The 67,449-nt window shown below is 43.2% G+C and overlaps 1 protein-coding gene across 2 annotated transcripts; it reads left to right on the top strand.

Moving 5' to 3' along the window:
- Positions 1–9,697: 9,697 nt before the first annotated feature.
- Positions 9,698–32,236, top strand: LOC133931346 (MADS-box transcription factor 23-like). 2 transcript variants are annotated; one of them, XM_062378207.1, is made up of 8 exons: positions 9,698–9,985; positions 14,501–14,579; positions 30,591–30,652; positions 31,260–31,359; positions 31,427–31,468; positions 31,543–31,626; positions 31,712–31,863; positions 31,942–32,236. In XM_062378207.1, the coding sequence occupies exons 1-8, from the start codon at positions 9,804–9,806 to the stop codon at positions 31,946–31,948; spliced, it is 708 nt and encodes a 235-aa protein (XP_062234191.1). In that variant the 5' UTR covers positions 9,698–9,803; the 3' UTR covers positions 31,949–32,236. The 2 variants fall into 2 exon arrangements, with proteins under 2 accessions (XP_062234191.1, XP_062234190.1); XM_062378206.1 differs by having other exon boundaries at positions 31,939–32,236.
- The last annotated feature ends 35,213 nt before the right edge of the window (positions 32,237–67,449 follow it).

Below are 67,449 nucleotides of genomic sequence, written 5' to 3'. Positions count from 1 at the left end.
CTCCCTCCCTTACTCCTACCTCCAAGGTGCTGCTGTTAGACTTCGGTGTTCATCAATTCACTAGCTCTAACATCAAGCATCCATTATTGCGGAAGCGTGAGGTGTACCAACGTTCATTGAGGCCATCTTTGTGATTGGTGAGGAAATGTAGTTGGTGCAGGTGCAGATGAGTTAGTGTAGACCGTCGATGGAGCCTGTGTGTAGTCGAGGTAGTGGTAGGCGGCTCGGTGAAGATGATAGGGATGCAGAGGAGCTTGGTGTAGTTGTAGAACATCAGGGAGAAGGCCGGCGGTGGTGTCGGTCTTCGCTTCGTTGGCAGCGCCCTAATGATTGTGTTAGCGTTTTGAGGTGTTGGGGAGAGACTAACGTCGCATGAACTGAAAAACACTTAGGTGCCGGCTCTCCCATATTTATTTTTGCACTACACAGAATGGGACTAAAACAAAAGTTTGTTTCTGCCTCCGATCATGGCGCATAGGTGGGCCTGGCCTCTTAGGACTTGGTTTGTTAGTTAGCCGAGATCAACCAACATTCTCCCCCTTTATCGTAAGGCTAACATCATAAGCCCACTCTCAATGAAACAGCACACCAAGGCAAAACATTACAGCGCCTAATTAAATACTACTAAAATCTAAATACCTATAGCATACCACTCCATCTCAAAATTGGAAATTCGTTAAGCTTAATGGGAGTTGGTTTGCTTTATGGTCCTCTTAATCCAGAATCATCGGCTTTCCAATAACCCCATGCCGGCAATATGATCACAAAAAATATGGGGTGATAAGCCTTTAGTTAGCGGATTCGCAAGCATTGACTTAGTACTTATATGCTTGTTACTTATTGTTTGATCCTGGATTCTATCTTTCACAACATGATACTTAATGTCGATATGTTTGACAGTACCACTCGACTTGTTGTTACTCGTATAGAAAACTGCGGGTTGGTTATCGCAGTATAACATAAGTGGCTTTGAAATGCTGTCAACCACTCTTAATCCCGGGATAAAGTTCTTTAGCTATACAGCCTACCAAGTAGCCTCATAACATGCTACAAACTCAGCTTGCATCATGGATGATACCGTAAGTGTCTGTTTGGAGCTTTTCCACAAGATAACTCCTCCAGCGAGGGTGAAAATATAACCTGACGTGAATTTCTTAGTATCCACACACCCTGCAAATTCTGCATCCGAATAGCCAATAACTTCGAGGTTATTAGATTTTCTAAATATGAGCACGTAGTTCTTAGTGCCTTGCATATAATGAAGGACTTTCTTAATGACTTTCCAGTGATCCGGTCACGAAAGCTAAGTAAGGGCGTGTATATAGTTGAGCATACATAATGCTTCCAACAGCTGAAAAATAAGGAGCCAACTTCATCTGATCAGTTTCATATTGGTTCTTTGGATATTGAAATGTCCCAAACTTATCACCCTTAACAATAGGAGCAAGAGTGGCAGCACACTTATACATATTATATTTCTTCAATACTCTGTCAATGTATGCCTTTTGAGATAAAACTAATACTCCTTTAGACTGATCTCGGTGAATTTTAATGCCAAGAACGTAAGAAGCTTCACCGAGATCCTTCCTATTGAAATTAGAGGAAAGAAATCTCTTGATCTCAAGCAGCATATCCTTATCGCAACTGGCCAATAAGATATCATCCATATAAATAACTAAGATGGTGAATTTTTCCCTTTAAACTTTACATAAATGCAGTTATTAACTTCATTTTCTTTAAAGCCAAAATTTTTAATGACTTTATTAAACTTGAGATATCACTGCCTAGATGCTTTCTTTAGATCATAAATTGATTTCTTAAGGCGACATCCCAAATGTTCATTGGCTTCCATGACAAAACCTTTCGGTTAAGCCATGTAAATATTTTCTTCCAAGTCAACATTAAGGAATGTCGTTTTTATGTCCACCTGATGCAACTCTAAATCATAATATGCTACAAGTGCCATAATTATTCTGAAAGAATCTTTACTTGATATAGGAGAGAAAGTTTCATTTTAGTCAATCCGTTCTCTTTGCAAGAAGCCTTTAGCTACGAGCTTTGCTTTGAACTTTTCGATGTTCCCCTTAAAGTCATACTTGGTTTTGAAGACCCATTTACAACCTACTGTTTTGGCTCCATCAAGGATTTGTACTAGGTCCCGTACATCATTATCGCTCATAGACTTTAATTCGTCCTTCATGGTATTAAGCCACTCAAGCGAATGCTCACTCATCATTGTCTCTTTATATGAGTTGGGATATTCTGTATTCCCTATGTCATTAACATCCTCATTCATGTAGACAACATAGTCATTCAAGATGGCAGGTCTCCTGTCACGCTGTGATCTCCTAATTAGTTCATTAGGCATTATAGGACCAGGATTGGGTACTGCAGGGGACTGCTAAGGCTCATCGTTAGGTGCATCATTAGGAATTTTAGAGACCTCAACAGGGGGTGCACTGACATTAATTTCTATGGAAGGTGCAACCACTTGGGGCATAGGGATGTAGGGCTCTTGGATCAGCGGTGTAGGAACATAAATCCGCTTTTTCTCGAGATCAACTTCCCTAAGATCTAGATCCCCATATTCAAGAAATACATCATGTCTTGTTTCAACAAACTTAGTGATCCTATTTGAACAATAAAAGTGATACCCCTTCGATCTCTCGACATACCCGATAAAGTGACAACTAACTGCCTTAGGATCTAATTTCCCAATATGTGGATTAAAATTTTTAGCTTTAGTTGCATAGCCTGACACATGCAAATACTTCAAAGAGGGTTTTCTTCTAGTCTATAATTCGTAAGGCGTTTTTAGAACTAATTTACTGGGAACCCGATTGAGAATGTGCACGATTGTCCTAAGTGCCTTCATCCATAGTCCAACTAGTAAACAAGAATAACTGCGCATACTTCACACCATGTCCATAAGTGTGTGGTTGCGTCGCTCAGCTACCCTATTATGCTGAAGTTCACCAGGTGTAGAATATTGGGCTACTATGCTATTTTTTTGAAGGAATCTGGCAAAGGGACATGGGATTTGCCCGTAAGGGGCATGTCTCCCATACTACTCTTCCCCTCAATCCGATCCCACTACTTTAATCTTTAGGTTGTGCTGATTTTCTACCGGAGCCATAAATATCTTGAATTTATTGAGAGACTCAGATCGATCTTTAATGGGTTAGATATAGCCGCAATGGGAGAAATCATCAGTGAAGGTAATGAATGAATCAAAACCATCCACCGATGTTACAGGAAAAGGGATGCATATGTCCATGTGGATTAATTCTAATAATCATGTTCTCCGAGTGGCTCTCTTCTTTATTTGCTTAACATATTTTCCTTTAATGCATTCTATGCAGTGGTCAGAGTCAGAGAAGTTTAAGGGTTGAAGAATGTCTTCCTTAATGAGACGCTTCATCCCCCTTCGAAATGTGGCCTAATGATAATGCCATAATATCAAAGAAGTCTCATTAATTGTACCTCTATTTCTCTTGTGACTTACATCAAAGACATTCATGGACATAGATGATTCATTAAGAGGAAGCATCTAAAGTTTGTCTTGTTAGATGGCAAGACCAATAACATCCGAATTGAACTTAAGGATGTACTTATTGTCTCTAAAATTATAATAAAAACCATCATCTTCTAACATCGAAACTGAAATGAGATTCTACCTCATGGTAGGAACATAAACTATATTATTCAGTCTAAGAGTGAAGCCACTATCAAGAACTAATGGAAGGGATCCAGCAGCTTCTACGATCCTACATCTTCTATGATCCTACAGCTTCTACTTCGCCTTCCTTTCAATTTGCCACTCTAAGACTTCGCTCCTCCATTCATAATTTTCTCGCGGTAACGTGCATAGTGACACCTAAGTCAATCAACCAGGAATTAAGGGAAAAATCAGCATAAAGAGATTCAACAAAGAATGTTATTAAATCATTACCCTTCTTTGTGAGCCACTTCAAGAAACCAATGCAGTCTTTCTGGTAGTGGTCCTTCTTGTGGCAGAAGAGGCATCCATCATCCTTAGATTCTTGAGAGGCAAGAGCAGAAGGAACATGTGCCTTGGGCGCCCTCTACATTGCCTTGTCGTGCTTAGCAATCAAATACAGCTTTTTCTTAGAGTTAAAATCTCCTTAGAATTTCCTTTTGCTCCTAGGGCTCCTAACTTGATTAACAAATTCTTTCTTTTCAGCCCTCAACCTATCTTCCTCTTGGACACACATCGCGATCAAGTCGCTCATGGTCCATTTCTCCTTATGAGTATTGTAGTTAATCTTAAAGGGAGAAAATTCAGGAGGGAGAGATGTCATAATAAAATGGATAAGAAAACCATCCGAGATTTCCATTTCCACGCTCTTGAGTTTGGCAACCATGTCTGTCATCATCATAATGTGTTCTCTTATGCCATCAGACCCATAATTGTAATTAGTGTTGAGGAGCTTCTGAATCAATGTGCTGGCATAAATCTTGAAGGTGCCTTCGAATTGCTCCTCCACGGATTCCAAGTACGTCTTAGCTTTTTCTGAGGTTGGGATTGCTCCCCGTATAGCTTTTGAGATCGAGTTCCTCATAACCATTAGTGACATGTGGTTGGACAGCTCCCACTTCTCAGAAAGTGCATCATAAGTTTTCTTTGATTCATCATAATTTTTCACGCCAATGGCAAGAGCAGTGGGACCGTCAGTCGTAAGTGCATATTGAAGGTCCAAAACTCCAAGAACAACAGTCACCTTAGCTTTCCAAGTGGGAAAATTATTCTCCGTGAGTTGCTCTATGCCATCAATTGTGGTGGCAATTAAGGAAGCGTTGAGAGCTCAAGAGAAAAGTTGGGCCGCATTAGAAATTTATCATGAATAAATTTTCACGAATATAACCCTATGTTGGTCTAATTAAAATCATGCAAAAATTAAAATTAAAACTAAGCCTCATCACCTTTGGCAAGAAAATGGAAAAGAATTTGAACTAACACATAAAATGAAGCATAATTACAATGAACTTTGGTCAGAAAGTAATTATAAGCCTACCTAAAATGATCGTAAAATTTTCCAAAAAATCCTCCCGGTAGTTCCAATTCATCGAGAGAATTAATCATAATTTTTTGCATTAATCATCACTAATTTTGGACCATAATCTAGTGCATAAATAGTTAAGCATTAAAAATTTACTAGATAAACATTAGAAAATGTGAAAGCCCAAAACATAAAGAAAACGGTCCAGCCGGCCTATTTGATCGCCCAACCCAGCAATTTGCGCGTGCTTACATGTGGCCCACAACACGAACAGTGGACCAAAGCTAGCCCAGTCTACCAGCTCGAACGTTGCACGAGCCCCAACCCTCCGTGCCAAGCACCGGTTCCTAAAACCCTAATTTCATTTCTCCCCTTCCTTCGCGATTTCTCCACCCGCACCTAAGAAAACAATAGCTCGTGACTACTCTAGCAATGGCAAGCTACTGGCCCAAAAGTGAGAGCGAGAGAAGAGTAGAGCAGAGCTAGTGGAGAGAACAAGAAGAGGGTGCCGCTACGGGCCTACCCGCCAGAGCGCACGTGCGACTGAGGTCACGCGCACCTCCATCGGTTGGAGCTGTGGTGTTGCCCGTATTGATGGCGCGCACAGCGAGAAGAAGTGCTAGGCGCCAGAGCTCTGGTGTGCACACACAAGAGAGAGATGCAAGATTCTGAGGAAGATCCGCATGGAAGGAGACTGTCGAGTCGGAGGATCCGTGTGCGATCGAGGGATAGGAGGGGGATCCTGCTGGAGAAGAAGAATATGAAGCTCCGACGGGCATGACAGAGATGAAGAGTGCCCAAAAATTGTGAGTTCCCCATTCTATCTTGATTTAGAGTTTTGATTGGGGGGGGGGGGGGTTTGCAGCTTAGGCTTTTGGGGTTGGGGAAAAGGGGTTCGGATTTCGGGAATTGAGGAATTTTTCTTAGGTTTTTCATTAGGGTTCTTTTGGATTCCCCAAATTCCACTCCTTCTAAGTGCTACTCGAGGCTTATACATTCCCTAAGGCTCCCAAACCGATCCAAATAGCACACAAGAACACACATATATGCATAAAATACATCTAATCTGAACCTTAAAACCCCTAATTCATGATTGGGGTTAAGTAAGATTAAAATTGGGGTTAAGTAAGATTAAAATTGGTCAAATAGAGACATAAACATCCCAAAAACATGATCATGCACATTAATCCGAGCCTAATGTGAATTTAAGACATATAATTGATAGTTAATTGATGTAAACTAAAACCAATTAGGCATATTTGATCATAAAATTACATCACCCGAACACAATCTAACATAATTAAGGTCAAATGGGCTTGATTAGAGGCATGTTTGGCTCTGATACTGATTGTTGGACTTAGGTGTTCATCAATTCACTAGCTCTAACATTAAGCGCTCGTTATTGCAGAAGCGTGAGGTGTACCTACGTTCGGTGAGGCCATCTTGGTGATCAGTGAGGAGATGTAATCGGTGTAGGCATATATGAGTTGGCATAGAACATCGGTGGAGCCTGCGTGTAGTCGAGGTATTGGTGGCCGGCTCGGTGAAGATGATGGCGATGCAGAGCTCGGGGTAGTTGTAGAACGCTAGGGAGAAGGCCTGGCCCCTTAGGACTCGGTTTGTTAGTTAGCCGAGATCAAACAACAGCTGCTCCTCCTCTGACCACTCCTCCGGTGTGCCGCCGCGGTGTCCTGCGTGCTGCACCTCCCCTTCATTGCCGCCGAGGCCGAGCACGACCGCTTCCCACGTGCAAGGGGAGTGACGGTCCCGGGAGTAGACAACGAGGGGAGTGGACAGCAAGGGGACGGTAGCCCTGGGAGTGGCTGTTGCGGGAGTGGACAGCGAGGGGAGCGACGACCCTGGGAGTGGCGGAGAGAGGAGTTACGGCCTTGGGAGTGAACGACCCTTCTGCTGTGTGCTATCGTGGCAGTCTTCGTGTCACTGCACATTTTCTTGTGCAGAGCCGAACTGTGGCACAACAGCGGCAGCAGAGCACGCCAGTGGTGATGGTAGCCGAGCCAGCTTGATTTTGAGCCGGCTCTCGTTTCTTTTTTTGGCTCCCTAGAACACCTATCATGGCCGATTCTAGAACCGACAGTGATAGGTACTGATCATCAGTACCGAGTAAAGACTGCCGGTTCCAAAATTGGCAGTGATAGGGTTTTAGAATCGGCAGTGATCACCTTTTTGTGGTAGTGTTTATGAAACTTCTAGTTGAGGATTCTTGGTATATTCAGATATATTCTCGGTCGAATTCATTAATGATCAATAGCCAATTGAATTAACAAACCATGTTGTTGCAGGAGAACTATATATCACACAGGGCACGTACGTTTGGAGAAATATTAGGTGTTAGCCCCTCAATCCCACAGTGGACTCGTGTAACCATAAAGTACAAGTTTGCAAATGTTAAATAAAACAAGATTAACAATACATGATGGGGTAAGAGAGTTGTGTAACTCTTCAACATTTTCAAGAACGCCGTTATTTTTTTTAAAAAATGTAAAGCAAGAAAGAACGTTTTTAGAAACAGATGGCAGGAGTTTTACATATTGGTATAGAGAGAATAATGTTCACAACCATTAACACCTCTGGTCACACTTCGGTTAGAGAATACCGTTATTGCGATAAAAAGAATTGCTACAAAAGAGTCTTTGAGAAGATAAATTGCAAAAAACATCATGTTGGTCGTAAATGCTATTTAACGGATGCAAACCGGATTAGGACCTAGCAGGCTGAAGGAACATGGCGAGAAACTTTTAAAGATCCTCAGTATATTCTTGTCTTAAACAAATGATGTAATTAAAAGTAGTGGTGCCTTCCGAATATGCCAGTGATGCAAACTAGTTGCAGTTGAAAAAATGACGCTCACCATATCACGCATGCTTTAAATAATATTGCCCATGTCTTCATCCACCTCGACCAACACAACCCCATTCATGGTCCTGGACACTATGGGCTACTTCTGAACACCACCATGCCCCGTCTATCAACGCCATTTAACGTTCTATCCTTCAATACCACGTTGCCTAATTATCTTGGATTATACTAGCGTATAAGTTTTCTTGGTCAAGGTAGAACTCCGGGGGCATGATCGTCCCACAGGGATTGTGATGGAATTTTCTTAACGAATTTTGGGCCATAGGGTGTAACATGCTACCTTGGTTGTACAACCCCTCTCTTTCTCAAAAGGGGGATCGACTTTCTTAGACTCGCTCCATAATGTTTTACTTTTTAGAGTCGGTTGTTTTGTTTTCTCTTTTTCTATGTGTATCTTAGTTATGAAGAGATTAGGAAAATATTTTTTTCGATAATAAAAATTTTATTATCGGCACATCAAGATGATAAGAGTTAATAAAATTTTTATTATCGAAAAAAAAAACAACCCTTCTCTTGCTTATTTATTTTGCGCCTCTCCTTGCATTGACCCTTGAGTTACTTCTGCTGATTCATGATTGCAGACATACAGCTGGTGAGAGTAGGTTAAGCGGCTGCTGTTGTTGTGACGGCAATGCAACATGTGGTTTACGAGAGGGTACGTGAGGCGCTGCTAGTTGACTCCAAGATGGTTCAGCATCCGGTAACTAGGCGGATTGGCGTGTCTACGCTGCGTCCATTTTTTTTTATAAAACATGATAAATGAACACTAAAAAAATTATGTTTATTAATTTTGGTATCTCAATATTTATTTATAAATTTATTAATATTTAACATATTCATTTAATTATAGAGAAAACAATATTATTTTTATGCATGCACATAATTGCAATATGTAGACGAAATATGAACCTAACAAAATTTTTCATATTTTTTTAAGTTTTAGATATTTTTCTGTGCATTTTAGATTATTTCAATCGATTTATCAATATAACTATTATACTGTTCACTATTTTTCTAGAATTTCTAAAAAGAATATATTATACATGTAAATATACGAATATGTATATACATACATACACATATATGTACACATATACATACATAGGACCTACATGAACAGTAGCTACAGTGCCTTGGACCCTTAGAATCATTTTAATTCTTCAAGCTTTAATATATAGTATTGATGTGGATCGACTAAGATGTGCCCTCATCGAATTGCTCTGCCATAAGATCACGTCCAAGGGATTTTCGTCGCCAGGGAAAATCCCGTCGTGAAAGAATTTTCGTTTCCTTCAGCGCTTCAACGGTTTCCCTTCACGGTTCCTGTCACGAAAGGATTTTCAGGATCATTCCCTTCAGGACGGGATTCTCTCTCCTTTCCTTTCGTGATTTCCCTCGAAAGGAAGCTATTAGAGATGAGAGAAAATAAAAGGAATAGGAACGAGGAAAAGAATCGAGAAGGAAACAAAATGAAAAGAATATAATTAGAGATAGTCTAAGCATCTCCAGTAGCGCCCCCTTTATTCAATGGCAGAGGTATAAAAGCTTCAGGAGGCTAAATTTATTAAAAACTTGTGAAGGAGTAAAACAGATAAACGTGATGCTCCATACGAAGAACAACATACAGACTGCCGGTGCCCGTATTTCGTGATGCTCCGTACGAAGAATAACATACAGACTGCCGGTGCCCGTACCCGTATTTCAATGGGGCCCAGCCACAGAGCCACTAGTACAAAAGTTTCCAAACCTTGGTGATCTACCTGCAAAAGCAAGTGCCTTGTATTACAATCCTCTCTCTCTCTCTGAAGATCTATCTTGCTAAACAACTCGCAAATCCACCGAAAGAACTTCTGGCTAGGCAGGGTGTGTGTGCTGCAGCTGAACTTGTGCGCCGCCGTCGCCATGGTTCGGGGAAAGACCGTGCTGAAGAAGATTGAGAACACCACAAGCCGGCAGGTGACTTTCTCCAAGAGGAGGAGCGGTCTTTTCAACAAGGCCAAGGAGCTTTCTGTCCTGTGCGATGCCCAGGCCGGAGTCCTCGTCTTCTCTAGCACCGGCCGCCTCTACGAATTCTCCAGCACCAGGTGACGTTCAGCACTTTTTTTTTCCTTCTGCTCCTTTGCTAGCTGATTTTAAAGCGGAATTAGCAAAATGAATGAGTGTGTTGATTAAAGTTTATCCGATTTAAACTGCCACTTCAAGTGTTCGTTGCCTCTCTCTCTCCCGCTCTCTCTCTAATAAGCAAGAACGGATCGATCTCTGACCTCAAGAAGCTGTCAGCGGCACTTGTTACGCTTGATTTTCAATGTGCAAACTGGTTGATTGGTCTACTTTGCATCATTTCCACTTTATCAGTGTCTAGTATCTACTTTTCTACATATCAATTTTTTTCTATTCTACTTAGGAAGCCTAAGTTCGTATTTATCCTTTGCCTTTAATAGTAACAGCAATGGAGAATACACCATAGCTACAACGAGGAACTAGCAATTGCTAGATATATCACCCTTTGTGAGATATAGACATGTGTAACCACGTGACTACTGAGTTGTTGAATCTCATATTACCTCGATTTTGTGGTATGAATTTATAATTAGTAATCAAAGTGATTCTAATTGTTTGAGAAAATTAGCGTGATAGCTTATCATTGAGCTAGCCTTTGCTACAATGCTTCATATGATGCCTTTGCACCCCAATGTTCCAGCATGTCTTCTTTCCGTACTATACAACCACATTTATGTATAAGGAGCCTCCTCGTCCAAGAGCCCTCTCTTGTACTATCTAATAAAATACCTAAAAGCTACCACGTTTATCAGAAAAAAGAAAAATAGCTAGAAATTCACATGTTATAAAAAGATAAGGAAATACATCTAACAATCAATTCATTGTTAGAGTACTACTTTAATCATTTAGATTATCGAATATAGAAATTAAATAGATATTTAGTCAAACAAATTAAAGAAAAATATTCCATGTAAAATATGCATCTAAGAAGTTAATTTATAGATGGATAAATATCTATAATTAAAATTTCAGATTAATGGAACTCTAGGTTTCTAGCAAATTGTTTCTTCCTTTACAACTACTACAAGCTATAAATGTTCAGAAAAAAACGTAGAAATAGAGTACATATTAACAACGAATCAACTTGTCATTTAGTCGGACCAACTGATGACACATTGGGTTATAAGAAACACTCCATGTAAAATAAATGTCAAAAATGAAACATGATCTGTATGGAATATAATCAGGCCAGGAGTGCATTAGTCTTGCAAAAAAAAAAAAAAAAATGTCACTGCCTCAATCGAAATGGTATAATATAGAGTCTGAAAGTACTTCCACATTCACTTCAAACAAATCATGTAAGACACAGATCAGTAATAATGTCAAATGACAGCAATTATCCTTTCAAACCATTCCTGACATAATATGTTGGGAAAATTATAATCTCTAGAATATTCTATTTTTTCTCTCAGATTTACATGTTAAGATGATATAGCTCTTACAGTTCTAGCATGCTCCTTATAAAAAAGTTTATCTCTATGATAAAAATATAAAGAACTACACTATTGAATGTGTCCGATACATTTTAACGCTATCTCTCCATGTCTCTTCGTAAAGAAAAAGTTAAGTAATTATTTTAAAACTCACATCCTCTTATGAAAATTTGATTCCCTTGGCTCCGGTTGCCTTCTTACCTCCCACTCCAAACTTTACCTCTCTCCTCAGGGCACTTCTCTTTGAACAAAATTCGAACTGCCAGAGTGTCTTGCTTTCTTCCTTCAGGAAAACTCACTACCACAAAACTGCAAATGGGCAACGATCTATCTGTTTCGGTTGACTAAAAGCCGACAATGATACTATTATTAGCATCTATTCTCAGTACAACCATTACTAATAACATGGGAGTCAATAACCGACAATGATATATAACCCCTTATCAGTGTCGGTTCCAAACTCAACATAGATACAGCTGTGTCTGTTCTAGTTTAGAACCAACACTATCTGTTCTGAACAATAACTGATGAAAATATTCCAAATTAGAATTGACACATATATATTATCACTGCTGATACAAGGTTTGTAGTGAGATCTTCATAAGTTTATAATTTAATCAAACGTAATCAGATGGAGATGATCTTTATATAAAAATTATAGTTCTCAATGTATTGTTCAATCTATTGTATATGAAATGCAACCATCAGTGGTGTTCTTTGACTTCCATGTCGGCCAATTTGGTTCAAAGTTAGATCAACATATTAGGTAAATGGTCACCTCTATAAATGTGTACATAAGAACTTCGGGTTAAAAATCTTGATCAATCAGAAACACTCAATAGTAAAATATTTAGCATATACATATTATTTGATCAAAAGTACTATTATTCCACATTTGTATGCTTCTGGTTTCAAACTTATATAAAATATGAGTATTTGTAAAAAAGTTGGTCAAAATTCATTTTTTTTTTTTTTTGCAATCTAACCAGTAAAACAAAGGTCGAAAAGTGTTTTGAACCAGCACTGGAGTTCACTTCCAAATTACTATTTAAATTCGCTTGTATTTCATCAATTCATTAGAACCATTAAACAAAAAAACAAACAAATGTGCCACTTTCTTTGACCTCCCTCCAGGATTACATTATTAACAAAGGTATGCTTGCCATATAAATTGAAAATTGCTGAAGGGAACAGAAAATGTCAAATGGTTCAGCCAAAACCAATCAATGGATCTACTAGCCTTTTACTAGTTGGATATAAGGATTCCCTCCGAATCATAGAATGTTTATTCTGGGGTATATTAAAGTATCACATAAAAAAACAGAACTGTTTTTAAATAGCTCAATAGGAATTAATATCATTTCAAGAAGTGGGTTGACTAGGAATAACTCAAGCCTTAACACTTTTTATCATGCAGACTATGAATTATTATTACACTTTGCATTTGTACTGTTTTACACATCCAACTACAAATAGAGAGTGGTGTTTCATGTATATGTACTTGATAGACATGGAGGAATTACTTACTCTACTTTGGACGAAACTCTTGTCACTATGGAAAAAGGCTGCTCACAAAACAGTTTACATTTTTAACAAGCATTTTCATAAATGTACTATATATGGCATAAGTTAAAAAATATGTTTACCAGTAAAGTTTAGTAGATTTGTGTGTGTGTTTTGGGGTAGGCACCACGTGAAAAAAAGTCATTAGTGACAAGTGATAATCGGCATTAGTGACAGGTTCCGTACTCGTCACTCTTATTGCATCACTAATGATACGTCATTAGTGACGGGTTATAACCGTGACCCATCAGTAATGTTCAGTCATTAGGGATGGGTCATCAATGTGACTCGTCACTATTGACTGAACATTAGTGACGGGTTGTAATCTTGACCTGTTACTAATAACCGATTAACATTTTTCGTATTTTTTGGACACGAAAAAGGTCAAAAAAAATACTTTTTTTCACCTGAGCCATCCCAACGCAGGCCCACCCTATATGCCTCACAAGTAACGCTTTTTTTCACACTGTGTTCCATGTGAATCGAACCTGGGACCTCCTCCTCGTGTGTGTGATAGAAAACAGATATTTTATCCTTTTAACCTTCTTTACCGAAAGTTATTATGACACGTCATAACCATGAGCTGTCACTAATGACTAATTTTACCAAATTTCATCGAGGGTTATAATTTGATAGGTGACTGAGAGTGCATTGGGTAAAACGAGCACAACTTTTCGGACTCCGATTTCGATATTTTTTTGATTCTACGGACATAAAAAAAAAGTTACATCCATTTCTACCCACCTTTGTCGTGTTTGGAGAATTTGTCAATGCCAAAAAAGGCTTGGAAGATTGAGTTCTCGCTCCCGAAAGTTTCTTCACTATTTTTGAAACGCGTGTTTGTGTCCATAGCCGCCACACCTTACATCAAACTTGAGCAGAAATATACAATGATTTCTATTCTAGTGCTACTGAGGTGAAAAAAAAATAAGAGAAAAATAAAATAATATAAAAAATATTTGTGAATACCATCATTAATGACTAGAGTTAGTCATTAGTGACGGATTACAAGTTAACCCTTCACTAATGACTGGCATAGGACGACCTGTCACTAATGACTGGATCATTAGTGACCGGTCAAGTTGTGACCTATTACTAATTATTGGCCTAGGACGACCCGTCAGTGACGGGTCACAACTTAACCCGTCACTAATGATTGGCCTAGAATGATCCATCACTGATGACCTAGTCATTAGTGACAAGTCACAACTTGACTTGTCACTATTATCATCAATGACGGGTCATATTACGACCCGTCACTAACGATCAGTCATTAGTGATGGGTCTATATTTAGTCCCGATCAAAAGGGAAGTTAGTGACACGTCCTTATTGGACTCGTCACTAATAGAACATTAGTGACGCGTGTTGAGCAGTCGTCACTAATGTGGTATCTACTTTGTTAGTTTCTTACGTAGTGAGGGTGTGGGTGTGCATGGAAGTACATTATTAAAGAAAATTCGCTTGTTGTCTTTCTCCCATGTAAACTACTAGAACATATGTTTTCACTTGACATAATAATATGTTATACCTTTGTTTACCAGCATTATGGGATCGATAATCGAAAGATACAACAAGGCAAAGGAGGGCCATCAATTCATGAGTGCGAGCACCGAGTCTAAGGTTTGATGCAATACAGATGGAGGTTTTTTGTTTCACCAATTACTTAAACGTACATTAAATTTCATCTCCAAAATTACATGACATTGGGTGTATTTGATTATGTGCATAGATTCACCAAACTTAAAAAGACAATAATGTCATGACAATTGGTTAGTTTATTAATTATTTATGGTCATGACAAACATATAAGTATGGGAGAAAATCATATTTAATAATGCATGGATTTATCAAAGGCAGTTATATATAATGTGTTTTAATTTTGGGAAGAGTGCTGGTTGGCTGGTATTTTCATCAACCAAAAGTTAACAAAACAATACATCAGGGGATCGACAAGCATAACAGAGAATAGACTCACCTAACAAATAGTTTGGTTGATTCGAGCTCAAGGCACGAAAGTCATTGGAGTAGCCACCGGTTGAAAGTGATAACAAGATTAACAATCTGATATTGTGTGTCAGTACCGGTGATGACATAAGAGGTGGTTTCATTATGTATTATAAAAATTATTCGGATCAATTTAATAAGATAAATCTAAATCAATTTATATCTAAATGTGCTATATGTTTATCTAGTGTGGCTACTCTACTACAACAAATTTTGGCACCATAGGTACTAATCCTAGAAACTACACATGGCAAATCTCTGAAAAGAAAATGTAAAAATTTAAATAGTTCAATAAATAAGTGCATAATATAGTTGAGTTAGATAGCGCAAACTCCGCACGATGATTTTTCATGTGGTTTCGGTGAGTTGCTGTTCACCCCTATTCCACATTGGAGTCCCTCACAAAGGTCAAGCCCCTGGTTGGATAACTCTGTGGCTCTTGACATCATAGTTTCCCACATGCCAGCTTACCATCATCTTCACTATGGTAATGCTGCACCGCTCCAGCATAGGACACTCCTACTCTTGTGGCTACTCCACAAACTAGGACTAATACAAACCAGACTATCATTGCCTGTTCCAAACTAGCATCACCGCCAGTTTTGGAATTAGTAGTGAACTAGTGACAGTGATAATCATGGATATTCACTGCCCGCTCTAGAACCAGTAGTGATAGTAAGTATCACTGCTGGTTCAAACCTTGAATGGAAGTTATCACCTAACTACCACTGTCGGTTCATGCCTTGTACCGACGGTGATAATCCATCCATATGTGCAAAAATACTCTATAGGAACTCTTCAGCAAGAGGATCTGTCTCAAGTTGAGACAGAGACCCTATGTTGAAATGTTTGTGGTAGAGTATTTTAAATCTAAATGGATGGGGAAAACACAATTTGAAACAGCAGTGACAAATAGGCATGGATGTTGTAAAATTCCTCTACTAGGAGTTGTTCAGCTTGGGCATCTAGTCTCAAATCCCCATATGTTGAAGAGCTCCTGATAGTGCAGTTTTGCAGCATACGTTTTCCATCTTGCACTATCCGAAGCTGTCGAACTCGAGTGATAATAGTCAATATAAACGAATGGTGAAAATACAATTATTTTGAGGCAAATGTTTTTTTAGCCACTGGTTTAGATCATCTTATTGCCACAATCTTGAATACTCAACTTATTACCACTCATTTTTGGGCCTGAGGGGAGATGGGGAGCGTGACAGTGTGGCCGCGGTCGAGGCGGCTGTGGTAGGTGACGGGGATGGTGGTGAGGTTGGTGAAGGGCCCAAGGGGAGATGGGAGATAGGACAACACTGCCGCAGTATGTGACAGGGACGGTGGTGAGCTCGGCGACAAGCCCGAGGGGAGATGGGGTGGTGCGGCCATGGTAGCCAATAGGGACAGCGACGAAGTCAGCGATGGACCATGGGTAGATGCAGAATACAAGCCCGAAGGGTAGTGATGGTCCAAGTGGTGACAATGACCATCGCACCATTTTGACCGCTACCGCTCGTCGGGATGGATATTCTAGACGGGAGTGAGATGGAGAGTGAAGTGAGATGGGGAGTGGAGTTGTGAGGAACCATCCAAATTGTATTCAAATTAATCAAATTGGGCAATCATCCATTAATATGAGAGCTAGCACATGCCCACCTCTCGATGTGCCACGTGCTAACCCACATCTCAAAGCAACAACCACATCCATGAATGATTATGGTGAGTCCAATCTCGGTAGTCTCAGTATGTGTTTTGTGACCAGGATCGGAACACACACCTTTACCACAAGCTTCATCGCATCAAGATATAACAAAGAGTGAGTAATTCAAATATATTACAAGTCTTTAGAATTATTACAAATTCAACAATTTAAAGTACTACTTGTGGAATAAATTAAGAGGAGAATCAACTAGACATGCTCAGGCTCTCAACACAGACATGAACAAGCACTAGAGTAAGCTAAATACATCAAGTTTATATCTTAGTGTGTTAGTGCCCATACGTAGCTGAATAACATTTCTTAAAAAAAAGAGGTGGCGCTATTTGCCTACGGCACCACCGAGTCATCATGAGTAGCCCACCACTACTGTTTCCTGTCACCAACATCGGCAGGCATGAAGTAGCCATACACTAATTCGTCCTCATCTGCAAAAACTCAATGATAATAACATGAGTACGAAGGTACTCGCAAGACTTACTCATAGTGGGTACATATAATAACCCGACTCCAAGGATTATGCATTTGAAATAAGTAGCAATGAGTTGGCCACAAGGTTAAATGGATTTATACGGAAAAGCATTTTATTGACTCAAAAGTGTAAGCACCTAACATATCTCAAATCTTATGTTACCCAATCATGAGAACACAAGTATAAACATAACAAGCTCAATAATATGCTCTTTTTAACATAGACATACTCAAATTACTTCCCAACATACTATACAGCCCAACATAGGAACTCTATGATTGAAGCGGATGGACATAAGCATGCTAACCGAGAGCACGATAATTCTAATTGATCTTACACCCTGCAAGAGGTTAAATCTTTACCCACACAACTTGGACCCATCCACCTGGCTCCCGAGACAACCTTTCTCATACCCGAAACTACCCACCTGCGCTTGCCCCTATAATACCGGGGTTACCGCGAGTGTGTCCCGGACACCTCTGACTCCCCGCTACCTTCCTTCTCCTCATCGTTCTTCTCTTATGCATTAAAGGGCCACAAATCAAGTGTTAGCATGGCATATGATAATTGGCTCACTCACACATTTATTGAATATGTGGAAGTACAGAAAGTGTTTAAGCCAACGATAAATAAAGATCGGTGCTTAATTGATGCAAGTGGTCTATGGCATCTGGGTTCCTCTCCCGACCTGCTCCTAACACCACCAAAATGTCTTCTCATCCTCACCAACTCTCTATCCCATCATCATTTTCATTATGAGTAATAATTAAGCCCTATAACTCACGAACGATGGAACGCTCCACCGCTCGACTTCTACCAGTGACCTAAGCTTGCTAAGCACATTACATTCATTTAAGTTTGACAATTACATGGTACGACACCCCGGGTTATAATGGATCAAGATATACACAATGTCAAGGTAGAGGCAATGCAACAGGATAGGTTCTACCCACAAAACCTGATATCAACTCGCTAAACATGCATGGCATACATATAGCAATAATTTATAAAAATTAGACATCACAAGCTCCGAACTAGCTATGAAATATGCTTAGATGCTTCTCTTGATTTTCTGGTGCTTCTCTCACGTACACCTCCGGTTCGATATCGGCCTCGACTCCTTGAACCGTCGACATGTCACTCTGTAATCAATGGAATAGCACATCGAATGAACTAAGAGGTATGCCTATGATGCATGATATTGAATGAGGTGCAATGTGTCATGCCATGTAAGTATCTAGCTATCAGACTGGGTGATGTGATGGTCAGACTGTGGGGGTTGAATGGAGAATAAAACAGTACTACTAGCTATGACGGTTAGACTGGACCCATGGTGGTTAGACTGGCCACAGTTACAGTCTGACTCCTGACTATGGAGTCAGATTCTAGAACTAGCCAACCAAGTCCAACCCAGTGGCTAGACCGGCACAAGTGGTAGTCAGACCGCTGGTCCTAGCTAGTAGCACTCTCACCGAGGTTGCCGGTGAAGGCTCTGGCGATGTCGTTGACCAAGGGTGGTACTAAAAGGTTCTACAAGTCTAGGGGAGTTCAGTTTGGATGGTTTAGGCAACATGCAGGGGACCAAACTCGAGGACCCCATGAATGACGTACATGTGTTAGGGTGGTGCTCGAGTCTAAGCTAATGGGGATCTATTTGAGCTTAGGGAATTATGGGGAAACGGTCGGAGAAGTCTTACCTTGGTGTGAGGAAGCTTTCTAGGGGTTTGATTGGCTCCAAGGAGGCTCCGATTTGGAGATCGGACTCTGGGGTGCGACTCAGCCTTGAGGTAGAAGAAGACATAGGGGAAGCTTCTCTGGTGAAGATAACAGCGAGGAGGATCTTGGGGAGGCTTCATAAAGCTTGAGGCAACCTTCTATGTCGATCTCCAGCTGTTGTGGTGGTTGAGGTGGAGCTCCCTTCTCTCTCTCGGTTTTGGGTCGGGGTGGAGAGTGAGTGTGAGAAAGAGTGATGTGGTCGAGGGAGTATTTAAGTGGTGTTCTAAGCCTTGGTTGTCATACAGTGGGTAGCCCCAGTCAGACCATGGGCCGGACCCACTTGTAGACAGTTCTCCCTCCTTTCCCCCTTTTCTACCAATTCTTTTACCTTCCTTCCTAAATGATTTTGGGCTATTTAAACTACTTCAAAAACAATTCCCACTCATATTAGGGTAGAAATGTGATTCGCTTATCGATGTACCATTTCAAAATGATTTGAACACCTCAAATAAAAGCCAAAAACAATAAACATGCTATCATGATGCATATGCATGCTTTACGACTAGGTTAGGGTTTTGGGGTGTGACAAATCTCCCCTCTTAAAAAGAATCTCATCCCAAGATTCGGCATAATCAGGGGATACGGCGATGGGTTAAACATCGCCACAAAGCAAGAGATGGACACTTTTAGTAGGAAGACGTCCTAAGATGATTTGATCACTTGAAGTGAAAAAGATTTTTTCGTAGATGGAAAAATAAGATTCATCATGCCCCTTGAACATCATGAGTGAAGAAGTCATCAAAATAGACTTTCTGTGTGCTTGCGGCCATAACGTGGCTAGGCTGGCCAAACCATGGCACAACGGCGGTCAGACCATGGTCATGGCAGTTAGACCACTATTCGGACAAAGGGCATTTGCTCTGGTGGTCTCTCATGGTCAGACCGTGAGCTTGGTAGTTAGATCATTTGGATGAACAGAGGCCAAAATGGTACTGCACGCCTCTAGCGGCCAGACCAGGAGGGACGCGATTGGACTGCTAGGAGGTGTCTTTTCCTCCCGCTGAGATTTTCTAAGCTTTTTCTTCGGGGAAGATTCTTGATTAGCAAGATGATGAAACTATGATCCTATGAGATGTCCAAAATGCTTACAGTTTGCAAATAGGTCGGGCTATTCGGAGCGGATTCGATCCTATCGCTCCCAAGTAGCATCATCTTCCATGTGGTTAGTCCATTGTACCTTGATGAATTTGATGGAGCGACTTTGGGTCTTGTGCTCAGCTTCATCCACTATCTAAGTTGGACGTTTGCAATAGGATAGATCAGGTTGTAAGTGTTGGTTTGCCAATTCAATCGCTATAGTTGGGACTCGAAGACACTTCTTCAATTGAAAGACATGGAAAATATTGTGCATGGCAGAGAGGGATGGAGGTAACTCCAATTGATAGGCCACCGCTCCCAGTCAGACAATTATTTGAAAAGGGCCTACATAATGAGGCGCCAACTTTCCTTTGACTTGAAAGCATTGCATCCCTTTGAGAGGAGCAACCTTGAGATAGATAAAATCTCTAATGGTGAAAACTAGCTCTCATCGGTGATGATAGACATAGCTCTTTTTGACAGGATTGAGCCGCGAGTAAACATTTGCGAATGGTCTTGACATGCTCTTCCACCTCCTTGACCAAGTCCAGACCCAAGGAAGATCTTATGCTAGAATTGGACCAATTTTGCGGCCTTCAATATCTTCTTCCACAAAGTGCTTCGAAGGGAGATATCATAATGCTTGATTGATAACTATTGTTATATGAGAACTCCATAAATGGTAAGAAAATCTCCCATCTCTTTCCATATGTGAGTGCGCAAGCTCTCAACATGTCTTAAAGAATTTGATTAACTCTCTCCATTTGGCCTCCTGTTTGGATATAGAAGACGGTACTATAGAACAATTTGGTACCATAGCTTAATGGAGGCTTCTCCAAAAATGAGAGGTGAATTGAGTGCAACAATTAGAGATGATCTTCTTGGGAATTCCATGAAGGCAAACAATTCGAGAGAGATATAACTCTACATAGTCCTTTGCACTATATTGAGTCCTAACGGGAAGAAAGTGTGCAGACTTGGTAACGATAACCCAAATAGTATCATAGCCTTAGGATGTCTAGGGTAAACGAACAACCAAGTCCATGCCGATCTCCTCCCATTTCCAAGGAGGAATAGGAAATGGTTGGAGCATACCAACCGATTTTAGGTGATCTACTTTCATCCACTGACAAACGTCGCGTTCTGACACATATCGAGCAATTTCCTATTTCATACGAGTCCACTAAAACCTTTGCTTGAGATCTTGATACATTTTAGTACTTCTAGGATGAATGGATAAAAGAGAATCATGAGCCTCATCTATTATTTTCTTCCCCAACTCGGGGACCTTAGGGACCAAAAGTCATTTTCCAAACCATAAAGCAACTTGATCATCCACGGAAAAACATCTAGCTTTGCCCTTTGCATATTGTCATGAATTCTTCTCATGCCCTTGTCTTACCTTTTGAGATTCCTTGATTTGGTCAGGGAAAGTGGATTTAATCTCAATGTTGGCAAGAAATCTCTCTGAGACCATCTCAAGTCCAAGCCTCTAGAAATCATCACAAAGTATGGTAACTCCTGGCTTTAGCAAGAGACAATTGCATTGATCCCTTCGACTTAAGGCATCAACGACAATGTTCACCTTGCCTGGATGATAATGAACTTCCAGTTCATAGTCCTTGATAAATGCATGCCACCTCTTTTGTCTCATATTGAGATCAGTTTGGGTGAATATATATTTGAGGCTCTTGTGATCGGTATAGATGTTTCAAAGATTTTCAAGGAGATAGTGACACCAAAACTTTATGGCGTGCACCACGGCCGCAAGCTCTAGATCATGAGTTGGATAATTATCTTCATGGTACATTAATTGATGGGACACATAGGCAACGACTTAGCCCTCTTGCATGAGAACACATTTGAGACCTATGCGGGAAGCATCGCAAATAGATATTGAAGCTCTTATTCATCTTCGGTTGAGCAAGAACAGGGGCAGTAGTGAGCAGATTTTTCAAGGTTTGGAAGGATCTTTCACATTCATCAGACCACTCAAATTTATTACCCTCTTAAATAGCTCGGTCATGGGTTTGGTAATTTTGGAGAAGTTCTCAATGAACTGGCGGTAGTATCCCACAAGTCCAAGAAAACTCCAGATATTAGTGACACTTTTTGGTTGAACCTAATTTAGCATATCTCTCACCTTGCTTGGGTCAACTCCATTTTTAGAAAGGATATGACCAAGAAAAATGACTTCTTTGAGCCAAAATTTGCATTTGCTAAATTTGGCATAGAGAAGATGTCCACGGAGTCATTCGAGAACAATGCTAAGGTGTTCGGCATGATCCTTCTGGCTTTTGGAGTTGATTAGGATATCATTGATAAAGATTACAACAAACAAATCAAGCTCTTTTATGAAAACTGTGTTCATCAAGTACATGAAGTAGGACGGTGCATTGGTTAGGCCAAAAGATATGACAGTGTTCTCATAGAGCATGTAACACATAGAGAAGGTTGTTTTAGGAACATCCATCGATTAGATTTGGATTTGATGATAGCCTAATCTCAAGTCAATCTTGGAAAAGAAATGTGCACCAGTCAATTGGTCGAACAAGATGTCAATGCGAGGAAGGGGATACTTATTAATGATGGTGACAACATCGAGAGGGCAATAATCAATACACATCCATAAAGTGTTATCTTTCTTCTTGACAAAGAGAACCGGGCATCCCAATTGTAAGAAGCTCAGTCCGATGAATCCTTTCTTAAGCAACTCCTTGAATTATTTCTTTAACTCCACAAACTCATTGGGAGACATCCAATAAGGTCTCTTGGATACCAGGGCCATTCCGGGCATGAGCTCAATGACAAATTCGATATCCCAGTCAGGTGGCATTCCCAGCAATTCATCTAGAAAGACATTCGGGTACTCACATACTACAGGGATATCATTGAGGTCCATGGTTGCGGCACCTTTCAAGGAGTAAAGATGAGTATCACCCTCTCCAAGGTGAAGTGGGATCCGAACACCAATCGAATTCTTGAGGGAAATGACCCTTGGAGCATAGTCAATGAGCACCATTTTTGGTTAGCCAATTCATCCCTAAGATGACATCTACTCCCCTAGTATTGATCATGATCAATTTCACAAAAAAAAAGAAACTCCATCAATGAGAACCTTTTCCACAGGAATTATTTGATTATCTTGTAATTTGGTAATGTGTGCATCTATATGAAAGGAAGAGGGCAGTGGCTAGGTGACAATATTGTGGAGGAAGACATAATCTTCCTTAATGAAAGAATGAGATGCTCCAGAATCTAAAAGTATGATTGTGGGATGAGAAGTCATGACTAGCATACCCATAAGCACACCGTCATCCTCTTGAGCCTCTTCGGCGGTGATGTGATTAACCTGGCCATGCTGGGGATCTTGAGTATTCTTGGGCCTTTATGAGGTGGTTGCACAAGTTGTAGTGGTCTTGGAGCATTCACCATACCTCCTTGCTTCGTGAAATGACATTCATGCATCAAATATTTGGCATTCCAGTAATTGAAGCATGGCCCCCTGGGCCACTAGTTGCACTCCCTTAGGTGCCATTGAGCCTTGGAGCTTGTCCTTGAGATGGATGTCTCACCACCCACCTCAGCCATGGGGTAGCCGAGGCCCATACACAGGGTGGGGGAGGATTCTTCATGCGTGGACATTGAGAGCTCCTGCCTAATGAAGGTGGAAGAACCCTCTTACGCTTGTTCACTTCCTAGAGAATCTTCATCTTGTGCTCGACAATGAGAGAGGTGCTAACCAACTTGTTGATGTCAGTGATCTCGTGAGCCGATAAACGATCTTGCACCTTGTTGGAGAGGCCACTCATAAAGTTGTATTGCTTCTTTGCATCGGTTTTGATCTCTTCTTGTACATATTGGGCTAGATGGTTGAACTCATGTGATTATTCCATAATGGATTAACCATTTGCTTTAGGTCCAAGAATTCTTGTTTCTTAATATCCATCACGCCCTTAGGGATGTGGTAATCACAGAAAGACTCGCGGAACTCCGCCTAAGATACGCAGTGTTCAATAGTTTGCATCGTGAGGTTGTTGGTCCACCACGCACCGTTCACTCCTTGAAGTTGACGGGCAGCATCGAGATCCTTCTCATGATCCTCGCACTTGAGAAGAGCAAGTTTCTACTCAATGGTGCAAAGCCAATGGTCTGCATTGAGGGGACATCAATGCATGTGAAGCTAGGTGGATGAGTATAGAGGAAGTCTGATTAATCGTTGTGGCACCAATTAATCGTTGTGGCACCTGGCCCGACCTCCTCCTTGAGCGGATGTGTTACACACAAGGGCTTCGAGAAGTGTGTTTTGGCCTTAGCGGTTCTATGCAATCCATATTAACACCTCTGCCATGTTTGGTGGCAGTGGCGGTGGTGAATTGTGTCCATGGAGCCCCTAGGAACATTGCTCCCAGAATTGTCGTGAGTCCTCATCCTATCGCTAGGCATAGTTAGCAAACGACAAGGGCGAAAGAAAATGAACGATTGACTTCAATGCAGAAATTCAGACTAGGTCAGACCAAGGCAAGAGATTCTCATGAGAACATCATACAATAGGGGAGAATGCATGTTCCAAGATAAGGTGTAGCATGGGCATGAACATAACCTAGCTCACTGCTCACAACGCGTACTGTGCAAGTATCAGCAGTCAGATCGCAAGACTGGCAGTGAGACCGCTGGCACCGGTGGTCAGACCGCTGCCATGGTGGTCAAACCGCTGGGAGGTCTGTCGCTAGGTAGTAGCCTTTCCACCACATTCCACACATACCATATGTTTCAATGGCTAAATAAAAAGAGATCCAACATCCTCGATCGTCCTCTCAATATGTTCACGAGTACATTACACTTAGAAGCATAATATAGCTAATTAATCGTCTTATTGTCTATGAAAAGAAGCTACGCCCTATTACATGGTTTTTATCTCCAACTAGCCTAGAGCCAACTTCCATACAGAGCTCTAGCAAAATCCTTAGGAAATTCATCCAAAAGATGCGCTTAAGGAGATTTCGTGTCATCGGGAGCACTTGGGTGCGTAAGATACTGCGAATCACCTAACAGAGTTTCCCACATGATAGTTGACCTATAGAACCAGGGCACTTGCAACCCATTAGATGATCTCGCACCGCAACCATGAGGATGAGGTACTCATGCGCCTAGCATGATGAGACAGGGGTACCCTTCCATACAACATTATATGGCCCTCTTCATACAACACCTCATGGCTCACCAATCCACAACGCACATGCAATTCCATCTAAGGTTGAAGTTGATTGTAGCGCCTTTGCATCTCCCATAGTTCAGCCATGATGCAATCGTATAATTGGTTGAAGCAACAGACCGACTCTACCATGCGATGCTCACTTAGTGGAGCTGCGTCTGGAACTTCCTCAAAGATATTGACATTGTCGTCTCGACAAACGGGGAAATGGATGAATGGCCACCCATTCAGTATGGGTAACTCACCATGAAGGGTAGTCATCGCCTTATATGACACAACTTAATTCGCCATCTCTTCCGAAGATCCAGCTGCTTCAAAGTAGTGAGGATTGGCTCCACCTTCAATGATACGCGCTCGAGTGTCCACATTTGCCAGGTTGTCCACCAAGTCGGATCCAATTCCTCGAGCATACATTGTATACTTTGGTGCAAAGTTGAAATTCGCGTGCCAAAGCATCTCACGGAGGAGTGATAGAAAACCCTCCACACCCTCGGCACAAGTAGCCATCACCATGCTGAATGTGGCCATCCTTAACCCATTCAGAAGGAGAAGAGTTAGAGACCAAGATTAAGCATATTAACAACTACAAGGAGGTAAGAAATAGTCTTAAGAAGGCAAGAAATAAAATAGAGCACATACTTAGAATATAAAATTAAACTTCAGTGGTTATATTAGTGAGGTTGACATGTTTTATTTAATCCATATCCAAAGTACTTTAGGCTACTTCATTAAACCTTGCTCTGATAGCCACAGGAACTATCCAAATTGTATTCGAATTAATCAAATCAGACAATCGTCTATTAAGATGAGAGCTAACACATATCTCAAAGCAACAATTGCAGCCACGAATCGTTAATGCGAATCCAATCCCAGTAATCCCGGTATGTGTTTTATGCCCATGATCAAAATACACACCTTTACAACAAGCATCATCATATCAAGATATAACAAAGAGCGAGTAATTTCAATATATTACAAGTATTTAGAATTTTACAAGTTCAACAATTTAAAGTATTACTTGTGGAAAAAACTAAGAGGAGAGCCAACTAGACATGCCCACGCTCTCAACACAGACATGAACAAGCACTAGAGTAACCAAAATACATCAAATTTATATCCTAGCATGTTAGTGCACCTAAGCATCGGAATAACATCTATAAACAACAAAAGAATTGGTGCCATTAGCCCTAAGGTACCACCGAGTCATCACGAGTATCCCACAACTCCTGTTGCTCGTCATCGGGCGGGCTTGAAGTAGCCGTAAACTAATTTATCCTCACCTGTAAAAGCTCGTTGATAGTAACATGAGTACGAAGGTACTTGCAAGACTTACTCGTAGTGGATGAATATAATAATCCGACTCCAAGGATTATGCATATGGAATATATAGCAAGAAGTCGGCCACAAGGTTAAATGGATTTATACGCAAAACGCAATTTATTGACTCAAGAGTGTAAGCACCTAACATATCTCAAATCTTATGTTACCTGATCATGAGAACATAAGTATAAACATAACCATCTCAAGAACATGCTCTTCTCAATGCAAACATACTCAAGTCACTTCCCAACATATCATATACAGCATAATATCAGAACTCTATGATTGATGTGGATGGACATAAGAATGCTCATAACTGAGAGCGTAGCAATTCGCATTGATCTTACACCTACAGGTGGTAAATCTTTACCCACATGACTGGGGTCCATCCACCTGGCCTTTAAGACAACCTTTCTCATACCTAAAACTATCCACTTGCCCTTGCCCCTATGGCACCGGGGTTACTGTGAGCACGTCCTGGATATCTCCGGCTCCCCACTACCTTCTTCTTATCATTTTTCTCTTTTGCATCATAGGGCCATAAGTCAAGTATTAGCATAGCACATGATAATCGGCTCATTCACACATTTATTGAATATGTGCAAGTACAAAAAATGCTTGAGCCAATGGCAAACAAAGATCAGTGCTTAATCGATGCAAATGGCCTATGGCATTTGGGTTCCTCTCCTAACCTGCCCCTAACACCACCCACACCTCATCTCATTATCACCAAATCTTTATCCCATCACCATTTTCACTTTGAATAATAATTAAGCCATATAGCTCGCAAATAATGGAATGCTCCATCCCTCGACTTCTCCTGGTGACCTGAGCTTGCTAAGCACATCACATTCATTTTAAGTTTAACAATTACATGGTGACACCCCGGGTTACAATAGATCAAGATATACACAAGCCAAGGTAGAGGTAATGCAACAAGATTGGTTGTACTCACAAAACCTAACATCAACATGCTAAACATGCACAACATAATATAGGGATAGTTTATCAAAATTAGACATCAAAATATACAAATTAAATGTGAAATATGCATAGATGCTTGCCTTGGTTTTCCATTACTTCGCTCACGTACACTTCCGGCTCGATATTAGCCTCGACTACTTGAACCATCGACAAATCACTCTCTAATCAATGGAACAATGCATTGAATGAACTATGAGGTATGCTTATGAAAACATTTGGAAAAGAATGCTTAATTGATTGGACTAGAATAGGTTTAAACACCACATGAGAGAACCTAAGCTTATTGGGTTCTGAGTAGCTGGAGGTTAGACTGAGTGATGTGGTGGTCAAATTGTGGGGGTTGGATAGAGAAGAGAATGGTACCGAATAGCCATGGCAGTCAGACCGGCCATAGTGATAGTCTCACTCGTGAATATGGAGTTTGGTTCCAAAAGTAGCTGACCAAGTCCAACCTGTCAGTCAAATCAGCCCAAGAGGCAGTCAAACTGCTGGGCCTATCCAGCAGCACCTCATCGAGGTCGTCAATGAAGGCTCTAGCGGTGCCTTCAACCAAGGGTGGTACCAAAACACTCTACAAGTCAAGGGGAGTTAGGTTTGGGTGGTTTGTGCGATATGCGCGGGGCCAAACTCGAGGACCCCATGAATGGTATCCATGTCTAAGGGTGGAGCTTGGATCTAAGCTAATGGGGATCAATTTGAGATCGGGGATGATGGGGAAATGGTCAGGGAAGTCTTACCTTGGTGTAGGGAAGCTTCCTAGGGGTTTTGTCGGCTCCAGGGAGGCTCTGATTTGGAGATTAAGCTCCACGGTGAGACTCGGCCTTGAGGTGAAAGAAGATATGGTGGAAGCTTCCCTGACAAAGATGACGGCGGGGAGGAGCTCAGGGAGGCTTGGTGAAGCTTAGGGAAGCCTTCTTTTTCGATCCCTAGCCATCGTCGTGGTCGAGGTGGAGCTCCCTTCTGTCTCTCAGTTTGGGTTATGGTGGAGAGTAAGTGTGAGAGAGAGTGAGTGATGTGGTCGAGGGGGTCTTTAAGTGGTGTTCTGAGCCATGGCAGTGAAACCACAGGTAGCCTTGGTAAGACTGTGGGCCGAGCCCATGTGCAGAAAGTTCTTCCTGCTTTACCCCTTTTATACCAATTCTTTTCCCTTCCTCCTAAGTTGTTTTGGCTATCTAAACTACTTCAAAAACAATTCCCACTCATATTAGGGTGGATATTCAAGTTGCTTATCAATGTACCATTTCAAAACATTTTGAACAACTAGAACAAAAGCCAAAAACAATAAACATGCTGTCATGATGGATATACATGCTTTATGACTAGGTTAGGGTTTTGGGGTGTGACAGGAGTGAGGGGGGACTGAAATATTTATAGAAGGATTATCACTCCTATTTCGTATTCCAAACTAGCAGTGATAATCCCAACGATATTACTGCTGGTTTGGAGTATGAATTAGCATTGATGAGGATTATCATTGCTAGTTTATAATGGCTCAATCATTGATCTGTCGATGAGCTTATGAAGCATTAGTGATAACCCAATTATCACTGTCGATTCGTATTCCAAATTGATAGTGATATATCACTACCGGTTCATAACTAAATCAAAAGTGAGAGTGGCTATTATTGCTAGTCCTTAACAACTCAATATTAGATCTGTCAATTCAGCTTATGAACTAACAATGATAAGAGGGGCAGGGATGACCCTCTCTGTAGTAGTGCAGGTTGGAGGAACTTACTAGACTTATTGCCCTCAAACCGTCTAGGTGCTGGTGACTGGATATCCTGGGGCACCAATTGACAAATTATCTATCTGATGGAACGGTGCCCCATATGTTACAGTGATTCTACTGTATGATACAGTGACCTACAAAATCTTGTTATCTTATGTCTGCCTTTAGACAGATAATTTGTTAAGTTATGCCCCAGGAGATCAAGTCACCAGCACCTAGAAGGTTTAGGGCAATAAGTCTAGCGAGTTCCTCCAACCTACACTACTATAGAGAGGGTCATCTCTGCCCCTTTATCACTGCCGGTTCTTAAGCTGAACCGACACTTCCTGCTCCTCATGTTATGTATGGTACGGTGACTCTACTTTACGGTATGGTGGCCGTGTCAATGTTCTTAGTGGTGAGACTAGGGCAGTATAGGCGAGTGGATTGGAGCGAAGGGGATAGCAAAATGATAGCTGCGGTCTGCCACTCTCGTCGCCGGACTGCAACTCTTCCGCAGCCACGATAGGAGACTCTGGTATAACCAATTTAGGAGGAGTTTATTTCTTGCTTCCTTCTCAACCTAACGACAACTCCAGCATTTATAAATTAGGCCTGGTACATCATAAGGAAGGAGTAACAAATCTCCCAACTTAAAAGGAAACTAATTGATTTATCTCCTAACAAACAAAATCTCCTCCGATCCTTTTCTTTGTGGCCAAGTTTAGCCACTTTGATGCGCCGCCATTCCTTTCGCGCGGCGCCTGGAGGCAGGTCCGACAAATGCATCAGCAACAATATGATACATGATTCTACGAAGCAATTTGTCTTTATGCCAAAGCAAACAGCACAAATTGGTTATCGCACAAAGCATCTACAGTGATAGTCTAATTGTGAATTAACAAGAATTCTCAGACTCTAGACACGGTGTACAATCTTCAAGAAGCTGCTCACTCTCTAATAACTTACAATCAATAAGGCATTCAACTTTCCTGCTACTCCTCTATGAGACTGAACCTAACAACCAGCTAATGCACCGCTTCTATGAGACTGAGCCTAACAATCAATAAGGCATTCAAGTTTTCTGCTACTCTTGCTAGTCCGGATAGCTAGTCACCGGGACTCCCAAGCCGGTGGTCCTGGGCTCGAACAAGGCACCGGCAGGGGTGCCTAATACACCTCGGGTGGAAAATCCACCTTTATCTAAATAAAAAAGAGAAGAGTAGAAGGAAACTTTGTTGCCGTTTGGTGTCCTTTCTTCAGTTCTTATTCTTACTATTTATTGCTAAGAATAAATTACATGCCTTGAAAGTTGAAACTTCTATAAATTTTCCATCTGAGTATTAGAATTTTCATGGTACCAGTTTTGGCAAGCGGAGGCAGCAAGGTTGACGCAGCAACTACATAACTTGCAAGAAAACAATAGGTATGATCATCCTTCAAAAAAAATGGAGTAATTGAATTCTATGAATAAGACATGAATGTTCTCTAAGATAAGCATGCTTACTAACTGTCAAACTAAAGTGCGATAATTTAAGTACGGATGTTCAAGAAAAATGTTTGTCATATAAGTCCATCCACAAGGATATATACAAAACATTGATATGGTGAAATATTCTAAGATGGAACAAATGAAAGCAAATTCCTTGCTGATGCTAACAAAAGTTACCTGTAAAATATCTCAACTCCAGAGTCCAAGTATATATGCTGTATCCGTTGCCGCGTTGGAAGGAAACTAGATCAAGACAGCCAGTTCAGTTTTTGTGCTCGAAATGCTAGCCCTTCTCTGTATTAAACCGGAAAATGGCAATGCTAAGTTTAAATAGTGTACCTGAAAATGGTATATGTATAATTGCACTAACAAAACTATGCAAGTTTCTTCGATTGACCAAAAGGGGTTTTACACAGTTTTGTTTCGCTAAGTGAAATACAATAAAGTTTAAACATGCCTAAAAGTATATCTAAAGAAAAACGGACAAATCCACTAACGATGATAAATTGCAATGGTGTGCACTTCCAATAAGCTACTGCAGGCAGTTGCTAGGACAAAATCTGTCAGGCCTAGACTTTGAAGACTTAAAGAGTTTAGAGAATCAGCTGGAAATGAGCCTACAGAACATTCGCCTTAAGAAGGTAATCACTGTTTCTGTGTGTGTAGATCTGAGTACCAGTCGTGTGTAACTAACATTGTTTCTCTCAGGATGAACTTATGATTGATGAAATTCAAGAGTTGAACAGGAAGGTTAGTTGACAATGTTTTCTTTTACCATAACCATTTGGTTACAGAGAATATGCTTAACCCTGTTCAAATTGCAGGAAAATCTTATGCATCACGAAAACGAGGAACTACGCCATAAGATCAACAATATTCATCAAGAGAACGTAATTTTGCAGAAAAAGGTGCACAATTACTAATAAGAGTCTGGCAAAAAAATATATAATTGTGAACTATCTTGCATAAGTTTTCACTTTGTTTCTATCTCAGGTATATGGACAGCAAGGAGCAGGTAAAGCACAGAAAAGTTCTGCTACTGAGTACAGCTTTACTGGTCCAGCGGACTATGTGGATCCTGTTCATCTTGAGCTAAGCCAAGCACAGCACGTACCAAAAGGGAAACCAGAAGCACCAACCTTGGGGTGAGTATTTTATATTAACTTACTAACCATATTGCTTTTTCATGACTCAGTACATAACTTCATATTTTATTTCAGCAGACTTTGACTGCATCGGTTAGTACAACCACCAGCAAACTTACAACCAGGAGTTGACATTACTGAGAGGACTATATAGATAATTATCCGCACAACTGAGAGGGTTCAAGTGCACATTCTGTTTACCTAATTTCAGTATCATTTGAACACACTTTTCCATAGGATTTCCTTGTGATATTTGCACATTGTGTTACGTGTTTTCCTGTAAAATCATAATATATATACTTGTGCAGTCTCAGATTAAAGATAAATTACACATTCAAGAAACTGCTCTTAATACATGGAGCATTCCAACTTACAGTTGTGTACTTTGCTCGGCTTCTAATTTGGGACTCTCCTAAATCCAGCTGGGCCATGCTTGTGCTCAATTTTAACCCTCAAATGGAACCTTTGGAAGTACTGGTGCAGTTCAAGCCAAGACTGAATGTGCTTTTCTATATGGAGATCATTATAGTAGTGTGCTGGAGTATATGGACTACTAGAAACGACACGGTTTTAAACCAGATCCAGCTTTCTTTGGAAGCTTCCCAAGAGAAATTCAAGAAAGAGTTTGCCATGGTTATCTAGAAAAAGACAAGTATCACCCAAGCATAGATAATTGACTAGAATCCTTATCAGACAAATTTCCTTTTTTTTGTTTTTTTTGCTTTTTCTTTTCTTCTACTCTGTACAATTTTTTTTGTACTTATATTAATATATAACATGTAAGGGAAACCCTCCAGTTACATCAAAAAATATATATCACTACACCACAGAGGTTCAACTCACACGGCTTGGAATTCTTCATCTCAGATGATTTTCCACTCGTCACATTTATATCTGTTAGAGGACTGGCATGCTACACCATCACATTTATGTATGTTGGGAAACAGTTATACGACGCTAGCCCAAACAAAAGTTCTACCGTGTTCATTAAAAAACTTTGCAAGTAGCGGATCATAAATCGTTACCACTAGACGTGTGGTGCAGTGAAAGAAGAGTTGAAGAAGGTCAGTCCAATGTCGTGCGTGTCAATGTAGAGGAAGTAGTTGATCTCATCATGAACCAAACGTATCCTCCCTACATTCTTGTTACCGATTGGCACCGTAGCAACAAGAGTAGCACCTCTATGGTATCAACACGCCCAAGGGTGGAATGATGTGCACTAGTGTACTAGCACCGCGTGCTCGGCTGGAGATTAATGGGGAGATTGCATGGAGGTGGCAGCTAGGTTGTGGAAAATCGTCTCGCCCACAGCCCCCAACCCTTTACTTATATAGACTCCGCTAATGGGATGCCTCGTTGGAAGCCCATTAGGGTTCTAATCGCTCACAGATCATTTTCTGTAAAGCCCACTTATGAATCCAATCTGAATTAGTGATTGCCTCTAGGGTATTTTGACACCCTGCCCTCAAAATCCGCTTACGGCCAAACACCCATGTGGAGCAAGAACATGTATGAATAGCATCTCTCTTATAGTTTCATTTAAGCATTTTTTTATTTTAAGCGAGGACAAAAGTGTAAGAGAGGTTCTATGCATATGCGGTCATAAGCGGATTTTAGGGGCAGGGTGTTTCAGTTGGTAGTAGAGCCAGGATGTAGTTAAGAGTTAACATGGTAAATAGTAAACTTGAAACATGTGTTAGGATTGGTTAACCAATTAGAGCATGAATTTTGATCTTTTATGCTATTTAATAATTAAAACCTGACCTAGACTTCAACAATTTAATACTTGACACACTGGTGCACAATATGATGGATTATGGATCATTCATTGTGTCACATTTTAGATATCTTTTATTTGTTATATTTCTATTGCCCCTTGATGAGTGCATTGGCAATCCTCAAAGAACAAAGATTTTAGTTTGAAAACTTTCAACAAAAGAAGCTCATCGAAATGACTAAAAACTCAAGAAAAAAACTAAAGATGTCACTTGGCATAAGAATGATCACAAAAGCTCGAAGAGAGGTAGAGATAAGCAAAATGCAAAAGCTCTCCCTTGATGAATGCACAGATTTTAGGATTCTTCTGCTTTGTGATTTAGTGCATAAGTTCTTCCCCTTTGGTAATGCAAACATCAAGAACCAAAAACACAATGAAATGCATGAATATGCAAACCTAATGAGCTTTCACAAGTATATCACAAAGCATTTGCATAAACTAGAAACATCAAAGGACTATGCAGTGTAGAATGTGGAACTCACAATCGTATAAAGACTCAAAAAGAGACAGTGACATAAGAGCATGAAGCTTTACAAGCTAATCCTGAAGAATTTTTTGGTGCATTAAAGTTCAAGTAGTCGAATCATCTTAAAAGTGACCACCACATAAGTATCCACTCGTGCCGAGGCAATACAAGCATCAAGAAATAGCAAACTTCAATCTCAAACTAGGCAAGCAAGTATTCATGACAGTAGGGTTTGCAAACACTGATATATGAAACCAAGACTTAGTTAGATCAAGTGAGTAAAACAAAATTGAGCTTTAGGCACATTTCTTTGTGATTCATGTTATCTTCAAGTTGACTTTAACAACTATGGATTTACTTGTTTGACAAACCACATGAAGCATCAAGACAACCATATTGAATCGTATTTAGCATAAGAAACTTGATTGCTTAAAGAAATTCAAATTGCACAAATTATCAAGTTTTCACTTAAATCAAGTCAAGTTGTTTCTTTGCGACACAAGTAATGTCTAAACATTTGATAAAGACAGAAAATATAGTGCAATGTTCCCCAATCCACTATCTTGAACCAAGAAACCTAGAACAAGATATTCATCAACCTAACCTTAACACAAGCATTGACTAAGCTAAAGCAATTATGAACATGGTGATCAATAATGTAGCATTTTATAGTCTACATGATTCATAAAATTGCCACGTTTCATCTTTAGGAAAGCTAGCTCGCTTGAAATGATTCATGTCAAGGTGTCAAGAGGAGCCTAAGTTTAAAATATTGCTCTGTATAACTACTCAACTTAGTCAAAATTTAAGTCTAGTAACTAAAAATGTTAAAGACATACAAGTCAAAACTCAACTAAAATGATAATCTTACAAGATAAGATGCAATGCAACTACAACAAAAGTAATAGTATGTATAGCTGCAACTCCATCTCACAATGTCATAGGGATGGCACACTCCAAGCTCCCTCCTCAAATAGACAAATTTTGTTGCATCTAGAGGCTTGGTAAAGATGTCGGCAAGCTGGTATTGGGTATCTATGTATCTCAAGTCAATATTGTAACACCCAAAAATCCTTTCCATTTTAGTGTTCGTTTCTTTTCCCGAGTTTCCTGTTTTTTAGTTGCATTAGAAAAAAATAAAAACAGATAGAACAAAAAAAAAACAGAGTGGGCCGAACAAACCTAGGCCAAGGCCCAAGTCAGCATAGTACACTCTAGCCCAAGATGTCACACCCACCTCCCTCTTTTTCACCTGACCGTCCCTACTCCCTCCCCTGGGCCACCTCCCTCTACCCTGATGTCCTGCTGCAGCAAGAGAAGAAAGGGGAAAGAGGAGACTAGGATGGTAGAGGGGTGCTGCTGCAATGATTTCATGGGAAACCCTAGGTGAGGTGCAGAACCATCTTTTTCCCTGTAATTGGATGTTTTTTTATGACTATGAATCATCGGAATTAGAGGACTAGGAGAAAGATAAGAGTTTAGCCTCGTTTTCGGGTTGTTGGTTCCTGACAGATTGTGCAATTCGGGTACAGCATGGTTTTCCCCTATGTTAGGAGCCGAATTAATTTTTTGGTGCATTGAATAAAGTTGTATATAATTGCGAAACCTAGCTGTCAATGAAATTTCAGAATTTTTGACCAAGTAGTTTAGTAGATATGAATTTTCGAACTTGCCTGTCAGATTCTAATGAGATTTTGGATAGTAACAGGTCTATTCAGTTTTTGGGCATCTTAGATGCTGAACCTGTTTTTCAGAATAACTAGGAAGTTGTAGAAGATTCTTTAAGCTTTCCATAGGTCTGTAGTATGCAATTTTTCGTTGGATATAGCTCTGGTTATACTATTCTGAATTTTCTGCTATCTATTATTGACAGATTTCAGTGTCGAATGTTCATAGCTTGATTAGGCCATGATAATGATGTTTTCTATAGATCAAAGTTATACCAAAGTTTAAGCTTGTATTGCGATCCACATGTTCACAAAGTTTTAGATTTTTTTTGATTGAGTAGAACTTCAGTTATAGGCTATTGAATCTAGCTATCCAGTTTTACTGTCATATTCTGGAGCAGAAGTTCAGAGATGAATTAGATGACATTATTGAACTTTCCTGCACAAATCCATAATAACCAATTTTGTAAACTTTTGTAGAGCAGGGTGATATCTATCTTCTAGAAAAATTTTAGGTTGGTTGGAGCTATATTTTGAGGGTGGTGCTTATCTAAATGTTTCTATCAGATTTTGTGGGCAGTTTTAGTTAGCAGTATTCCACTACAGATTAGAGGCCCTTAATGACAGAATTAAAATAAAAAAGTCTTCATGAAAGTTCTAGATTTCATTCTCTAGTTTTCAAACATGTTATGGTTTGCTATGTTTGGTAAAGTAGGAAAAAAGATACAAAATTGTGAACTTATTTTCAGTTTATCGATATGCCTCTTTTTATCGGGTTGCTTGGCATAGGACCATGTTCCTTGTTGTTTATATGTTGTATCGTGTGAAGTGTTCCTGATGCGTTGTGCAGGTGATACTACACCAAAGCGTGCATAGTTTAGCTTCGTCCTCCGTAAAGGCAAGTAAGCGTGGCGGTTGTTTCCATAACTTTAACTTATTACTTTTTGCTACCTCCACTTACAATACTGCAGCAACATGATTATACTCATTAATTTGGAAGATTATACCTACTTGCTCTAGATTTGTGGCTTTGGCTTAATCTTTTGGTTATAGTTGATGGAGTCTTATGCAATAGTGATGATGCTTTGTTGGTTTAGTCATTTCTAGCACAACCTCATTGTATGTCTAATGGTTAGTTTACTTGATGATAATGATGTTGGTTATGTAAAAGCTTATAGAAGAGGGCATGCTTTGACTTGTAGGTAGGCATTTAATTCTTTTTGAAAGGCTGTTTCATATGTCTATAACTAGTTGGAATATAATATTTTGAAATCCTATGCATGTTAAATAATAAGCTAGCAGAAACATAGTTGTTATCTTTGTGTGCCCTATATAATTAAACTTGTATGTGGATATAAATTGGGGTAGGCTTTGCCCTTTCAAAGTAAGTTTATTATTGTTGTATGTTTATGTTCATGTCATCTACAATTTAACATGAAGAAGGAGTGAATTTAAGTGGATACCTAGAAAACCCTTTTATGTTGATGTATGTTCATGGTCGTGGACTATGAGGTTTATATTTTGGCATTTGAAGTATATCATGTGCATTGCACTGCATTGCATTTCATATGCATTTGAAGTTGTGATCTTAGGGTCATTACCGTACTGGTACGCATCATATATTGCCCGAGGAGGGGTGCAATGTAAAAGAAGACATGCCATTGTACTTTATATGCATTTGAAGTTATGTTGTAATCTTAGGGTCACGACCATACTGGTAAGCATCGTACGTTGCCTGAGGAGGGGTGTGACACTACGTAAGAAACTAGCAAAGGAGACACCACATTAGTGACGGCTGCTTAACACGAGTCACTAATGTCCTATTAGTGATGGGTCTAACAAGGACACGTCAGTAATGTCCCTTCTGGTCAGGACCAGATATAGACCCGTCATTAATGAATGGTCATTAGTAACAGGTCATAACATGACCCGTCATTGATGATAATAGTGATGGATCAAGTTGTGACCCATCACTAATGACTAGGTCATCAGTGACGGGTCGTCCTAGATCAGTCATTAGTGACGGGTCAAATTGTGACCCGTCACTAATGATAAGGTCATCAGTGATGGGTCATCCTAAGCCAGTCAATAGTAACGGGTCACAACTTGAATCGTTACTAATGATCCACTCATTAGGGACGAATCGTCCTATGCCAATCATTAGTGATGGGGCAACTTGTAATCCGTCACTAATGACCAACTCTAGTCACTAATGACGGTATTCACAAATATTTTTTATTTTTATTTTATTTTTCACTTATTTTTCTCACCTTAGAAGCACTAGAATAGGAACCATAGTACACTTCTGCTTAAGTTTGATGAAAGAGGTGATGGCTATGTACACAAACGCGTGTTCCGAAAATAGTGCAGAAACTTTCAGGGACAAGAACTCAATCTTCCAGGCCATTTTTGGCCTGGAAAAATCACCGAAACCAACAAACATGGGGAGAAATGGATGTAACTTTTTTTTAGATGTCCGTAGAGTAAAAATCATCAAAATCGGAGTTCGTATGCAAAGTTTATGCCCGTTTATCGATGCATTCCGGGTCACATATCAAATTATAACTCTTGACGAAATTTGGCAAAATTGGTCATTAGTGATAGGTCATAGTTATGACGCGTCACTAATGACCTTCGGCAAAGAAGGTTAAAAGGATAAAATATCCGGTTTCTATCACAACTGCGTGATAGCAAAAGTGGTAAGGTGGCTACACACGTGAGGAGGTCACGGGATCGATTCCCATGGAACACAAACTTGAAAATAATGTGAAAATAGCGTGGCTTGTGAGGCATATGGGATGGATTGGGTGTTTTTCACTATTTTTGTTTCTAAAAAATACAAAAAATGTTCATCGGTCATTAGTGACGGGTCAAGATTACAACCCATCACTAATGTTCAATCAATAGCGATGGGTCACGGTTATGACCCGTCACTAATGACTCATTAGTGATGGGTTACAGTTATAACCCATCACTAATGACCTCATTAGTGACGGGTCATCACTTGTCACTAATGACCTATCATTAGTGGCGCGATAAGAGTGACAGGTACGGGACCCGTCACTAATGCCGGTTATTACCCATCACTAATGACTTTTTTCACGTAGTGCGATGTAAAAGAAGACATGTCATTGCATTCATATGCATTGCTATATGGAATCGATTGTTGGATAAGTCGAAGTTGCATTGGAGGTAATTATAAGAGCGGTGTTTTGCCATGGATATGTTCATTGCGGTATGACTTGTAGATTTATGAAGGTATTGAAGTCCTATGTGGATTTACATTGCATAGTATCTATATGCATCATATTGTGTAGCAGTAATCTTTCATATACATTTTGGTTGTGATGAATGATATACAAACGTGTGAGTAATCTTACTAATTATAGAAGGTATGTGGTTATGAGTGAGTTATTCTTAAAGCTGTCATTTATTATTAATATGACTTGAACTTCATTCATAATATTTTGGATGATGATATTTCCTTATAAGTCCTATTTAACTCTTGTAAGTTGGAGTCAATCATTGATGTTGAGATCATAGCATATGGGATAGATACTTTTTTTTTTATCTTGCTTATGTTATAAATATGTTTGCTATGAACATGTATTTATCGATCTTCTTTCAGAAGTAACTATTTAACTTTTTTAAAATGAACATGATGAATAATACAATATCTTTTATACATGTTTAAGTTTTAAATTGATACTTTAAATATTATGGTTTAAATAACTTGTTAAAATAGTTCGCTTGCTGAGATTCTAATCTCACCCTTGCATTTTCCCTCCCCAGGTTGTCTTCTTGAAGCTAGTTTGTAGAGAAGAGCTTAGCAGCACGTCTTACACGTTCATAACATCACTTACACTATTCAATGTAATGTTGGAATAATAATGTAATAGATGCTAGTATCATTGCTTGACCATCTTAAAAATGCCCTAGAGTGATCAAGCTCTTGTTTTTCTCTTTTACTAGGATATTGTTAAATGTTAGGGTGATGTTCTTTCATAATATATACCTCTATTTGATGTTGCTTCCGCGTTGCCTCACATTTCAAACTTTTTTATATAGTTCAGCATGCTTGTAGCGTAGTTAAGTAGCATTCTAGGGTTTTATGGGACCCTGGGTATTACAGTTGGTATCAGAGCCTAGGCTTTAGGTACTAAGAACAGTAAAGTTTAATTTGACACACTTGCACTTATAGGAATGGCACAGGTTTGCATACCACTTGATGGTGAGGTGTGGGTTCCTTCTAATTCTCTTCTGACTTTGTTGTTTGATGCAGTATGTTGTGGTTCCTATTGCTTTGATATCCCAATATAGTATGTTATTATTGTTGATGCAAGCTATTGAAGTTACTTTCCAGTCTTCCTTTATGCCATGTTGGATGTATGATATTACTATGGTTAGCTAGCATTGGAGATATGGGAGTTCTCTTGTGTACTTATGGCTTGTGGTATGATAGTGTTGTTGTTGCCTATTTCTTGAAGTCACTTGTTGCTTCCTTTTACGTACATGTTGTCACTGTTGTGTTTACACCATAGTGTGTTTGTGTTTGGTACACCATCAAAGTGTTGTAGTGGTCTAGGCTAGAGTGGTGTTGTGGTTGAGAGGTTCTGTAGTCCCTATGGTCTACAGGACCCAAAAAGTTTTGGGAACCTATAGAGTAAGGTAGTTTCGGCAGTGCAGGTGGGTTGAGTGGAGGGCCCCCACAATGCCTACTCTGCACTGGTAAGTGAGGATTGTCGAGTGCTAGTGTTGCGACCCACTATCCATATTCAAAGCAAGTAGTTGAATGACGGATGGATTGGCCCCATGCCATGCTTTATAACTATTTGCTCATGATATATTTGAGTGGTGGATCATATTGTGCTTTGTCCTATAAACTAGAGTGCGATGTTTTAGCTTGACTTTAGCATGGTGTAGGTTTTCCTTGTATTGCTAAGGCAATTGTATGCTGATCGTGGAGACATATATAGAGTGGGACCCGAGTAGAGCCCTAAAATGGTTTTGAAAGATGCTTACTACCGTGTTGCTAAGGAGTGTGCACTAGTTGTATTGAGACTTAGTGTCTACAAAAATGCTTTTGCTCATTTTTTGATCAATTGCACACTCAATAATAGGGCTAGCAAAGGGGTTGATTCATCAAAGGTCACATCATAGGATTTTATGATGGTGTTAGTGTCAGGATTAAGGACCCTATAAGAATGACCGTGAGGCGTATAACCCAAGAAAATCCCATCAGAAGAACGTGACTCAACCTTGTCAAGATTGCCACACTTTAAGATGAAGCAATGATATCAATAAACTTTCAAATGAGACCTTCGGCTTCCTCCCAAAATGCAGCTCATAAGAAGTCACATTCAAGATCGAGCACAAGAAAATCCAATTGGATATAGTAAGTTGTACTAATCATCTCATTCCAAAACTTTCTAAGAGTCATGCTCATTGAGGATCATCCGAGCCATCTCCACGAAAGTGTGATTCTTCCTTTCAATCATGTCATTCTACTGAGGAATGCGTGAGGCAGAAAATTAATGCCCAATGCCATGTTCAAGGTAGAAAGCATTAAAGAGATTGTTCTTAAACTCGATGCCATTATCACTGTGAATTACTTTCAATGCACTAGGAAGTTCCTTGAACAATCTAAAAGCTAAGCTTTGATAGTGTGTGAACACTTCATCCGTGCTCACAAGAAAGAACACCCAAGAGTAGCAAGAAAAGTCGTCAATAATGACAAGTACATATCACTTCCCACCCGCCGAACGAACCCAGGAAGGACTAGCAATGTCCATATGGAGAAGTTCTCATGGTTGTTCAGTCATCACCAGATTAACTGGTGGGTGAGAGGTGGCAACCATCTTGCCATTCCGACAAGCAGGACAAAAAAGGTTCTTCTCAAACTTGAGTATGGTCAATCCTCGAATCAAGCCTAGTTCTTTTATGCACTTAACTTTCATCTCATCATTATTTGTGAGCAAAGGGCAATTCTTGCAAGTGCCTAAGAGAGTATGTCTAGACTCTTCCTCAAGGAGCTTCTTCTCAGTAGTCTTAAGCCAACTGGCGAGTTGAGTATGCAAAGTCTGAAGCTTGCCATGCTCACTCATGACAACTTGGCAACTATCACATTTCTCATCTTTGGCCCTAGACTTAAATAAGGCAAACCCAGTTGTTACACACGCATATCTAGACTTGAGCTCCTTCAACCCATGAACAACTTTCTTAAGAAACCAATCCTGGCTAACTAGGGCATCATTCAAGGTATCAACCTAAACAAAAAACTTGTCATACGTAGGTGATACCTCATAGGGGTCAAACTCAGGATCGCTATCATTGTCGTCGACCATGAAGTAGACATTAGTGAAGTCTTTGTTCTTCCTCTTGCTCTTCATGGGTTGCTCCTCCTCCTCCGAGCTCTCGTCCTCGCTTGAGGAAGTGTTGACATTGCTGAGCGTCGCCACAAAAGCTCGAGATGTCACCTTGGCCGCCTTCTTGGACATCTTGTTGCGGTTCTTGAAGAAGGGCTTCTTGTTCTTCTTATGCTTATCGTGGTCGTGGTCACGATCTCCCTTCTTCTTGAGCTTTGGGCAATCCACCTTGAAATGAGTGGTATCACCACACTCATAACAAGCTCGAGAGCCACCTCTACTTTGGTCTCTTCTATTATTGTAGAAGAGGGTGAACTTCTTCATGATCAAAGCAACATCTTCATCATCAAGTGTGTCCACCTGCTCCTCTGTGATTGAAACCAAGGAAGACAAAGCAAAGCCACTTGTTGAAGGGTTAGCACAATAAAAGCCAACTCCAGTAGGACTACCACCACTAGATCCTGAAACCAACATCATGTTCTGAGGCAGGGAGTTTCTTAGGCCTATTCAAGTTGCCTTGGCTATCTTGATGGATTTGAGCTTACTGAAGAGTTCATCACAAGTCAACGTGTCATAACTGGATAACTCTTCAATGCTCGAGATCTTCACTTCCCATATACTACGATCAAGAGTATAGAGAAGCTTGATCCCCCTCTCATAGTGAAACTAGTGCAAAGCTCCAGTTGATCTAAGATTGCTAACAATCCCATCAAATCAAGCAAACATGGCATCCAAAGACTCTCTGGGGCCTTACACGAACATCTAATATCCTTGGTTATACATGCTTTGGCGCTGAGCCTTGATTTTGTTAGTGCCCTTATGAAAGACACTAAGAGTGGACCAAATCTCACGAGTGGTACGGAGGTGTTGCACTCTGTCAGACACATTACAACTCAGACTATATTTCTTGCCTTGTTATTGGACTCATATTTGTTCAATCTAGGGCTAAGAAGTGCGAGCGATAGGATTCTCATAGTTAGAGTCAACAATCTCCCATATTGCATTTCCTTAGCTTAAGATATAAGCCTCCATACGCACCTTCCAGTATAAAAAATCATGACCTTCAAAGAGAGGGATGTTACCATGTCTTTCCATTGTTGCATACAGATCACAAAGCTAGCAAAGGTAAGCAAGTGATCAAACCAGCTCTGATACTAATTGTAGGACCAAAAATGACAACTAGAGGGATGTGAATAGGTGACCTACAAATTTCTTTGATGGCCTTCTCTTATTTTCGTCACCTAACGCACCTCAAAACTAAGCGAAAGCAAAAACCAGAGAGAAACTAGTTGCTATGAAAGGCTCCAAGCATGGCTCTCATGGGTGTAAATGAACTCTAGGTTCCTTTAGCACATATCCCATGAGTTATCGCCACAGAAAGATAACAACTTGAAGAAAGAAATCTTTGCTCCAAAGAAAAGATCATTGGAAGAAGTTCTCCGAGTTGATGATTTAGAAGCAAGGAAATTCAAGACCCACTTGTGTTTGTATGTGAATTTTATACCTCTAGCAACAAGAATAACAACTTCTCAAGGTGGAAAAATTTCAGCACAACAACTAAAACGAAAACACAACTGAAAAAGGAAAAATTCGCAACAAAGCAAGGGAGCCAAGAGAAGGAAACTACAAGGATTTGAATCCAAGAACATGGGGGAACTAACACTTCAATTCGTTAAGAGGACAACCCTATTTTCTATAGAATTACAAAATGGTTTCCTCACAAAAAGCTCTCACGTATTACAAAGGCTAAGTTGTCCTTTCCTCTCCTCTAAAACCTAGCACTCAAAAGCTCAAATGGCTGGCTCCATCCTCCCACACAACCCCACCCCTCTATTTATAGGCCTAGGGAGGTAGCTTAGCTCTAAAGTTTCCTTATTCCCAAAGTACTCGTCCCTTCCAATGGTCTCCTAACTACCACCAGGGTATTTTGATCTATTTGTCGCTCTGTCCATCGAACGGCCATGGTGCCTTCATAACTTAGCTTTACCTTGATGCTAGCTTTGCGCTGATACCATGTGCACCCCACGGTTTTGAGACCAAAATGTGAAACCACCTCACACGCTTTTCAAAGCGTTACTCACTGCCACTTACTATCACCTCAAGCAAGTATCCCAATGCCGAGTGTGTCATGCTTCTCAAAGAACTCTAATGCATTTACCTGGCTCCTAACAAAACTCAACATGCAATGCACACAAAATAATAACCTATTTTGATTGATTGATTAAGAAAATAGGTTGTAAACCTATGCTACCGGCGAAGCTATTACATAATCTTGGAAAATTTTAATAAGTTGTAAATTTTAAAAATCAGGGTGTTACAAATCTACCTCCCTTAAAGGAATCTCGCCCTCGAGATTCCGACAGATTGAAAATGAGAAATGGGATCTTGATCTTCAAGTTTTCTTCTCAGTTTTCAAATTGCCTTTTCTTCTCAGTGTTAACCTTATTGCCCTGACATACTCTACTCACTTTGCTTTTGACGGCTTTCACAACTGTCTTGACAAACCTTGATTGATTACCCTGAGTATGTTGGATTTTTTTGAATATTCTATTCCTGGTATCTTCAACATTTGTAGTTGTCTTTGATGTACTTTTCTAACTTTTTTGACAACATGTGTCATATAGGACCATATATTTTGCTACACCACTCTTGTTTCCATACTATCGATAACAATCCTTGAGATCATGATACATCTTAGTGCTTTCTGATTTGAGAATTCCGTAGCTTCACCACTCCTGATAAAATTTCTTTATTTATTTTTTAATGATCTTCTCATCTGTTGATTGACCTTGGCGGACCTTCTTATCCACGAAGATTTAGTAAGGCATATCCTAATTCCGAGAAAAGAATACTTGTTCTTAGCAATCACTTCTGTGGTCGGAGTGCAGTTTCTGGGTATTGTCCTTCCTTTTGCACACTTTATTACCACATTACCTTTGCACAGTGGACACACACCTTCTTATCGTCAGGTACTTGGATCCTCAGGGGACATCGATTGGCATAGCGTCTTTCTTCTTCATAGCAAAAACACACCTTCCTTGTACAGGTACTCTGCAAATTATCTCTCAACCTATGAAACTTCTTGGTTGATAGAACAAAGTGCTTGTTCAGGAGTGGAACGTAGCCAAGAACTGTTATTTGCTTGATGGTCTTCAAAGGCTTTCTTCCTCTTCTTGTTGTTGCCTTGCTTTCCACGCTTGTCTTCTGCACCCAGAGCTTCGATAATCTGTAGTAGACTTTCTATATTCTGAGTCATGCCTTGAAGGATCTGAGTCTGCGTCTCAAAATAATTGAGATGGCATCTACTAGATGTTGTTGTTATTGTTGTTGGTACCTTTACCAAGCTGATCTTTCTTTATGTTCACCATCTAATTAGGATTGAGGCAGAAGGTTAGGGCAAGAAGATAAGGGACTAGAACGAGAAAACCTAACTATACTATTAACTATAGAGATATATAAGGAATCACGCTGTTACCAGATGCTAAAGCATCCCACAACGCATACCAGCACTCAAACAAAAACTACAAATCACACAAGGCAAACAACACAAATATGCACTACCAATAGCGCTCTAACGTTTCCGAAAACTAGGAAAAATCCTCCTATAACTCGAAGAACTAAAACTGACAGAAGCGCAAAGGTAGATCTTCATGACTTCACTGTTGTGGTCGATGATGCTTCCTTGTAGCGAAGAGTCATCAACTTCATGATCAGAATCTTCATACGAGGTAGAAGTGTCGAATGAGATGTTCAAGTGCATCTTTCTCAACCGGAGTAATTGGGATGGTTCAACAACTAAAGGTTTTGAAAAGGAGGGAGGGAAGTGTTGGAAATTCATTTTGCTAAACAGATTGAAGTAGGTAAGTAGAGAGAAACTGAGGAGTTAGAAAAGCACGGGGATGGGTTTTTCAAAATAGTCTTTTAAAATATGACCTTATGGCACAACCATTATATCTAGGCTTGCGTCCTATGATCAGTATGTCTCTGATACCACCTCTGTCACACCCGGTTTTAACAGACAAAGCCAGATACGGCTTGTGTGTGTGCCCAGAATGTTCAACACACATAAGGACATCACATGTGAAGTAACAAAAACAATACTTTTATAGAATAAATGTTAAACTCTTACAGCAATTGACATATATTGACTTTTATGTAGATATCTGTAGCGGAATAGAAGCACTGGTACCCAACAATACCAGAGGAAACTGACCAAGAGACATGCGCCTAGAACGTCACAACATCGTCTTGATAGTTTTCAATATCTTCACTCACTGAGCAACACCACACATGTCGCATGGCATAGGGAAAATAGCAAGTGTGAGCACATAATGCGCTCAACAAGTGTGGGAAAGATAATGATATGTAAGCTTATATCAAGAATCGGATAACACAAGGTGTATTTGCGTAAATACGAGTAATGAAAAGATATTTGGACTCAAAAACATTAAACGATTATTAAGTGAATGTAACCCATACAGTCCAACACCCAGCATACATGGCTCCTCACCTTGGATACCTGTACTATAACCAAAACCATAACCAAACCCATAACCACAACCCACTAATCATGTGAGGATCCAAGTCTCTTGTAACTGTGGGCATAACTGTTATAACAGTTTTACACTCTACAGAGGTTGTCCAACTTTTAGGCACGAGTCGTGTTTTCCATGTTACCATGTTCGCGAAACACTTAACACATGCCAGTGGTGTGCCGCCAGGAGAATCACTATGAAGGACAGTGCAACAATTAGGTCCTGGTACTCCAACTAATGCCAGTCAGGTGTCTAATCGATATGCTAAGCCTTACCCATATCGGCCTTTTGTTTGAACGGTATTTTTTGGGTTGTCGCTCCACGAACCGGTCCTTATATGCGACACTTGGGCAAAGACTATCCAACAAGGAAATAACCAACAAAACCTAACATCTCTATTTGGAACATATCCACAAGCCCACCACCATTATCAAACCAACAGGGAAAATAACAAACAAATTTCTTCTAACGTATCTACAAGCCCACCACATAAACCACCATAATCAAAGCAACTCTTTGCCTAAGTCCTAGGGTTCCATGTTACTAACAAGTTCATCATCACCATTGCATATATCTACTAAACATGTATATGACACTTCCCAACATTCCAAAAGCATGGCTAAGCAATTCTATCCAAGAGACTCATATCAACTACCACTTAGGCTTCAAGGAATATAAAGGAAGAACTAGGTAAACCCTAACATAGGTGACTACCAATCAAGTTAACAGACATTGCATGCAATTGTATAAAACAAAACATTTAAAATATAGGTTCAATATGATCAAGGACACTTACCTTTTACCCAATGTTGCTCAGTGTTGACGAAACCATGGTTTTGAAGTCCCTTGAACTATTCTGGAATGCTATCAACTAATCGTAGGAACTACCAACAAACAACACAAACCAAACACTAAGAACAACATAACAAATATCATCAAAATAATTTAAAAACACTATGGTTGGATAGGTATGATTTTAGAAACATTTAGATGCAAGAATCGTCTAAATCGGAGTTAAGGTAAAAGAGGATGGGCTTTTAGAAGATGGATTAGGCAGAAAGGAAAGACTAGTTTACTATAGTTATCTTCCTATGGGAAAAGAATTTATTGTACAATCATTGCGCCAGGCTTGACAACGTAATTTTGCATGGTTCAAGAAGTATATGGCTGACTAGACTAAGGAGGATGACGTGGTGTTGACTTGGCATGTTATGCAAGCATCAACTTGGATTGAAGAAGAAGTACGCTAAAGTCCAATATCGATCACCCATGATCAAATGGCTGGGGTTATGCTTCTAGGTTAAGAATACTACTGGTAAGTCTGCATAGTGGCGATGGTTCGAGTTCCATTGGAGATGGCGATCGGACATTTGGCTACTGACATCGGTGTTGGGCTTCAGTGGTGTTTCAGCAAAATGAGGAAAGCATAGCGTAGAACATGGAAAGACTAACTCAGCGATATGGTTGGTTTTGGAAGGGTTCATCTGAGGTAGCAGCAAAATAACGATGACTGCTGCTAGGTTTGGTGGTGACCACGAACAGATGCAGCAATGAAGATGCTTGTGTTCCCCGAGATTGGCTATGAAATTTGAGAAATCGTTTGAACAGAGACGTTCATATATCCCAGGAACACAATGCTATAGTATGCGTTTGGTTAGATCATCCCCTGAGAGGAAGAACAATCAACGGAGATGAGATGTGTGAAGGTTGCAGCATGCTGTGATTGGCAATCGCGTTCCAGTTGTGTTCCTGCACAAACATGGATGGGCTCCTAGGCTCACGTAGAAGACTCGATGGGACACGCCGTGACATGGTTGGTGTATCGATACGACTTTTGGATTGACAGGGAACACGAATGAAAATCTGGTGCGCGGGCAGAATTTGTCCAAAAATCGGACAGCGGGCATATCGACCATGATCCCGATGGTTTGGCTGATCTAATGGATGACCTAGTTTGTAAGGGTGTGGGCAACATCATGGGTCATGCACTGGTGAAAGGGCATGGAGATTTAACCTCTAGTCAGCCGGGAACGTCAATGCCAATTGGTGATGGCGTGGCTGTCAGCGACGACAACGATCGTGGCGGCATAGATCGGGCTTTGGCCAGGGCTAGGGCTTGGCTAGGGACTTAGTATGATTCTAAAATAGTAGTAAGGGAGGAGAAGAAGGGGTCCTCACCTTGCTTCGATGATCGAGGAAGGAGGATTCGTGGAGAATATGACATAGCGCATCACGGGCGGCGACGACAGCTCCGATGAACAGGGGCGCACAGATAAGGTAGCAGCGGCGTCTAGGTCTTGGGGGCATGGAATAAGGGTAGGAGATGGTGTGCAACTCCTATTTATAGGGCTAGAGGAAGCTGGTTGAGGTGGAGTCCAAGACAACACAAATCGGGTTCGAGTTCGAGTCGGTTAGGATTTCCTTTTTCGCAGCTCTCTATTCCGAGGATGATATCTCCATCGTCCTGACTCCAAATATGTTGTTTCTGGACTCAAAATTGTATTACTCGAAAATATCTACAACTTTGATATTCATTGAAACTTCTAAAAGCGCTATCTTGATTTTCAAAAATGCACGACAAGATAAATTGTTCGAACTCAGACTTATCTGCGCAACACTGATTTAGCGGGCCATAACTCTTAGCTCCGTTATCCAAAAGGAGACTTCCATAGGTTCATATCAAAGCTCTCGACGAGACCTACAACTTTCGTATTGTCACTATATGCATTTGAGGCCGTTTTGAAATCCGAAACTTCAAGGGAAGATGAGGCTATCCAGAACTCCGCGAAAATTTACAGATTTTGTGGATCCATTTTGTTGGGCTATCTAGAAGACTTGGCTAAGAGTTTGGACTTGAGTAAGATTGAGCCCAAAGACACTTTAGGTATATCTAGGGTTTAGAAAATAAACTTTTGCAGAGAAATTTGAATAGGGTTTGTATTTGAATTTAGATTTGGATAGGATTTGAGGAAAAGAAAATATTGACTTTGAACAAGGATTTGGATAAGATTTGAATTGAACTAGAGAATGATTAGATATGACCAAGGATTGAATAGATGACGAATTCAAGAATTTTGAATTCCAACCATTAAGATCCTTAACTACTTTACTACATAGTTTTGTAAAAACATTTTCAAAATCTTTTTCACTTAAAATACCAAAGAGAAAGAAAAAGAAAAAGAACTCTAATGCATTTACCTGACTCCTAACAAAACTCATAATGCAATGCACACAAAATAATAACTATTTTGATTGATTGATTAAGAAAATAGGTTTTAAACCTATGATGTGAGTGAAGCTATTCAATAACCTTGGAAATTTTTAAAAAGTTGTAAATTCTGAAAATCAGGGTGTTACAATATGTTAGCTTGGGAGGATGGTCAACTTCTTAAAAATTCTTGGAATATCGACTAGCTTCACAAGTTCTATGTACAAGCTCAGGGAAAGAGGATTATTAGAAGTCCTAAATGATCTACTCGACAAAGTGGAAGGAGAGACTTCCTTGCCTCTCTCCGGCCATCGACGCCGACAGAGAGGATGGGGTCCGGCCCCCCACTGAACTCATCGGTGTTGCTACCTAATCATCGACATTACCGACGATGATAGGTTTGGGAGAGGCATTGGCTCCCTACCGTCATTGTTAGTGTTGCTGCTCTGGCTACTCCCTCTGGCCATCCTCACGAAATAACACGAGGATTGAGAGGATGAAGTGACTGGCATCTTGTCACCTTTAACAGAGATCCTGCCAGATGCCTCTCTTTTCTCCGCCTTAGCCGCATCCTCTTTCCTCTATTTTCACCTCCAAGAGGTCCTAGTCCACCTCATCTTCAACTAGAGACACTCAGGACTTTGTTGGGGAATGGGTAGGCAAGCTAGTGCAAATCAAAATTTCTCTATCGTGTTAAACCAGGAAACCATGCGAGTATATGATCATAAATCATTACCAATTGACATGCAGTGCAACAGAAGAAGAGTTGGAGTAGACTGATCCAACTTTGTGAGCATCCTCGGTTGTCACATCCTGATTTTCAAATTTTGCAATTTTTTTAAAATTTTCCTAGATTTAATTTGAGATTAAACAAATAGCATAGGATAAAACCTAATTTCTAAATTTAAATTCAATTTGACATAGGTTATATTCTTTTTGAATGCATTCATGCTAGAATTAGACAATTAGGGTTATAACAGCCGTGCCCTCAGTTATGGGAGATTTGGATCCTCACATGATTACTTGGTTGTGAGTTGTGGTTATGGTTTATGGTTATGGGTTATGGTTATGGTCATGGTCATGTTGGTACAGGAGGTACTGGATGGTGATGGTTTCTGCATGGTTACCTTTGGATGGATGGTTGTTGGGTGGTTTGGGTTACATTCACTTAATAACTGCTTAATGCTTTTGAGTCTAAATATCTTTTCTTTACTCGTATTTACACAAATATACCATGTGTTAGCCTGTTATTGTTGAAAGCCTAAATATCATTATTTTCCCACACTTGCTGAGTACTCCATGTGCTCACCCTTGCTATCTCCATCAATACATATGCTGCTTAGCGGAGGACTTTCAAGATTTCCAAGATGATGACTTGATGTTCTAGGAGTGTGTTCCCCAATCGGTGCCTGTGAAGTGCTTGGTCGCCGATGCTTTCGTCCCGCTTCCGTCGATTAGATGCTGCATTTAGTTATTAAAGTTGTTTATGTGAAGTCTTTTTGTAAGAAGTAAACGATTGTAAGTTAAAGTATTGCTTTTGTTACTTCACCTATGATGTCCTTATGTGTGTTAAACTTTCTGGGCATACATAAGCCGTACTTAGTTTTGTCCATTAAAACTGGGTGTGACAGAGGTGGTATGAGAGCCATACTGACTGTAGGACCGCAAGCCTAGATATAATGGTCATGGTATAAGGTCATATTTTAAAAGCCTATTTTGGAAAATCTGTCCTCATGCTTTTCTGACCTCTCATCTTCTCTACTTACTTGCCTATGGAAACTCATTTTGTTCTAACAATTTCCAATACTGCCCCTTTCAAAAGTTTTAGTCGTCCCGGTTGCTTCGCTGAGAAGGATGCTCTTGAAGATCCCACTTGATGCCTCTACCTCGTGTAAAATTCTTGATGATAAAGTTGAAGGCCCTTGCAAGCCCTAGCTCAAACTATGATGTAGATGTAGCAGCAACGAAATCATGTTCCTCAACCCCATCAACCCTCAGGACATGGAGAATTTAAGAGAACTCAACCCCCAATCTTTAGTCATGCAATGGAGCTATGGATGCAGACGATTTGCTGAAGGACATAGAAATGAAGCTACAAGTTGCACGGTGTAATGACAGAGAGATGGTTCTTTATGCTTCACACCAACTCCCCGGTCAAGCTTTGGATTGGTGGGAAGCATATTGTGCCACACATGAAAACTCAGCAACTATCACTTGGATGGAGTTCAAATCCAGTTTCCGCACTCATCATGTGTCATCAACAGATGTTCGTCTAAAGAAGAAAGAATTCATGAGCTTTGAAGCAAGGATCAATGACTGTAAGGGAATATGTGACCAAGTTTACCCAGTTGTCTAGGTATGACCTAAATGCAGTAGATACAGATGAGAAGAAGCAGGAACGTTTCTAGAAGGTCTGAATGATGCCATTGAGTATGCCCTACTTCCCCAAGAGTTCGCTAATTTCCAAGCTGGTGAACAAAGCTTTAGTGGTTGAACACAAGAGCCATCAGCTAGATGAGAAGAAGAGGAAGATGTCATTTCAAGGACAAGGAAGCAACACACGTTCCCGTGTGACAACTCAAGCTCCTCCGTAAGGTTCTATGTTTCGTTCCAACAACCAGAACATAACTCAGTCTCAAGCCCCTATTCAACACTCTAATCCACTAGCCACTCCTCAAGTCAAGAACGTCTCAGCTACTCCCACCTCAGGCAAGAGATATTTCTATTGTGGAGAAGAAGGACATTATGTGAATATGTGTCCTAAGAAGTATCCAGGACTGGCCAACATAAATACTCTGAAGTCTACTCAGTTTCAATCCCAAGCACGTAATGGAAATCAGGCCCCTGCTCAGAACAACCATACACAGCAAAACTTCGTTCGTGGGAAGGTTAACCATGTTACCGCAGGAGAAGCTCAAGATGCTCAGGATATAGAGTACGGTATTTCCCTTGACAACTCCCGGCTCGCATCAGTTTGATTTGATTTTGGAGCTTCGCATTCTTTCATAGCTACAAACTATATGTGTCGTAGAATAAGCCTTAAAATAAAGGGGGTAGACTTTTCAGCAAATCTTATAGTTTTGGAATCTAAGGGTATAAATGTCATCCTTGGAATGGACTGGTTAGCCATGTTTGATGGAATAACTAATGTGTGTTAAAGAAAGAACAGTATTCAGAAGCTATACTCTGATCCCAGAAGTGATTGTCAAGAATAAATACCCTTCTCTCGGAATTAGGTTCGGCCCCAGCAAGTCTACAGGATAAGAAGATTTGCCAAGGTCGACCAATAGACAAGGAAGCTGTCAAAAGCATAGTGAACAGTGTATGTCAGAAAATGAGATCACCACCCAGAAGAAGGAAAAACGATTTGGAAAGCGAGAAGAAAATTTGAAGACCAAGTTTCCTTACCTCTTCCCTAATCTTTCCAAATCTCGAAGGTGAGATTCCTTTAAGGGGGGTAGATTTGTCACATCCTGAATTTCAAATTTTGCAATTTTCTAAAATTTTCCTAGATTTAATTTAAGATTAAACAAATAGCATAGGATAAAACCTAATTTCTAAATTTAAATTCAATTTGACATAGGTTATATTTGTTTCAATGCATTCATGCTGGAATTAGATATATAGGGTTTTTGTTTGTTTTGGCTTTGATTGATTTGATTTGCTTTAGAATAGAAACTAGAATTAGATAAAGAAAAGAAATAGAAATAGAAAGGAATAGAAATAAAAAAAAAGAAAAAGGAAAACCTAATTCTACCCGGCTTTTTCCCTCTCTCCCTCCCAGCTTGGCCTGTTCTGTTTCTTCCCCCCCTCCCCCTCTTGGGCCAGCTCTAGTCCCGGCCCAGCAGCCTGCGCCCAAACTAGTAGCCTGCCGGCCCAGATCTACTTGCCTGCCAACCACCACAGCCAAATGCGTCTCCGCCATTTAGGCCTCTACTCTGGCCGCTGACACACGGGCCCCGCTTGTCGGATGCCTCTTCCACCCTAAGCCAGAGTCCTTCTTGAGCCTGAACTGCGCTGGCCGTCAAATCCCGCATGAATCTGAGCCTAACCCAAGGGGGAAAACCTCTAGAAGCTCGGCAAAATGAGTCCTCATGAGCCCCGTGCATGATTGGTGGCTTTTCCCCAACGGACTCACGTTTAAACAAAGGAAATCAAGCTCGGATTAGCCGCTGTCGCCACCGTGTCCAAATCAAGCTCGACCCGGCCACCCCGAGCCTCTCCGCCCATAAATAGATGCCCATACTCCCTTCTCTGAAGTCGCTGACTCTTTTCCCCAAATTTTTGGCAAGTTCCCGAGGCCGTAGCGTCTTCCCCGCGTAGCTCCGAAGCATGTGGCCATCTCCACTCGTCCAAACTGCTCCGATGCTCTGCCATCTCCTCCAAAGCCTTAGGTGAGTTACCCAAGCTTTACTCTTCGTGAAACACCACTCACCGGAGTGTGTAGCTGCCGAAGGCTGAATCGGACGAGAAGTCCGACCATGCGCTGTCGTCTCCTAGCACCTTTACCGCCTCTGTAGAACCGCCGACCATCACTTCTCTGCCCTCCCCTCCTCAGCCATCCGATCAGTAGCATGCAGCCAAGATTAGATCCCATACTTAGCTCTTCGGTGTCCAATAGCCCGGTGCCACATGTCCATCCTTTAATCCAGTCAGCACACAGCCATGTCATCATGCCATGTAGTTGCCACGTAGCCAGATCTGCCCACGTGTCGCCTAGTTAACAGCCTAGTTAGCAGCCACGCAGTAAAGAAGGTTTTTCAATACGAAAATAATTCCAAATAATCCTAATAATTGGCAACTTTGCAAATAGGTCCATGTTTAATTTAATAAATTAGATCTAGGTTCCTATTTTTGCAATAAACACCCTAGGTTTGTTAATAATTGAATTTAGGTCTTGTCTTTTTACATAAAACTCCCTACACATTAAACAAATTAGGTTTTAGCCCTGACCCTTTTTGCACAAAAGCCCCTGTTTAGTAAAAGTTTCATAACTTTTTGTCGTAGCTCCGTTTTAAGCGATTCTTGCACTGTTAGATTCTTTTCTCCGAGCTCTATTTTTCTAGATAGGTTTTGTTTTGTTGTTCATTTGTTTTGTGATCTGTTCTTAGTGGATTTTGCTGTGTGTTTTGTTAGTAATTGTGCGATTAGACTTCAACTCTCCGAATCAGTTCGAGGGACTTCTAAACTACGATTTCGACAACACTGAGCAGCATTGGGTAAAAAGCTAGTTTCCTTGATCATCTTGAAACTATGATTTAAATTGTTTTGTTTTACAAAGTTGCATGCAGTATCTGTCAATGTGATGGGTAGTCACCTGTGTTAGGGTTTGCCCTAGTTTTTCCCTTATCATCCCTTGTAACCTAGATGGTTTATGGTTAGGTGTCTTTTGTGGGTAGATTGCTTAGCCATGCTTTTGGGATACTGGGAGGTATATAATCTTGACTAATGAACATATGCAACAATGGTGGTTAACTTGTCAATGGTTTAGCAACATGGAATCTTAGGCCTTGAGCATAGGGATGTTGGTAATAGTGGTCATGGTTATGTGATTGGTTTACTGTTTGCTCAAGTAACCAAAGTAAGGACCGATTCGTGGAGCAACAACCCGAGAAGTTCCGTACAAATACGAGACTAATATGGATAGGCTTAGCCGATTAATTAGGGTTCTTCCAGTGTTGTGTGGGCTAGATGGGAGGCGTGGATGAGGGAAGTTAATTCTCAGAAACCACAGGGCACAAGAGGGGGGCTTCTAGGTGGTAGCACCTAGCGGTGAAACCTGGAGTGTTGGTGACACATACTGGGAGGATTCTTTGTAAAGGCTTCATAGTGATCGCCTTGCAACACACCACTGGTGTGTGTGTGGTGCTTGGCCGGCATTGCAACATGGAGACTTCAGTCATCTGCTTGCAGGTGATGAAATCACGACTCGTGGGAAAGTCAGTGAGCGTACATTGTAATAGAAGATAGTGGATATATAAGTGCTAGTGATGTTGAGGATGAATATGCCCTTGCAGCTAACCATGCAAGTGATGAGGATGGTTGTGAGATGGATATCGACCATGATGAAGTGTTTGATGCCACTGCCATGGAGGATTATCGGACCCTCATTGTGCAGTGAGTGTTAAGCATCAAATTGAGAAAGCAGAACAGCTACAACGCCACAATTTGTTTCAGATGTTCCTCATAGTGAAGAATTATCGTGTTTGAGTCATTATTGATGGAGTAAGCTGCAACAACTTGGTATGTTCAGATATGATCAAGAAGATTACCTTGCCGATAAGAAACCATCCTCACCCATATCATACTTGTTGGAGAAAGAGTTCGTCTTGTCCCAGCAAGTACGGTGAGAGTTTCCTCTAAGGAGGAGACTCAAGCCTGGAGACAAAGTTTAAGAGGAAGGAACACCACGAATGTATTGATGGGAGGAGTATTGCAGCGTGACTTGGTGTATTTTTGCCTCTATGTCTTTTTCGCTATCTTGCCTGTCCCTTTAGCCCAGGCGACCAAGGCTCCTTTTTATAGGGTCATGCGTAGCTTGGAGTACAAGTTATCATAATGTACAAATATCTAGGATCCGACCAATTTACTGGGCCTTATCCTGGATAACTGCTTTCTACCCTATCTGGGAGATAAATATCTACCGTGGTAATTATAGTGGTGCTTGCCCCCTAAAGGGGGTGAGCCGGTCTCCAACTACGGCGCGGCGCCGCACTGTCAGGGGTGTCAGGACAGCCTCCATCATGCCGGGGTGTTAAAGCGGCATCCACTAGCCTAGGTATTTAATGCCAGTCACCTCCTTGCAAGCAAAGTACGACCGGTGCTTCCACTTTGGCAGATCATTACTGAAACCTGACGACTCAACCAGTAGCCTCTAGGAAGCTGGCCCGAGCAACAGGAGGCTAAGGCCTCAGGAGACCGGGCCTTTAGGAGGCTGAACCTTCGGGAGGCAGGACTCCGGAAGGCCGGGGCTTCGGGAGGCCGAGGCTTCGGGAGACCAAGCCTTTGGGAGGCTGAGCCTTTGGGAGGTAGTACTCCGGAAGGCCAGGGCTTCAGGAGGCCGAGGCTTTGGTAGACTGAGCCTTTGGGAGGCTGAGCCTTCGGAAGGCAAGACTGGTTAAGCAATGGGGCCGTTGGGGATCCTTAATAATGACCCCCAACAGAAGCCCCTCGTGAGGGCGGCCAGCGGAGCTATCGGGCCCGCGGTCCCTGGCTTGTGGTTGATGGCTCGTGGTCCAAGTATTGCTTAGCTTGTCTGGGACAGTTTGACCCGGGTGACTGGACGATATGCTGGATGACGTTGGCGACAGGGAGCATTGAATGCACCCTGGGGAAAGGCAAGGTCCTGCACGATGAGGCAAGCGTGGGACACGTGTCGTCTTGTTGTTGGGGGGCCAAGGGGGTCAGTTCCGCTCCCCCAAAATTTCAACCTAGCAGGCGAAAGTACCAGGCTTGCGCCCATCGCCTAGGGGGGCAAGTTGCTCCTTATTTGTAGGAGGAGCGGGATTGCCCCGAGCGACCTTTTCGCCAACTCCTTGTTGTCATCTGCCTTTGTCTTCAGCGTCTGTTGGAGTAAGAGTTTGTCTTGCCCCAGCAAATACGGTGAGATTTTCTTCTAAGAAGGAGACTCAAACTTGGAGACAAAGTTTAAGAGGAAGGAACACCACGAATGTATTGATGGTAGAAAAAATGGATCGATCTGGGGGGAGTATCATAGCGTGACTTGGTGTTTTTCCACCTCTGTGTCTTTCTGACGTCTAGCCCTCTCCTCTGACCAGGCGACCAGGGCTTCTATTTATAGGGCCATGCGTAACTTGGAGTACAAGTTATCACAATGTACAAATATCTGGGATCCGACCGATTTACTGGGCCTTATCTCGGATAACTACTTTTCTACCCTACCTGGGAGATAAATATCCACCGTAGTAACTATCGTGGTGCCTGCCCCGTGAAAGGGGTGAGCCGGTTGCCAATTGCGGCCTGACGCCGCACTGTCTGGGGTGTTAGGATAGCCCTCACTACGCTAGGGTGCCAGAGTGGTGCCCATTAGCCTAGGCCTTTAATGCCAGTCACTTGCTGGCAGGCAAAGCACGACCAACGCTCTGACTCATCCTTCTGTCTTCGGGAAGGTGGCCTGACCAACCCGAGGCGAGGGCCTTGGGAGGCATAGAGCAGGGAGGTAAAGGCGTTGGGAGGCGGGACCCTGGAGGGCCGGGACTTCGGGAGGTCGAAGCTTTGAAGGATCGATGCTTTGGGAGGCCATGTTTTGGAAGGCCTCGGTGGGTTGAGTTAGACGAGTCAAGGGAAGGCTTCGTAGGCGCGAAGGGGTACCATGAGAGGATCTGATGAAAATTGGAGATCGAGCTTCTAGCAAAGGGTTTGGGGGGACCGGGGTGGTGATCTTCAATCGTTATCCTCAGGCTGGCTTATTTTCCCCCAACAGTACCCCCTCATTCTTGGGCTCCGATGTATCGGAGGGGGGAGAGGATGCAGAGGAAAATCAACTCGAGCCTGGTATCGTATCAAGGATGCTTGATGGTGATTTTTTATCCTCTGAAGTCGCTAGAGTAGAGGTTTTGTGTGGGTTTGGAGAATCGCGTACGTTCTCCTGGCGGGACAAGACGTGCCACTGCCTCGTTCTGACTGGATAATGCAAGGGTTCGCCAGGGTCTCGTGCCCATGATATTGTCACGCACCGAAAGGGGTTTGGGTCATTAATGTGATGGGACGTCTGTGCGAGAAAATGAGGCATTTCATCGTGGAGTGCCACCACGTGTTGGAGAGAAACCGGATAGGGCCACAGCTCTGTCCCCTAGGTATTTAATGGGAGGACACGGCGATGCTCGCCCTGCTTCATCTTCCAAACTTACGTGGCTACGTGGCTCGGGTATAAAGCCGGGGGTTACCTGGCTGGAGCCTCTACAGCCCCATGAGCAGCAATTTAGCCTTGACTTGAGTATGGCATCGTCTTCCTCATCATCCTCCTCAGAGACATTGATGATCTCTACGGCTCCATTGGGAGCCGGGCTGCTTTGGTCATCGGTAGAGGTATCAGAGGTGGAACGGCTTCTACCTCTGCAGGGGAGGCGGTTGTCCGCTACTCCGGCCTAACCTTTGGCCGGGGAGGGCATGCCTATAGAGATCATCGATATCTCTGATGATGACGAGGAGATTGACTGGGATCTCCTACTGACGTAGAGTGAGCCGGTGTTTGTGGGCTCAGCGGTGAAGCAAGAAGAGACCGGGAAGGCGAGGAAAGGGCCTCACCGAGGACCTCCTCGGACTCCTCAGCCATGGTAGGCCGTAGATGAGGCGTGTACGCCGTCTCATACGTGGCCCCTGCAGGGACTTGTAGGAGGTGGAGGTGGTCACCAGGGTGACGTACTTGGTGACGCTGTAATATATCCATCTCATGGCTGGACTTAGTTACCTTGTACTCTTTCTCGCCTTGTTTTGCTCCATAGGGATCCATCTTCTTCGTGGCGATTTCTGGGCGGTTGTGTTGGTTTGTATCCCTGGGATGTATCGGTTGTTTAATAATATAATATGGATCTTCAGGAACAGTCGTGTCTCCCTCCATATCGCAATGCGAGAGGACCCTTCGAACGGTTGGCCGCGTGTGTGTGTGATTTTGTGCCTCCAAACCGTACTTCTTCGTCCTTTTCGAAGGCGACAGCTAGTTTTTCTAGCGATCGGTGGATACGTAGGGTAACTAAGGAGAACCGGGTGGAGTAGTGGCGACCTCGTCGTTCCTGGTTACCGTGTACTCCTCGAGCTCGGCACTGGTAGGGCCTTCATCCCAATTTGTTCCAGATTTTTGACTCAATGAAGTCCATCTGGAACCCTTGGAGACAAGCTCCGTAGGTGATCCTTGACCCTTCGGGTTCCTTAGCAACTGCTGGGGTTGAAAGCAGCGGTGTGTCGGATTGGCGGGAGGGGTGGTCCACGACCCCCTCGACCCTTAGCCATTGCATGGCTCCGGAGGTACTCCATCCGTAGCTTGGCGATGGCATGTCATAGGCGAAGCCGAAGGCTTGGCGGGGGAGGTGGTCTGCGACCCCCTCGGTCCTTAACCGCTGCCTAGCTCTGGAGGTACTCCGTTCGGAGCCTGGCGATGGCGCGTCAGTGGCGAAGCCGAAGACTAGGCGGGGGAGGTGGTCGACCCCCTAAGCTCTTAGCCGCTGCCCAGCTCTGGAGGTACTCCGTTCGGAGCCTGGCAACTAGCGACAGCATGTTGGAGGTGAAGCCGTAGCCTAGGCGGGAAAGGTGGTCCACAATGCCCACGGCCCTTAGCCGCTGCCCAGCTCTGAAGGTACACCATCTACTCCATCCGGAGCCGGGCGACAGCATGCTGGGCGAAGTCAAAGGTTAGGCGAAAGAGGTGGTCCGCGACCGCCTCGGCCCTTAGCCGCTTCCCGGCTCTGGAGGTACTATGTCCGGAGCCTAGCAATAGCGTGTCGGAGGTGAAGCCGAAGGCTAGGCGGGAGAGGTGGTCCGTGACCCCCTCGGCCCTTAGCCACTGCCCAGCTCTAGAGGTACTCCGTGTGGAAACTGGCGATGGTGTGTCGGAGGCGAAGCCGAAGGCTAGGTGCGAGAGGTGGTCCGCGACCCCCTCGGCCCTTAGCCACCGCTCGGCTCTGGAGGTACTCCATCTGGAGCCTGGTGACAGCATGTCGGAGGCGAAGCCGAAGGCTAGGCGGGAGAGGAGGTCCGCGACCCCCTCGGCCCTTAGGTGCTGCCTGGCTCTGGAGGTACTCCGTCCGGAGCCTGGCGACAGCGTGTCCGAGGAAAAGTTGAAGGCTAAGCGGAAGAGGTGGTCCGCGACTCCCTCGGCCGTTAGCGGCTGCCCGGCTCCGAAGGTACTCCGTCCGGAGCCTGGTGACAGCGTGTCGGAGGCGAAGCCGAAGGCTAGGCGGAAGAGGTGGGTCCGTGACCCCTTGGCCCTTAGCCACTGCTCGGCTCAGGAGGTACTCTATCCGAAGCCTTGCGACGGCGTGTCAGAGTCGTAGCCGAAGGCTCGGCGGGAGAGGTGGTCCGTGACCCCCTCGGCCCTTAGCCGCTGCCCGGCTCAGAAGGTACTCTATCCGGAGCCTGGCGATGGCGTGTCGGAGGTGAAGTCGAAGGCTTGGCGGAAGAGGTGGTCCACGACCCTCTCGGCCCTTAGCTACTGCCTGGCTCCAGAGGTACTCCGTCCAGAGCATGGCGAAAGTGTGTTGGAGGCGAAGCCAAAGGCTAGGAGGAAGAGGTGGTCCGTGACACCCTCAGCCCTTAGTCGCTGCCCGGCTCCGGAGGTACTCTGTTCGGAGCCTGGCAACAACGTGTCAGAGACGAAGCTGAAGGCTAGGCGGGAGAGGTGGTCTGCGACCCCCTCGGCCCTTAGCCACTGCCGGCTCTGGAGGTACTCTGTCTGGAGCCTGGCGATGGTGTGTCGGAGCTAAGCCGAAGGCTAGGCACGAGAGGTGGTCCGTGACCCCCTCATCCCTTAGCCGCTGCCTGGCTCCAGAGGTACTCCATCTACTCTATCTAGAGTCGGGCGATAGTGTGTTGGAGGTGAAGCCGAAGGCTAGGCGGGAGAGGTGGTCCACGACCCCCTCGGTCCTTAGCCGCTGCCTGGCTCCGAAGGTAGTCCATCCAGAGCCTGGCGACAGTGTGTCGGAGGCAAAGCTGAAGGCTAGGCGGGAGAGGTGGTTCGCAACCCCCTCGGCCCTTAGCTGCTGCCCGGCTATGGAGGTACTCCATCCGGAGCTTGGCGATGGCGTGTCGGAGGCGAAGCCGAAGGCTAGGCGCGAGAGGTGGTCCGCGACCCCCTCGGCCCTTAGCCGCTGCTCAGCTCCGGAGGTACTCCATCCGAAGCCTAGCGACAGCGTGTTAGAGGCGAAGCCGAAGGCTAGGCGGGAGAGGTGGTCCGTAACCACCTCAGCCCTTAGTCGATGCCTAGCTCCAGAGGTACTCCGTCCGGAGCCTGGCGACGGTGTGTCGCAAGCGAAGCCGAAGGCTAGGCAGGAGAGGTGGTCCCCAACCCCTCGTCCCTTAGCCGCTGCCCGGCTCCAGAGGTACTCCGTCCGGAGCCTGGCGACGGCGTGTCAGAGGCAAAGTCGAAGGCTTGGCGGGAGAGGTGGTCCGCGACCCCCTCGGCCCTTAGCTGCTGCCCGGCTCCGAAGGTACTCCGTTCGGATCCTTGCGATGGCGTGCCTGAGGCGAAGCCGAAGGCTTGGTGGGAGAAGTGGTCCATGACCCCCTCGGCCCTTAGCCGCTGCAATGAATGGTGGTCTCTGCAATGTACATTCGAGGGTTCCACTATGTTTCCCGTGCCACACAGCGTGGGCTTTTATTAAATATTAGTATAACAAAAATGACGTATGAAATGTGTCTTAAAAGGAAATGGTAGGGTAATGATTTTAACTTTAACCATGCGTGTTTGGAGTCACGTGGGTCATACCTTTCCCTGTAGGGATGGGGATTTTTATACCCTTTTATTTGTTTGTTGTTCCTGCCGTCTAGTCCTCTCCTCTGCCTAGGCAACCAGGGCTCCTATTTATAGGGCCATGCGTAGCTTGGCATACAAGTTATCACAATGTACAAATATCTGGGATCCGACCGATTTACTGGGCCTTATCTCGGATAACTACTTTTCTACCCTACCTGGGAGATAAATATCCACCGTAGTAACTATCATGGTGCTTGCCCCCTGAAGGGGGCGAGCCGATTACCAATTGCGGCTCGACGCCGCACTATCAGGGTTGTTAGGATAGCCCTCACTACGCTAGGGTGCCAGAGTGGCGCCCATCAGCCTAGGGCTTTAATACTGGTCACTTCCTGGCAGGCAAAGCACGACCGACGCTCTCCTTCCGGCAGATCTTCCCAGGGCCTGCTGACTCATCCTACTATCTTCGGGAAGGTGTCCTCACCATCCTGAGGCGAGGGCCTTGGGAGGCGTAGAGCAGGGAGGTAAAGGCATTGGGAGGCGGGACCCTGGAGGGTCGAGACTTCAGGAAGCCGAAGCTTCGGAGGATCGAGGCTTTAGGAGGCCCTGTTTTGGAAGGCCTCGGGGGGGGGGGGGGGGGTTGAGCCGACGGAGTCAAGGGAAGGCTTCATAGGCGTGAAGGGGTACCGTGAGAGGATCTGATGATATCAGAGATCGAGCTTCTAGCAGAGGGTTCAGTGGGACCAGGTGGTGATCTTCAACCGTTATCCTCAGGCTGGCTTATTTTCCCCCAAACAATGTCTTTTGCTTTGTGCGGGTCATCCTTTGATCCCTGCTCTTCCTCTCATAATCCAGCGCCTTTCGCCATCCTTCTGTGGTTTGCATAGCTGGCTTGAGTACCCCGAGTGAAGCCGGAACTTCGGCGAAGAGGGAGATTGCCGGAGTAGCCACGGCGCGAGACCCTGAGGTGGCGCCAGCTTTCCCATCGCTAATAGGGTCGCCTCCTGGGGTGGAGCTCTGGCAAGCCAGCAAAAGTCACCCCCAGCAAACCACTACACTAGGGGCGTCTGTCATCGGTGACGAGGAGCTCGACCGAATGGTTAGGGAGGGGAAGATTCCCTCCAGAGCTATCGCTCGGCCTCCGCTGGGCAAGGAGGTCCCGAAGCCTCTGGTCCATGAGGCCGTGGTTTTTGAGGCCTTCTTCGAGGAGCGCTTGGGTTTTCCGTTAGTGCCGCTGCTTGAGGAGATGCTCTGCCACTTCTACATGGAGCTTTCGCAGCTCCACGCCAATGGCATTTCCCGCTTGGCCACTTTTGAGTGAGCCATGCGGGCGGAGGGGTGTGAAGGGAGGGCGGATTTCTTTGCGGCCCTCCACTTTGCTAGCTGCCAGTAGAAGCTGATCAAGGTCGAGGGGACAAAGAAGCCCCCTAGCTTCGAGAGTGTCAACTTCCAGATACGGCCGCAGTATCGCGATGCCTTCCCGGCGAAGGCCATTAATGGACGATGGTATACTAGCTGGTTGCAACGGTGGTTCTACTACAATGTTGGCCCTTCAACGCCCCTTAGCTCCACAAACCGGGATATTGCGTATGTTCCGGAGCAAAAGACAGGGATTACGAACGATCAATTCGCCTCACGGCTAGCCCTTCTCCGAAGGGTGGCCAAAAAGATGAGCATGCTGACCTCGTGTAGGAGTTCACCATGTTGTGCATTCAGCCCCTTCAAACGGGCTGGAACTGCATCTTTGAGCAAGTTGCGAAAGAGTGGTCGAAGGTGTACTCCAGCCCGCCCGTCAGTGCTGGTGAGTTCCCCTTGTAGTTTGGTATTTGATCTGCCGATGTGAGCCATCTTTTTCTTCTAGAGAGCTGCCTCCTGCTGGAGCGCGCGGTGGAGATCGCGGAGGTGATCCTGGGCCCCCTACTATCACGGAGCGAGAGCGGCAAGTGGCCCTAGCACGGAGCTAGGAACGGTACAACCATGTTTGCTTTTACCTCGGTGTGGGGGCTCCGGCATGGAGGGATCCCCCAAAGCCCAAGACCGCTGGAAAATGAGTACGTGCAGGCCCCCAATCCGTGCAAGGACACTCCAGGCCTGGCGGCCTTCTACCTCCGGAGGCTCACACACCGGTTCCACGGTCGAGTCGTCGGAGGTGCCCCTGGTTTGCAAGAAGCGCCTCAGGCGGGTTGGGAGCATGAGCGATCAGTCCGGAGGCGCAAGCTAGGGTGGCGATGATGATCGGGGGAAGGGTCGGGCCTCCCCAGATATTGCAGGTCATGGCCAGAGCCGACGGAGAGGTGTGTTGATATCGTCGGCTCGGACGTTGAGGACGTTATGGCCCTCCGGTAAGAGGTTCAAAGGAACTAGGTGTGGTTTGCTTCGTTAACCATATCTTGTTTTGGTCGTTCACCGGGATCTTAATTTGTGTTTCTTTTTTTAGCAACCCTCGAGGTGGATGCGTCCTTGACTCCACCCCCCGAGGCCTCGAAGGCCCAACAAGGATTGGGGACTCCTCCGGAGGGGTCTCCGAAGGCCGTCCCGGGGGACGTGGCTTCGTTTCTGGGGGGCTCGAGCCAGCTGGTGACCTGTCTTTGGTGGCTGGTGCTGGAGGCACTATGCCCTCTGTCGAGGGTCCATTTGGAGCACTTGAAGGGAGCCGTGGCCTCGGGTTTTGTCTCCGGATGACTTCGAGCTGTGCCCAGAGGCGTCAAGGGCCTTCTCTGTAGCCTCCTCTCTTCTCCGGAGTGGAGAGGTCGAGTGATCATTGGCCCAGTGTCCTCTGGAGGAACTGGAAGCGTGGTTGGTAGCGATGGCCCTTCAGGTCAGTAGTATTGGTTACGATTTGTCAGGTCCGGTGTTGGGTCCTGAGTAGCTCATTATGTCTTTCCCTCTTCCGTGGTGCCTTGTAGCAAGTAATTTTGATGATGGTGCTGGGAGGTGGAGGGCGCCAGGCTTTTGCCATGGCCCGTGACGAGGTTGAGGGCCTTCGTCAGGAGGAGATGGCGCTTCGCGAACATTCAGAGACTGAGCCACGGAAGCCTGCTGAAGACCTTCACGAGGTGAGGGAGGTTGCCGATGCGGCCAACGTAGCCCGTGTGTCCAACCGAAGGCGACGTTGACACCCTTTGGGCGGCGATGTCAAATATGCAGCGAGAGCTGGGGGAGGCTCGGGTATCGGAGGGGGCACTGCGTTTGGAGTGCCAGCAGTTAACGGTACTTGAGTCATAGATGGCCTGGATTACCACTGATGCCTTGAGTGGTCTTGGGGCTCGGTGTCCACCACTGCCCTTCGACTCGAAGGCGTCGGTTATGCCGCTCTTCTGGCTTTAGTCCACCACAAAGGTCGTGGTTAGGGCCGTGGAGGTCTATGCGGGGTCCAGCGCTCGTGTGGCCGCTGTGCTTCAGCTAACCTTGCTAAACCAAGCGGAGGTTGGTCCCCTCAACGTACTGGAGCAGCAGGTGCCGGATTCCGTGGCCGAGGCCTTCCAACCAGAGGCACCTCCAGCGGAGATTTGCGCAGCCCTGGAGAGCTTCCGCCATGGTGTATGGGTGAAGCATGGCCGGAGCGTGACATTGCGCTATATGGCCGGCTAGGGGACTCCGGGTGCCTTGGGGGGCCTTCGCCTAGGCTCTTCGTTGAGAGGTCCAGTCCTTCACCCGGAGTCTACAGGCGCTTTGCGGCCCTCTTGAGGTTTTTCGTCTACCGCTGTTGCCTCGTCGGAGCCGTGTGTGGATCCCTCGAAGGTGTACCTCTGCCGTGGGTTGTCTTTTGTTTTCTTCCTAAGGGGGGTCAAGTTTTAGCATGTTGACTACCCCCTTCTGCTTCATGTATATAATATTTTCCTTATTTGATGGAGCCACGCCTGTCTTCCTGTGGTTTGCCTGTGTTGTTTCTAGAATGTTTGTGCCTTTGAGTTTTAACTGGAGTCTGATCTGCGTGTATAGGTATAGCGGCCCGTGGTCGGAGAAGGCCTCGTCCGTATCTTGGATAGTGCCTCTGGGGAGGGATCGAGTGCGTCCGGAGCATCGAGGGCTACTCCATTCATTCGACGGTGGACTCATTTTGTTATGCCCTGCGATTCCGAGGGGCGTATTGATCCGTAGGTGGCCACCAATGTCTTGGTTAAGGTAGAGCCAGAGGATCCCCTGGTGTCCGCTCTGGATGTATATTTTGTTGCAAGAGATGATTGGTGTGCGGCCCGAACAGCCCGGGAGGTTGCCAGCTCATGCTTCCTACAACGCTTTGTCCTTCCCTAGGGTTCTGACGGAAGAGTGCCCTCAAAAATTCTTGAGTCTATCTTGAGCGAGGTGAAGGTGGAGGTACAGGCCATGGATACCTCGCCGGAGGGACAGGAGGAGGAAGAGCTGAATTTCTTGAACTTTGACTCATATCCTTTCCTGGAGGATCCTTCATCTTCCCAAGGCTGAGTCTTCATTTTGGGCAGTAGCTCTCCTCGCGGAGGGGGCTCGCGTCGGCCTCTTGTGCCTAGTTGTCGGGGATGACTCCCCAGGTCTCACGGTGTTTCCGGGAGGCGTGGCGGTCGGGCATCCTCGTCTTCCCATAGTGGTACAGGGAGGCGTAGCAGGCTAGCCAGTTTGCTGGGTAGATTATATGTACAACGGTTAGCTATGTGCAAAGACTCTTTGTATGTTATGTATGTACAACTTGTGTTGTGTTAGCTTGTTGTTTTGTTTCTTTTTGTCTCTCTTTTTATGATTGATCGCATCGACGCTTTGCCTGTGCCCCTTATCCCAGCCCCTTCGCATCTTGTGGCTGCTAAGCGGCCACGGGGTGTGAGATTTCGAGGGGCATTGCGTTGTAGTAGGTGGGAGTGGGGAGCTCAGAGTTTTGGGTTTTCAGGATATCGGAAGGGTCAGGTGATTTTGGCATGGAGACTTTTAGTCGTGCTGGTGCTGGGGTGTTATCCCTTCGCCATGTTAGGTCAGACAAGCCTTAGAAATGATAGAGGGTGTTGTGCATGTCCGGTATGAAGGCACTACCTTCAAGATGCCGGAGCGGCCTTTGCCTATCCACCATTTTAGGTTTGCTAGGCCCAAAGGATGACGGATGGAATGCCTGTCCAGCATGGTGACTTAGGTCTTCAAGATGCTGGAGCGGTCTTTGCCTATCCGCCACGTAGGTTAGC

This window comes from Phragmites australis, chromosome 10, assembly GCF_958298935.1.
Source record: "Phragmites australis chromosome 10, lpPhrAust1.1, whole genome shotgun sequence".
NCBI classification, from domain to species: Eukaryota; Viridiplantae; Streptophyta; class Magnoliopsida; order Poales; family Poaceae; genus Phragmites; species Phragmites australis.
Note: the sequence above shows the minus strand (reverse complement) of the source record. Positions and strands in the feature narration are given on the sequence as shown.

Coding starts and splice junctions, on each gene's coding strand:
- LOC133931346 (XM_062378206.1), top strand. CDS start 9,804: ATGGTTCGGGGAAAGACCGTGCTGAAGAAGATTGAGAACACCACAAGC. Junction 31,360..31,426: donor AGAACATTCGCCTTAAGAAG/GTAATCACTGTT, acceptor TGTTTCTCTCAG/GATGAACTTATGATTGATGA. Junction 31,627..31,711: donor ACGTAATTTTGCAGAAAAAG/GTGCACAATTAC, acceptor TTTCTATCTCAG/GTATATGGACAGCAAGGAGC.